The sequence below is a fragment of the Nannobrachium achirus genome (assembly GCF_963921795.1).
Source record: "Nannobrachium achirus genome assembly, chromosome: 11".
NCBI lineage: Eukaryota > Metazoa > Chordata > Actinopteri > Myctophiformes > Myctophidae > Nannobrachium > Nannobrachium achirus.
Genome location: NC_137820.1, coordinates 63,361,121 through 63,421,641, shown reverse-complemented (window position 1 = coordinate 63,421,641; position 60,521 = coordinate 63,361,121). Strand labels below are relative to the sequence as shown.

Here is a 60,521-nt window from a genome sequence, read left to right as displayed (position 1 = left end):
AATATTTTCTAATGTGGCCCCCTTTGAAAAAAGTTTGGACACCCCTGCTGTATATGGACACGAGTGCACACGAAGCAAGAGTGCATTCTAGTTAAATATTTAACCTTAACTAGAAGTACTGTTCCTACGAAACAGTGTGGGCTCGCTCGTAAAGAAATAATTTAAAAAATAACTAAAACTCTTAATCAAATAAATTGTTGTTTTTCCTTCATTTCTTATGTTTGCCAACATGACTATATTCTGCAGCGTGCTAACTGTCATGTGAAGCTCAACCAATACTCCAGCTAACACCACTCCCAGATGTTTTTCTGCCAATTGCACCTCATTGGCTAAGGGCCCTGCCTTTGTACTGTCTGCGACGGAACTTGGTAAAAAAACTATAGACCAGGTCAACCTGGTTGTGCCAGACCCCCTGTCTGTCATCATCATTTATGACATCATGCCTTTTGTAGGCATGTCATCATCATGTCATCATCATATATACCCTTTATATAGAAAACCCGGACAGACCGACATTTGCTTATGTAGGCCTACCCATTTCATGGGTCTGGCAATAATGAAGATAACATAGTGTTCTCGCCTTTCAGGCGAGCCCACAATAATCATAGCTACAAAATACTACTGTGTAGACATGAGAACAGGTTTATTGCTACATTAACGAGTATTCAGTAAGTCTCTTGAAAGTGGTGAAGTTTGCAACGCATTTTAAGTGATCAGGTAGCAAGTTCCAGGACTTTTCTCCGTTTACAGAAAAAGCTGTCTGAGCAAAAGATGTTTTGCAGAATGAAACATTACAGTTGCCACTTGAATCCACTATGGTGGCTCTGTTTGCAGCTCTGTAGTCTCTTGGTGTATTTGCATAACGCCTGAGGAGGAAGATCAACAAGCAACATCGTTACCACTGTATGAATTCATGTGATTCCAAGTTGTGACTGACTGTATTGTTGTTGTAACTTGTTTCAATCGCTGTCAGCAATTCTTATGGCCGTATTTGGCCTGTTAACCACTTAGGGTAAGGACACACCAGACTTTGAGTCTGCCTACCGGTATGTGGCCATCTTTTTGTAATGCTTTTCAATGGAAATTGAGTGGTTTGTTAAAGACCCAGTGAAATGGCTATGTTGGGTATTTTATTTTGTGTTTGTGTTTCAGTCTGAAAAGGCAGCCTGTGTGTTTCTGAACCAATCAGAAGGGACCAGGGAATGCCCATATGATTACCACGAATAAGCTCTAAAAGTGTGAAACACATATTTTTCATTTCACTGGGTCTTTAACCTTTGTTGGAGCCTCCAATAGAGAAAAGGTCTATTCGAATCAAATAAATGATGGAGAAAGTTGCTGCATTTCCCCCTCTGTCCAATCGGATGAGTCAAAGACGGACCAGCCTGCAAGCTACTCCGTTTCTCATGCTCCTCTGGCTGCACAAAACAGGCAGCCGTGCACAACCTGCGCGTTTATCAGGCTGCAGCTATAGTTTGGTGTGACTGTACCCTTAAACCCTATAGTCTAGTGAAAGAGACTTGAGTTACAACTATACTCTGACTACTTTTTTCCCCCACCAAATCTCTTCTGTCACTGAGCTGATAGATCTGTTAATATTGTTCCCTCCAGAATATGGATGCTGGCATTGCTGGGGCTCAAATGGTTAAGATCATTTGAATTTTGAATTTTAAAGAGAGAACCTGGTGTGTTGTAGAGCTCTTTACATTTAACAAGAGTAAAACCTCCAAATTACTCAAAGGAATCACTTTTAATTGAGATAGATAAACAAACCTGCACTCCACTCAACTCCTCTCCACTCAGGATCACACTTAATAATATCTAATTAAAAAGCTAGATTAGATTTTTGGTTATAACAAGTGCTCATTATCATTGGGAAAGTTAATTAAAATACATTTAAATAATACCATTTACCAAAGAGGTACCTGCCAGTGCCACAAGTAAGGGTGTGCATTAAATTAAAAGTAAGTAGGAGCCTATTACTCTTTAGTTGAAATGTATGCCATCTTTTCCCCTTACACCTTGGAACTCATACAACCAAGCACACGCGTACGCACACACGCACACACAGACACACACACACACACACAGACACACTCACACTCATGCAAACGTACTACCTACACACAATCCGATCTCCCTGCGCACCTGCAGTCTACCCTTAACAAGTTGCTCTGTAATTAACAGCAGGCTTGATAATTAGTTATCTGTGACAGGCTGCTCCCATATGGACAAAATACAGACCTAAATAGGTAGCTGTGCATTCATTATTATTACAGACCTAGATAACACTATCAGTATATGTATTTTAACTAATCAATATTCATTAGGTTTAGTTCTTAAGTTCTTCGGATGACCTACAGAAATCCCCAAACTTGCAAACCATCTTTAATCTAGTGTACTTGTTCTGTCTATCTGTCTATAGTTCAACCTCAATCATGTGGATGCATTTCTTGACATTCTAACCTCAAAACCCACACCATTAAGGCAATTGGCCAATACACTACTTCAGCTCCCATTGTGGTCACACAGAATGCAAAACATTAAACGCTGATGTCCTATTGTAAATAGATGCCGTTCACATTCCATTTTGACATCCCAGTCAAAACATTTTGTTTTTTCACTCAAACGTGCATTTCCCATTCACATTGACACAGTTGTTCACTGGGTAATTCAACTAAATGAATAGATGTTCATTGCATGGTAATTACAATGTAGAATCAGCATTGGAAAAGTCAGCACGATCGGTTGAGCAACTTGGCTCCACCAGCACCCAAACAACATTTTTTTTAAACCTGTTTTTTGAAGCGGTGAAAACCACTTCCAATGAGTGGCTTCGTGTGTCCCACGCCCATATATGGTCATTTCAGTCCAGAATGAACAGGTTTTTTCAAAAACAAAATGTCTGTCAACTCATGTCCATATATGGTCATTTTAGTCCAGAATGAACAGGTTTTATCTGTCCCGTACGTCCAGAATATCAGTCCCGAATGAATAGGTTTTTTCAAAAACAAAATGTGTGTCCCATGTCCATATATGGTCATTTCAGTCCAGAATGAACAGGTGTTTATCTGTCCCGTACGTCCAGAATATGTGTGTAGTGTCCGTCCCGGTCTGATGATTGGATACTTTGAGGATTGGTCAAGCTTCACATGACAATTCGGCCCTCCAGATAAAATCATTCATTCATTCATTCAGAATATAAAGAATGTACAGATCACAGAGTTCATAACTCTAGAACTCATAGAATAACAGTTCACCGCTTCACTTCGAACCAAGGTTTGATTTTTTTAGGACCCTTATGGTGTCTAGTTATAATTTCTTCTTGTTGCCGTGGTCAACTAATGTCCCATGGGGGAGAGTATGTTTTCCCCTCCGTCCGTCCGTGTGTCCGTCCGTCCGTGCGTGCGTGCGTCCGTCCGTCCGTCCGTGCGTCCTCGCAGTTTGTGAGCACCTAATCTCAGTCGCCGTTGGCCCGGACGCTGCCAAAGTGAGCACACACACTCCCTGGATGGCAATCTAGAACCTCTGCCCTAAATTTTTCAAATGGGCCTTTTCTAGCGCCACCTAGTGGCCGATGTTTGCAAAACACATTTCTGTGCACTACTCTTACAGATTTTGTCCAAAAATCCTACAAATCGGTAGACAGTATCTCGACAGTCATGTGATTGACACGGATCTGTCCGATTTAGCATATTCCATCCTGATTGGCTAAGATTGGCTTCCAAAGTTTGCAGGATTTGGCCGTTTTGAAAATAATGCCTCAAATCCCAAACGCAACGTGCAATTATCATGAAATCGCACACAAACGTTCCCACTAGGTCGAGGAAGAAATGCCACTTACATTTTTTGAAATCAGCCTCATGGTGGCGCTATAACAAGGCGATTTTTTTATTTGATATTTTGCTATTTAACGTGTAACACAGTAAAATGGTAAATGTTGGCTTTTTTTATGTGTGGCTTTTATGCCTTTATTGATAGGGATAGGCAGTAGGTTGACTGGAAATGGGGGAGAGATATGGAGAGTGACATACAGCAAAGGCTGTTGGGATCAGAACTCGAACCGGTAACACGCTGTCAGGCTACACTGGACCGCTGCGCCAGCGGCCCAGGCCTAAATGTTTTTTTTTAGTCCTGGGCATTGCATTTATAATGTTTTACATGCTTTACAATGATTGTGCATTGCATTCACCCATTCATGCAGCGATGGCGGAGGAAACTATGCAAGGCTCCAACCTGCTCATCAGGAGCAATTCATGGGTTGCATTTGTAGTCCTAAACGGCCATCTTGAGGACCAACACAGGTGTTTCAATTTGCCTGATTGGCATAGAACTAATGTTCTACGCCAATTAGAACACCTGTGTTGGTCCTCAACATGGCCGGTGTAGGACTACAAATGCAACCTGAATTACGGGTTCAGGGTCTTGCTCAAGGAGACATTAACTCTGGGGGAGCCTGGGATCAAACTGGGAACCTTCTGGTTCCCAAGCGGCAGCTCTACCTCCTCCGGTACTTCCACCCAGCAGCTGTGTCATATCTGATTCTGTTTAATCTAACTGGGTATATTCACAGTTTCTGGACAATCTCCCAGCTTTCATTGCTAAAATCGGGTGGAAACAATTAGAGAATAATAACAAGAATCTCATACCACCCATGCAAAATATAACAATCAAAATTATACACATCAAGTCAGTCAATCGCCACAGCAATGTCACCAAATATATAGCACCTTCTGAACATTGCGTAACCCTAAAATGCAAAGTATTTGCATTAAAACTGGACAGATTCTTCTCAGATTGCCAGCTTGCCGTGGTAGAGAAGCTGGAGTGTTGTGTTCCACATGGCCAGTCCATGAGCTGGTGATGGTGACAGTAATGGGGGATGTCAGTCTCATCCAGGACTGGTATTCATGTTGCCGTCTGGAGCTTTGCTCCTGATGGTGTCATCAACGGTGTTAAGGTCAAGAGGGAGGTTCCAGACCAAGTGCGATCCGGCAGAACTGGTGGAGGATGACAGCAAGTCACAACAAGGGCCTGAAAGCAGATGAAGGCTGCAACAGAGGGTGGTTCCTTCCCAATTTTCCTGGACACATGCTATTGGATCGTGGCCCCTCTCTGCCAAGGACTTATTAAACGTTGTCTACATTTTGGATCAAAGTGCTGTGGCGATAAGGAAGTGGTGATGGGGGCAGGACTCTGTCTGAAGCTCCTATTCACAACCTGGCACACAGGCGGTGGGTGTTTGATTCATCAATCATTATAGGCTCTTGGACCAAGACGGAAAGGGCTTTTTGGCAGCTGCATCCATGACTGATGACCTGAAAACATAATGCTGTTGCCAGTGGAGGCATACAAACTACGCCTTTCAACCATTGTTTGTAGGTCAAACAATGCAGGTTGGATAAACTCCCCAGATCTTCGTCCTCATGGGTTCCTCCTGAGAAGTTCATGCACCAATGCCTGTTTCCGTCTTCATCCAAGCTGCTTGCTGTTCAATCACAACAAGAATAAACTTGACTTTGCCCTCTACAACGGAGGTATTCAACAGGGGGTTGTTGAAGACCCCTGCTCTACAATATAGAAGACCTTACATAATAATCACGTACATATAGGTCAGTTGTGTCAGACCTGCACCTTGTCATGCCTCTAGGAGACATATAGACAGAGAACCTTGGTAATGAAAATATCAAAATATAATAATAATAATGATAATAATAATATGTGTGCCCACTTTAGTCCAGAGAGGATGAGAAATCACAAGATGTAGGAAATAAAAAAAAAGAAAGGAAGACACCTAATAGTCAGGGAAAATTAGCAGAATAACTGTCAAATCTGGGAATAAATTCCTTACCAAACAATTTCTTCACCAATGTGTTCGTAAAGGTGTCTACATATCTAACAAAGATTGAAATTCAACATCCCTAGCAAAAGGTTTGACCGCTAGGGTAATTCTGGGTCTCATTCACTTTATACACTATAAGGGAAAAAGTCACTCCCAAAGATATGCTTTAAAGCTATACTGTGTAAGATGCCCAACTAGTGGTCATTAGCCCTATAGCAAACCGTGGTCGCGTCCGCGTCTTTCGGCCGTTTTTCGTACCTTCAGACCCCCGCGTCTGCCTCCACCTCGCTGAGATCTATCTTTTGAGGGGTCCCTTGTTCCTGTGCGTTCAGTAATTCCAGAGATACGGACTCCTTCACCCTGCCTGGTAGGCGAAATTACCTAGAGAAGGGATGGTACAAACGGGCGACAACAAATATGGCTGCCATAGCGACCCCACTTCAAGATGCGCTGTGATTGGCCGGCAGTTGTATAACCCTCGCTGTGATTGGCCGGTAGTGTGATGACGCAATTTTGGCGCGAGATCCGGTCCCCGGCAAGGATCGCAGTTTACATATATAGAGAAGGCTTTACAGGCTGAAATTCACGGAGTGGGTGTTCTAAAACTTTAGCGATTTAACAGTTAGGACAATTTTAAGATTTGTTTTATAAAAAAAGTTACATGGTACAACTTTAAGTGGGGTGTGAGTGAGGGGTCTAACTAGGTGTTTTTCATTATTCTGAATCCATTGCAAGCATTTGTTTTGCACGAAAAACATTCTTTGGGCTAAAATCAGACCCAAAAGAACTATGGTTTAGTGATGAGTCATCACTTTTCACAAGGTGTATGGGGGTCCATTTTTGGCCCAAAGAATGTTTTTCATGCAAAACAAATGCTTGCAATGGATTCAGAATAATTAAAAACACCTAGTTAGACCCCTCACACCCCACTGAATGAGACCAGTGAATGAGACCCAGAATTACCCTAGCTGTCAAACATTTTGCTAGGGATGTTGAATTTCAATCTTTGTTAGATATGTTACTAGACACCTTTACGAACACATTGGTGAAGAAATTGTTTGGTAAGGAATTTATTCCCTGGGTTTTATTAAAATTCCCTGACTATAAGGAGAGATGAGCACTGAAGAAGGGAAGAGAAAAAGTGGGAGTAGGAAAATAGAGATAGATTTCTGTGACTGCGGTTTTTCATGGAATTCAGATTGCTTGCCAGGGATGTTTTTCTCTTGGATGATAGCAGGCAGCAGTCAGTAACAAAGAATGAACCCAAATCTTTGCCAGAAAGAGAGGAGAATATGATGAGGGACCGGGAGTCCTGGAGTTAGATGCTGATTGGATTTTAGAGTGCAATGGAGCCAATATCTGGCAGCAGAGATGGATGCGGAGAAGGACCAGAGGAAAGCTTGAGAACGGTGATGGTCGTCAAGCAAACAAGGCTTCCGCGTTAGACTGACATGTATAGTCTATAGGTTAGAAAAGCAATCTCGCGCACATGGGTGCTTTGGCGTGTACAGTATACCCTTCTGCTGAGCTGGTCCCAAAATATTGACTGACCCAATATGTCCATATATGGGCATTCCCAGTAATTAATATTGATGTGCAAAAGGGGTTCTATTAGTGTGGTTGCCCATGCAGGGCATCGTCTGGGAATCAGATGTAGAGGTCAGCTCCATATATGGAGATCTATAGGTGATGATCCAGTCGTCTTCATGTATGGATTTGATGAGGTCCAGGGCTGGATTAACCATTGGGCCGGTGGGGCCGTTGCCAGGGGCCCTTGGCTCTCAGGGGCCCTTGGGGGAACTGGGCCGCGTGGTCATTGACAATTTACTCAAATGAAATGTATACGTTTTTTTGTGAAAACCGCTTCCTATGAGTGGCTTTGTGTGTATCACGCCCATATATGATCATTTTAGTCCAGAATGAACAGGCTTTTTCAAAAACAGAATGTCCGTTTAATTACCATATATGGTGATCTCAGTCCAGAATGAACAGGGTTTTTCAAAAACACAATGTATGTCACCTCATGTCCATATATGGTCACTCCAGGCCAGAATGAACAGGTTTTTCCTGTCCCGTACGTGCAGAATATCAGTCCAGAATGAATAGGCTTTTTCAAAAAGCAAAATGTGTGTCCCATGTCCATATATGGTCATTTCAGTTCAGAATGAATAGGCTTTATCTGTCCTGTACGTCCAGAATATGTGTGCGGTGTCCCTCCCGGTCAGATGAATGGATACTTTGAGGATTGGTCAGTTTAATTGGCCAGACAATTCTATACTAAGATTCACCGCTTCACTTCGAACCGAGGTTTGATTTTTTGTGTGTGTGTGGGCCCCTCCTCTGTTGTCTACAGGTGCTTTTTTGACCCTATTTTTGCAAATCAAATCAAATTGAATTAATTATACAGTATATATATATATATATATTCTTAGGATACATGTCTTGTATCTTAAAATAAACTGAACTGAAATAGTATAACTAGTATAGAAAATACAAGGAAAGAGCCGAGGAGTGGGTTAAGGGGTTCAGGGGTGCATAAGAGAGGAGCAGAGAGAATAATGTGATTGAAGTAAAGTGACTGAAGTGATGGGGAGCAGCTTGAACAGGGATATCAGGCAGGTTAGTAATGGAGTGAGGTTCAGGAACGCCAAGGTCCATTGTATTTCCCACTGTGTTACTAATGGAGACAGAGGCAGTGGATCAAAAGAAGGTTGGAATGAAATGAATTGAACTTGTCTGTTTAAGTCAGCGAGGCTGTCTGACTCTGGGTATCAGGAAATGCACCAAGAAAAATCTCTCCTATCCTCTCTTCTCTACTCTCCCAAGTATGGCATATTCTCTCTATGCTAGTTCAGAGAATAATAAATTACCTTCATGTACGGAATGGCAGGTACTCTACATGATTATGGAACGACAGTTTTCATGTAGGTACAGTACACACTCATCTCACGGACCATTAAGCATTCAACATACCGGTATAGACAGTGGTCATAATTAACCTGTACAGTCAAGCATGCAATCACACAAATGCATATCGTCTTGTCAACAAAGTAGTAAGTAGTGTAAGTAAGCAAGCTATATTTTATTTATATCCTAGAGCAAGTGCTGTACAGTGGACACAATGTAAACATCAGATAAAACAAGTTAAACAGGGTAAAATAACACAATATAACAGGAAATTGCAAAATGCATACAAAACAAATGTGTTTTCAACCTACTGTACGTTTAAAACCGTCGACTGACACAGCATTTTTTAAAGCCAAAGGAAAGGCGTTCCACAAAGTGGGAGCAACCACTGCAAAGGCCTATAGTCACCCTTCATCTTGAGATTGGTCGCGGAGACCTCCAGAAGGCCCTTGTCAGAGGATCTGAGAGATCTTACATTGATTTATAGGGGACAGTTGGTAAAGTATTTTTAAATCTATTCTGGCTTTAATGGGTAGCCACTAGCCAGTCAAGTGAGGCTAATACCGGAGCTCTGTGCTCTGTGGTTGGCGTTGGTGAGGATTCTGGCTGCTGCATTTTGTACTAGTAATCAAGACTTGAGGAGACGAAAGCGCGCATACTTTTTTCCAGGTCTTGAGAAGTGAGAATTGACTTTATTTTTATTTTTGCAATGTTGTGTAAATAGTAAATACAATAAGTACCGGTAAGTGCTGTTCCCCACTAGGGTTAATAAAACTCAATGGAAATAGTTTAATAGTGAAAAGCAATGTTGTCAGATAAAACAAAACATTTTACTAAGTGTGGCTGTTATTTTTCAGTGATTGTGATTTTTCAGTGCAATTTAGGATGGCCTGCCTACTGAAAACCTTTTATTGGGGGATCCTTTAAGTCAGGTATTACAAATAAAATGATTGATTATCCCAAATAATGCTTTTCAAAGTTATACGAAATGATGCACCTTGAGGTACAAACACTTCCCGCCGTATTTGTTGTTCTGAACTTTAGAATGTTAATTTTTCTGCCACCAGTTCACACTGCAGCGACTTGACTATTTATATACTGTAGCTAATTTTGGATATATTGTAGCGTCCCGGGCCATTAGTGGCTGGGGAGATTTCCCAGTAGCTTATACCCTGTGGCACATTTGGTTCTTGATTTATTGTAACTTATTTGTGTGTCTATCTATCTATTTATCTATCGATCTATCGACATATCTATCTGTCTGTCTGTCTGTCTGTCTGTCTGTCTGCCTGTCTGCCTGTCTGCCTGTCTGTCTGTCTGTCTGTCTGTCTGTCTGTCTGTCTGCCTGTCTGTCTGTCTGTCTGTCTGTCTGTCTGTCTGTCTGTCTGTCTGTCTGTCTGTCTGTCTGTCTGTTTGTCTGCCTGCCTGTCTGTCTGTCTGTCTGTCTGTCTGTCTGTCTGCCACTGTAAAAGCCTCAGTCGTGAACTTTGAGAGTGTAAAAATGCAATTTCACAAGTAAGGGTACACTCTTAGAGATACAAAAGGCTAAATTAAAACTGAGGATTTTACTGTGTGTGAAATTCTAGGCCTATGAATTCAAAAACTCACTTCTACACCTCATCGTTCCTGCTATATGACCCTCTTCACATCAGGGGATTTCACTATAAATATCACTCTTACGACTGTTATTGAATTCCTGGTTTAAGGTTTATTGCAGTATCCTTGCAGTTTATATATAATCCATTGCAAATTGAATAAGGTGCACATAGAAACCCTGAAGTAACTGTGAGGAAGGCAGATTTTAACTTTATATTAGATACAGTATGTGTATAATTCTGAGGTTCATATATTGATTATCGATAGTTCAATATCTGCATTTCATAGTAGGGATGTCACCGATCTGATCTTCAACTCATAAACAAAGAAAACTTGTTTTCTCTAAACGTTGTCTTGGTTTGTCATTAATATCTAACCTTCAAATGTACCTGAGCTTGCATCGCTGCAACCCACACTCCATAACTGATCTCTATTAGGAAGCGTACCCACTTCTATCCAAAAAAAAGGGAAAAAAAGAATGTTATGTTATATACACACACACACACACACACACACACACACACACACAAACACAAGCGGGCGAGCTCACGCACGCACACGCACGCACGCACGCACGCACGCACGCACGCACGCACGCACGCACGCACGCACGCACGCACGCACGCACGCACGCACACACACACACACACACACACACACACACACACACACACACACACACACTCCTGGGTAATTAACAATACAGTTTAATCTACTATATACCCAGGTAATTGGATTTGGAGTGTAAAAGGTCCTGCAGGGTCTAACAGCAATCTATTAAAGTTTAGAGAGAGAGCAACAGAGAGATGCTCTAATGATGAATAATGTTCTAACTATGAGATATGGTCTGAAACTGTTGTGGTCCTGTGAAGACAGTAATGTAATGACCGATGGAAATGGTGTTACGCACACGCAAACTCACTCACTCATAACAAGAAAAGGGGAGGAGACTCACACAGCTACCCCTAGCTCTTATGGTTCCCCCTGAACAGGATATAACATAAAACCCCATTCAGAAACAACATACCGTTTGAATCCATCCAACACATTCCCAATGGCAAGTTATAACACAATAACAACAATAGCTAGATTAGGTTTGGATACAGACCGAGAGAGGGAGACAGACAGATAGAGAGACAGACAGACAGGGGTGGAAACGTAACCTCTGCGCCCGGCCGTTCCGGCCTAGCTGAGATAACAACACTGTCGGCCAGAAACCTCGTATCTCAAAGTTTCAAAATAGATTTTTTTCGTAACGTAAAGCCCTGCATCATCATACATGACTGTCGCACAAGACTAGTGAAAATAGCAGATCTTCGTGGTGCGAGGCGTTGTGTGCTTGTATATCACAAATGACCGATTTCGGACATACAAGGTTTCCACTCGACAACAACGATATATGCGCCTCTCAAGGCATGCTTGGAAGACTCTGAGCACAGCACATCCCCAGAGGTGCCAAGTCCACGGACACCTGCGTTTCCCAGGGCTCTAGTGTCCCCTGGGGGAGGGACATCTGGTGCGGAGAGGCTCTCTACCTCCACCTGGTCCTCTTCTGTGCTGGCAAGAGGCTGAAAAGGTGACAGCCGGCGCCGACGTATGACCACCTTATGGCCCCCCCACCCAGCTGCACTCTGTAGACCACGTCTGACAGCTTGGCCGTACATGGACAGCCCCAAGGTGTTGCCATGGAGATGGCCTGCTCAATGGGATGCTTGAGATCATAACTCTGCAGTGTTTTGAGCCACCGGGCCAGCTGTCTCTCTGGCTCTTTCATATTTAGGAGTTAGGTCAGTGATGCGTGATCTGGTCCAGAGCAGGAACTTGTGTCTATACCGGCAACAGCAGTGGCTCCTCTTAGCACGGTTCAGGCAACAGCTGTAGTATGCAACCACTCTGGCTCCGCTCTCCCCCTTCTGAGACAGCCCTGTGCCCAGGCCCTCGTCACTGGCGTCGGTGTATTCAGGTTGGGATATGCCAGGAAAGATGGTGTGGCACGCCTCGTTCAAAGCCTGTCCCTTGTGTGTCAGTCAGTGTAAGATCAAGAATGTTTCCAGGTGCAGGGAGGTCAAGAGTAGCCCTGCCTGAGGAAGACGTAATGAACGTAATGGAGTAGCCCTGGCAGCTTATAAGACAAATATCTCCCCTTGTCAATGGGAATTCCCTGAGATATTTGGTTTCCCACATGCGAGTCCAGGCCAGGGACCGGTTTAATTCAGGTGGTTACACATACACAAGCTGGCCAAGGCCCTCTCAAAACCTGCTGTGTGAACGAGTAAGTTTATTGGGGTAAACCTGGAACGTGGCTGGTGCTTGCATAGTCGGAATTGCCATTCGCTTTTCCAATGGAAATAGGCTGGTCTTGGGCCGAACCTTGGGTGATAGCTCGACCTGCCAGCTGGAAAAGGAAAATCTGAATTGATCTGAACCATTCATCATGTTCCTTTGTCACACAGCAGCACTGACCTAAGATCTTCTGGTTCAATTATATTAAATATTTGGACATGTTTAAACCTTGTGTTGTCTTGCCCAACTAGATCAATAACCTCACCCCAAAATCTTTTCAATGACTAAAATGCAAGAGTAAATCATGTATTAAAGTTAGCTGATGGCAGTGTGCTGTGCCATGTACTCTCATCTCAGCCACCAGCACACTAACTGTGACCCTCCATCCCATCAAAGAGGCTTAGTTCTGCCAGAGCCACTGATTAGAACAGTTTAGCTCAGGGGCCTTCAACAGAGGGTCCGGGACCCCCAGAGTTACTACAGGGGGTCCTCCAAATCTTTGAGTTATAGAAACGTTTTTTCTCCTTTTTTTTTTACATTAACCATTTGAACCCTAGCGTCCATATTCTGAGAACTTTAGCCAACAATAGCAGATCTACAAGCTCACAACGCCAACAACGAGGCGTTGTTGGCAAAGAGCTTGGCAAAGAGCGTTGTTGGCAAAGAGCTTTGTGCAGAGGGGAAAAAGAGCAGACTAAGTACAGAGTGAAAGGTCAAGTTTATTAAGAATTGACGGTTCAAGTGGTTAAATATCTGAGAACACAAATGTACATGAATCCAAAATACACTGATGACCGTGCTGTCAAACAATGAAACTATATGGAATCTCGGAAAAGGTAGTGGGGGTCCCTGCTTCATCTCTCTCTCTCCTCTCCTTGGCCTGAAAACATTGAAGACCCCTGGTTTAGATTTTGTGATTTCCACTGGCAGCCCTGCTAACTCTAAGTGTGCTTTAGAATATTTGCATCTTTTTATTATGTTATAACTTCAATGGTGACTTGGCTGCTGGCACACCAACCAACATGATCAACTATCTTCTAGCTAAAGGCTTTTCTCTAGTTTCCTGTTGTAGCCAACAATACAGAAGGAATTCACTGACAATAAAGACAAGATCACTAGAGACACATATAGCCATGCAGGTCAGCGTTTATGTCTTTCAATCTGAGATTTAACCAGGTTTGCTTTGGCAAAACACAGCATCTGCTCTCTGTCCATGTCATGTCAACAATTATTATTAAGAAAATATATATATTTTAAAAGATAAAAAATCTCTATTCACATGAGAATAGACGCGTTGAACAATGAATTCAAAACCTTAGTCCTTTGATTTACACCTTTATATCTCCATTAGCCTACATTTTGTCATTTACCCAGAAAGAATAGGCTACATGGAAATACTCTGCATTAAATAAGAGAACAGTACAGCCTGCTGGCTATACTGTATAGTTCACTCTGGGCAGTGCACTGCACACAATACTCTAAAACCATATTCATACCAGAATCAGAAACAAAGATGAAATATTAGTGTCTTCGGGGTGACTATCTGGTAAATACGTGCATCTAAAACTTTAAAACGAGGAGGCTGAAAGTGAGGCTGAATTCTCAGTTCTTTCTCCAACCAGTTCCTTTCCCCTCCATCAGGTGCCCTGGCTGGCCAGGGGGAGGCATTATAGAGACCAGGATTACTGCATGTTTTTGTGAGGGTGTCTACCCTAGGAGACACGGGGAGAACATGCAAACTCCACACAGAAGGCCCTGTCTGACTGTCTCAGTCCCTTTTTTGCCTGTTTATCATAAATAATACATGATTTATGGAGATCTCAGTATCTGTCTGGCCCCTTTTCCACCAAAATAACTTTGTTTCTAGAACTGGTTCCGTTCTAGACTCTTGGAACCATATGGTGCTTGTGCTTTCATGGAACCAGCCGAGAACCGGTTTGCGTTTCCACCAGTAGGCTATTAGGTGCCCGCACATGGAGCAGGAGTCCCCGAATGCCCCAGGTCGATTCCATGCCTGGCCAGAAATGTGTTGAATATGATCGGTCCAACTGTCCATTTCACAGGGGAAATTCAATCGACAATGGCAGATACAGTTTCCCTTTGCTTTTCTTTTTTTATGATGATTTTTCACTTGCTTTTGCTATTGTTTATACGCATCTGCATCCTCAAGGCTCCAACCATGTAGAATAGTGACACGCTCACTTTGGTTCCCAGGTCAGGGCAAGAAAAAACAATTATGTTTTGGTTCCAGTTCTGAACCAACTTTTAGTGTTCTGAACCAATTCATTTTCAGTGGAAACACTCTGAATTGGTTCAGAATTAGGAAAGGAAAAAATGACTGAACCAGTTTCAACCCCCGGTAGGAAAAGGGGCCTCTGTGCCCCTTTTATGCCCAATATGGTGGTGTCATCTTGTGTGCTTGCCTTGCTACTCAACCCTTAGAGGAAGATTCTTAGGACCACATCGAACCGGGATCTAGCAAAAAAATAGTAAATTCTGCAGTGACCTGAAGTGACCTGTTTTCATCGTTAGACATTGTTATTTGTTATCGATCAGTCATTTAGAGATGGATGAGCCAATCACTTACTCCCTGGCGTAACAGCAGGTACTCCTAGCTCTCTTTCTGTGTGTGTGCGTGCTTGCGTGCGTGTGCAGTCTAGGCCTACCCTTTCAGGGGTTGAGCCTTGAGTTATTGCTCTGTCTGTTGTCTTTTCCATTGGATGGCACTGTTGTAACCTTGACATGGCATTTATCTGGTGTAATCCATCACAGCATCTTGTGTAATGGATGCATCTCTAAACTGGTCCATTATCAGTTTTATGTAATAATGATTTAGGCCTATATAAGTTGATTAGATAAATGCCTTTTGATTATATATAAATGTTCTATAACACATGCTCGCATGCATGCCCGACCACTCACACATAATAGCCTATAAGTATTATGTATTATTTTATATTTTATTTTATTTTGTATTATATTATATTATATTATATTATATTATATTATTATATTATATTATATTATCATTGCAGGATAGGATCTCAGGGTTGCCAACATTGTCAGAATCCAGGAGATTTGTTTTTTTGGGGGTGCGTGGAACTCCCCAACCGGGGTCTGGTGGTCCTGGTGGTTATGAGATACTTAAATGGTTTCCTGTTGAAATAAGCTTAGTCTTTTCATGGATCTCCTTTTAGTAGACCTTGTACCAGTGAACTGTACCGTCATGAAACTGTACATTTTCCTATGCAAACTTCTAATAAAGCCTTCAATCAATCAAAACTCCCCCCAAAACTTCTTAACAGATATGGGTCAGTGACGTGACGCCCCAAAAAATGTGTTTTTAAAACAACTTTAAATTGCAGGCATAAAAGTTATTTACTTTTGTTCTACTCACTCTCAACCTTATGGAAATACATTTTGTTTTTAGATATTTTATTGGAATCAGACTTTATTCAGCAGTTTGTTGTACTTGTGCCTAAAATCGTCATATGGTGTGACATGAAAATAATTGTTCATAAAATTAAAATGGAGTACATCTTTCTTAAGTTACTCACTTTATCAAAGTCCTTTATCATAACTAACCAGTGATCCACTATAGTTTTTTGAAAATTAATTATATCTGTATATTTTTTTCATAATCGACACTCTGTGTGAGGCCCATGTTCATGATCTTACAACATATTTTAAATGTATTCTGTCAAAACTTTCTCTAAAATTACACAAATATTTGTGACTCTTCCTGATAATATCAATAAAGGTATGATTTTTCACTATTTGGAATGTCACACCAAATGATTTAGTGTCACACCGTATGATCATATCTTCATGTGTCAAAGCAAACTGTGTTTTAACCTACCTATTAGTGAGTACTGAACTTTACTGATTGATTAAACAATTACCCAGGATAACATGGCCTTAATATTTCTGAACAGGATATTATTGTAGGGCTTTAACATGGGATAAGAAAGAATTGTAGTAGTAGATGGATGATGAGGATGTGCACAGGAATGCTACGCACACCTAAGTCTTCTGCCGGCCCACGGCAGAAGGATCCTAAAGAGACAATAAGGCGCATAGCCACACTTGGAGCCAAGGCAACATTTTATTAACACCAATTAGTGGAAACAGAACTCAGCATTCAGGTAAATTGCTTTTTTCCGAAGTCTCCTGAACTTGAACACAGCATTTTGTGTTGAACAAATGTAATTAGGAATCATGACATTACACCACATCTCCACTAGCTAAAGAGTGCTGGGTTGCGCAACTCCGAAAATAGCTGATCTACAAGCTCTCGCAGCACAACGTGTTGAGAGCTTGTAGATCAGCTATTTTCGCTAGTTTTGTCTCGGGTCCTACCTTAACACTGTCCACTGTCCAGTCCAGTGAGTGAAAGTACAAAAGTATTAGATCAGATTAGATTATACATTTAGACTGTATTGTACATCAGCCAGTCGTATTTGGTGAGGGTAGCAAACCGGCTGCCTTGTTGCGGTTCTGCTATGCCACAGACAACCTCCTGCTCTTCGTAGAAAATGCAGTCTCGCCCCTTTGGCTCCTCTCTCCTTGCTGGGTCATTGTTTAGTTTCTCCCTGTACTTTCTCGTTCTCTCAGCACTTGTCATTTTCCAGCTGACAAAAGAAAATGGAATGTATAGTTTAAGACAAAGAGAAAATATTGTTTAGATTGAAACAATATGTTAAGGTTTCTGTGAAGGGGTTTCTGCTCTGTCTGATGAATTTGAAGTATCACTGAATGAAGCTAAATTACATTTTATGTAAAAATGTTTAAAACAAATGTTTAAATGTACAAAAGAAAAATGGAACTTTGTTATTTATTGTTATATCTGTAGTTAAATACAGTATAAATCATATGGTGTGATAATCAAGTCATATGGCGTGACAAGCAGACATGTCACACCATTATGATTAAGTGTCACACCATATTACGTTTTCTGCATTTAGGTTTACCTTGAGGCTACTATGTACACATTAGCATGCTAACAGCATGCTAGCTATAACAAAGCAACCTAGATCTACATGGACATATGACCAAAACTTCAAATAACTTAAGCTTTTTTTAATGAAAAGGTGTCACACCAACAGACATCCAAAGTGGTGAGTTTGTCAAAGTTTCAACAAGATGGCATTTCATGAAAATGTTAAAATCATAACTCACCTCAGACACCTGTCTTGCAGTTGTGCTGGGAGTGCTGAATAGCCTTACAGAAGAAGGACCTCTCTAGCCAATAGGTGTCCAAATAATTGCCTGTTTAATTTGTCCAAACTAGTGTCACACCAAATGATTTTGGTTTGGGGGACAAAATGTTTTTGATCAGAAATTACTGAAAACATTATGCTTTGACTTTGAAAAGATATAGGCTCACAAATAGACATTTTTTTAGCCTAAATTCATTTTCAAATGATTTTTAGCAATTCTTTTTCTTAGTTTTATTCAAGTTCCCACTTTGAGAAACAAGGTCAGGACAGTCACACCATATGAGTTTTGCCATGTTTGGTTGAAAATTCTGAAGAAATGAGGAATGAAATGTTTTAATCTTGAGTAAGTTCACATAAAGCTTAATGTCCTGCACAATATTCAGAAGGTTTTTGACAAATATATTTTTTATTTATACATGTTTGACACCGAGGACAGCGAAAACGTTACGTCACGTCACCCACCCATATACATTTTCCTGTGTTCTGTTGAATTGTGTGCATGTTTGATACTTTTATCAGGCTTTCTTTAGTAGCATGGGTACAATTTCAGCCGTAAAATGCCAAATGTAGGTGTACAGATTTGATGACAGAAGCAAAGTAAGACATCTTTAATAATGACGTCTCATATTTAAGTAATTAAGTGAATAGGCCTATCTGTATGATCTTGCGTGCATTGCCCCCATCCCTAAAGTGGAGGGTCTGGGGGTCCTCCCAGGCTCCCCCAGAAATATTTTCTGTGTTCTGGTGAATTTTGGGAGTTTGATATGAAATCCAGGAGAAATCCAGGAGAAATGCCAATCCAGGAGCATAAGGAGATATGGGGTCAAAATCAAGGAGATTCCTGGCAAATCCAGGAGCATTGGCAAGCCTGCCTGGGAATGGATACCAATACCAAATATGCATGAGTAACCCTGGCTACCCGAGGTTACCCTGACCCAGACTAGCAGCAGCATCATCATCGTCCACCGCCCAGAAGCCCATCATGATTCATAAACAGGCCGGGGGAGAATGTTTCCCTACGAAACGTGTGACTCCCCCTTGCCAACATGTGCCGTTCGACCAATCGGCGGCCACTGTCATTGTAATTCCCGTTACACGTGGTACACGTTTCACCCTCCGGCCAATCGGAGCACGCCTGTTATGTGACATTGGAGGAGCGGACACTGACCACGCCCACTGCTGTTCGCTTGTTGACAACAGTGAAGTTTGTTGAAGGGCCGAGGCGTGTTAACTGTTAGCTCCGTTCGGGCTTCAAATGATCGCGTTTTTTCGTCAGAATTTCGACTCTTTTCTAATCGTCCCTCCAACGATGGGCTTGAAGAAGTGATCATGGTGGTGAATTCGGTGCATTGGTTCAGAAAGGGGCTGCGGCTGCACGATAATCCGGCTTTGCAGGAGGCTCTGAACGGGGCAGACACCGTGCGCTGTGTTTATATCCTGGACCCGTGGTTCGCTGGCTCCGCCAACGTGGGAGTCAACCGATGGAGGTCTGGGAATATTTATTATACAATTCATAAATGGATAAAATAAAATAAAATTACAATGTAATAATTGTTGAAGGCATTTCAGCCATACATTGTAGATATGGGTTCGTCAAGTAAACGTTTTCCTTATGTAATTTGTGATGTGTTTTTGCTAGCTGTTATGTAGCGTTAACGCGTCGCTATGTCACCGATGAGCCCGTTGCGCCCTTAGAGTTATAATAAATAGCTTGCGCCCGTAAAAATACAACATACAGTTTCGCTATTCACTAAAACAAAGGCGGCTTTTAGGGAGTTGAAAGCGTGCTTTCCGTAGTGGCAACACTCTGAGCCCCGAACCTCACGTCTAAAATACACCTTTTCAGCCAGAAAAGAAAATATTTAACCGGAAGGCAAAATCTGGTCAATGGCATTTTCTATTGACAAGATCTGTAGAGGGCGCTGTGGAGTAGCTAAAACCTCCGGTGAAATATTTTCTTTTCTGGCTAAAAAGTGTATTTTAGGCGTGAGGTGGGGGGCTCCGAGTGTTGCCACTAAGGAAATTAGGCTTTCAGCATCTCAGAACCATCTTTGTTTTGGTGAGTAGCGAAAGTGTAGTGTGTTGTTGTTAGTTTGTTTTGACTACAGACGAGAGGCTGAGCGGCCTGGGCTAAAGCGGCTGTGAGTGCAATACAAGGGCTCATAATAGAATATGCAACGCTGCTTGGGCCTCCCCGCTTCTGTTGGCTAATGACAGCAGCTAAGTTGTGACAGAAATGAGCCTGCTTTAACTTTATTAAATGTAGGAATTATTGTTGAAATATAACATTTGAAGCAGTTGCTATGTCCTTGTGTAAACGCGCATGTTTTTTTCATGATCTCTGCCTATTATTCCACTGAACGAGTATCAGTCATTTAGTGACTCAGACAATTTCATCTTATATAAAACTGGGTTCATTTCTTTTGACCCTATTCTCTTGGTCTGATAATTTAGTCATATAAATACTAAATGTAACTGATGATTAAACAATAATGCAGCCAAATCATAGTGTATAATATGGTCATCTATTTTACTTATAGTAAAAGGCCTAGGGTTTTTGTAATTGATGTTATAATATGCAAAGTAGGCTACTATGTTCTATCCGTCTGTCTTTCAATCTTATATGAGATAGATAAAGTGGTTCCTGTGTAAATAAGCCGTAAAGCTTACTAGAATCTCCTTTTAGTTGACCTTGTACCAGTGATTTGTGCTGTTATAATGAAACTGTACTTTTTCCTATTGCAAACTTCTAATAAATTCTTCAATCAATCAACCTACCACTAGTAGGACCTGGGGACACCCAGGGGTCCATGTTTGGGTTCAGGGTTTCATCAAAATGAGCAAAAGTTTAATTTCACTATTATTTCACTGGCTAGACGTCATCCCATTGAGAAATGTATAAGAGTGACTATTCAGATCTTCACTCTCTCCAGACTGTTTGTTGTAGAATTCTGTACTACAAAAATCTTCTATTATGGGGGTCCTCTCTGGCACCTGTACCTCTTTTTAAATGGGGCTCTGGTAGCCGCCGAGGTTTAGGTTCAGGTTACTTTATTTATTGTACCCATGGATACATTTGATTTTCTGTAGAGAAGCCATCTAAATTAAGTTGACACACATTTTACAAGTAACACAGAAGATAGAACAGTGGTATTATTTTCCTTTAGAGACAAAATATAGACAGGCGTGGAGTCAATACCCAAACTACTACTTTTACAAATACAATTTTACGGAAACACTGATAAGATGCAGACTAAAGTACAGCGTTGGTTAGTAAATGGAATTAATTTAATTGCTACACTGAAACAGTGTTGTAGCTTGTAGGTACTACTGTACTCACTGTATATCATTTATACATCTAACAATGGTACAATACTATACAGGAGAACTGCTATACAGAAGAACACATGAAAACACACAGAAAAACTGCACACCGAATCAGTCATGCTCCAAAAGGTGCTCAAAACCTAACCTCTAGGTTATTTTTCAGAGATGACGATGATAAAATAAAATTATACATAAAATTGCATATACATTATTAATTGCAAGGTGAAGGGTGAACATACTGTACATTGAGACACTGGAAATATGTTATTATATTTTTCAGTGATCTGTCTTTTTGCAGTCTGATCAACAACATGTCCCTGTTTCTCGTGTCTCTCTTCAGATTTCTTTTGGAATCTCTTGAGGACTTGGACAACAGTCTGAAGAAACTAAACTCCAGACTGTTCGTTGTCAGGGGCCAACCTACTGATGTCTTCCCTGGGCTGTTTAAGGTCAGTGTTACTATTATCAATTGATTTGTTACCACACCAGGGGCTGCTAACTAGGCTGGCTCGGTATCGACATTTTGTTACCTCGGTTTTCGTCTTCCCATCACCGACGGTATTGCGGTAATTACCGCATGCCCGTATCTATTAATTAGGGTTCGGCGATAAGCCAAAATATTCCTATCATCTGCCCAAAATCTGCTGAACTCGGGTTATACTTCCCCGTACAGCACAGCGGGTCTCGCTTCGAAAGTAGCAGATCTACAAGCTCGCAACACGTCGCGTTCGCGACGCGTTCTGAGCTTGTAGATCTGTGCAGTGTTGGTTTACTATTAATCTGAGTTCCCAGAAGTCCTTTTTTCTCGCCACTAGGGGGGCGAGAAGAACTTCTGGGAAGAAACTGTTATATCTCTGGTGAAGTCAGCCCAGCACAGAATCTGGGTAGCAGGAAGTTGCACAAGTATGGGTAACCAGAGGCAAATATGGAGGAGGTTACCCATTTCTCAAAAAGCCCACACATCGAGGCAAATCCTCCAAGACTAGTTTACTATAGTAACGTACTGGGGCTTCTCAGACACTGTACGCTGTGAACAAACCAGATGAGATGGGTTGTGATCGTGTACTGTGATTCTGTAAACTCACGTCTCAAATCGCATAGATTGAGTGGTGATATAAACATATAGTAGACAGGTTTTAGTTACCAGACTTGACAGAAAAGGTTGTAAGACCACCGACGGAGCACACAAACGCTCCTGCACTAACCTGCAAATGCAGTCAGCGACAATGGTGGAAAAAGTACTCAAATGTTTTACTTGAGCAAAAGTAGCAATACCACAACATAAAAATACTCTGCTAGAAGTAAAAAGCGTTGCAATGCGACCCGTTGAGCTTGTAGATCGGCCATGTAGTGGAGTAGAACTAGAAGTAAAAGTACTCCAGTAAAGTAAAAGTACCTCAAAATTGTAATTGTGAGTAAATTTACTTAGTTACATTACATCACTGGTCAGCCGACTTGCAGAAACTATAGCGACTAGCGCCGGTTTTATTTTTAGTCCTCGCGCTCCGTTCGTGTGCTCTGTTAAGCCTGTATATTTTTGGAGGGATAAAAATAAACTGCCACAAGGTATTTATAAACATAGTCGTGTGGATTATGGAGGAAGTTGAACGCTGCTGCTGTACGAGGCTACTCCACTGTTGAGAATGTCTTTGTCCGTGTGAGAGACGGCCTGAGCTTGTCACAATTACATCATGAAACATGTGGTACGCAGCCCAGAGCGGCAGGCGGTTCTTGCTTCTCCGCCGTTTTAAAACTCATGCACAGACGGCGGAGGAAACCATGCAAGGCACCAACCTGCTCAGCAAATAGGGGTTCAGTGTCTTGCTCAAGGACACTTCGACACTAACTCTGGGGGAGCCTGGGGTTGAACCGGGAACCCTCCATTCCCCAAGCTGCCGCACTACTGTACCTCCTGAGCCATTGCCGCTAACTGAAATGTGGATTCAGTTAATCCACATTTCAGTTATTCCACCATCTTTCAAATGCTCCTGGATTAGGGTGCTGAACATAAAATTTATATTTACTGCTTTGCGCTCATATACGGTCTAGAACCTGCGTACTGTAGCCTCGGAAACCCAGGCTTATTTTGGCGATCAGATGAAAAATAAAGCCTGGGCAAGCCCCCTATATAACTGTGCTGGTTCATGACATTTTAAGTAGGGCCAAAGTGTGACGTGATGTGATGGACAGACGGAGTGACTGACTGACAGACAGCCGGTAGAGGTTTTCATAGTAACTTGCGACCTGACGGTCACAATCGCATGATTTGTGTAGTTAATCTTATAAATGATATCCTCTCTGGTGTCTGGTGTACATAAACAAAGACACACCCTGTATTTATCATACACACACACACACCATTTCTCTCTACAATGGTACAGAGGCTTGTCAAAGTATGTGAGACGTCATTCAGAGGTTCTGGGGGGACGTGCACCTTCCTAAAGTCGTCTGTCGGTGCCGCCGAGATATTTCGACCTCCCTAACTCATTTTGGGGTTCCGCGGTGTTTCCTCATTCATTCAGCCCAGCTTAAATGTATTTTGACTGCAGTTTGGAAGAGACAACTTCCAATGAGTTTCCCAGCACGGATACGTAACACTCTACACTGTCAGCTCCCTCTCGGCTCTCGCTGGCCGTGCTGCGTGCTGACAGAACCGTCGAGGGCCAGAAATGGCACACATATTCTAAAGTCGCTGTGATTGGTTGAGAATGGCCATATAAGCGAATCCCAAACAAGATTGTCCTCAACATCCCTCCCCCCAATTGTCCAATTGCTGGTTTAGATCAAATGTATTTACTGTAAATACCATTTATTTTGTATTTTATTTTATGACATTTTTTATATATATTTTCTGCATAGTAATGTGTTTTATTTGTCTGTCATTCAATGCTATACAAGTTAAAAAAGGACCCCAATTGAAACAAACCAAAGGCTTTCTTGTGGTGTTTGTCTTTTAGTTGACCAGTGAACTGTACTGTCACGTACCTCTCCTATGTAAACCTCTAATAAAGTCTTCAATCAATCAATCAATCAATCAATCAGAGGATCAGGAAGTCGGCAGACTTTAGGGAGTTTAACTATGGATGATTCAAAGGGTCAAAAAAGGCGTGTTTGCGCAAATGCGGTAAAAATATTAACGCCTTTAATTTGGTCTTGCGTTAATGCGCCAATGACGCGTCAATTTGGGCAGCACTACAAACAAACCTTTGAAGCTTTGTACATTTGGGTCCAGTCCCACTATAATGAAATGTGCAAAATTGGGAAACCAGATTGAAAGTGGTAAAATATGCTAAAAACAATACATAGAAAGAAATTCTATCATTAAATTCCAGATGTATGTGTAATGGTCATCTCATATGAAAGAATATGAATATGGTATATCGTCCAGCTCTGGTCTGTAGTACTGGTCTGCTCTCAATCTGAAACCTGTGACTCAGCCCTCTTATGGACTCAGAAGAATGGCTACATACTGTACCTGCTAGTCTTTTGAGACTGCATACAAGCCAAGGTTACTAAACAATTGGGTTGTGGGAGCCCAGACCTCACTGTAAGGTCGTTCTTGACAGTGGGTTTGTCACGTGCCAGCTGTACTGTTGTTCAGCTAGTACCTGACCTTCCAGAATCATAAGGCTAATAAACTGAACATCCTCCACATCGCCCCTTATGATAATATTAGACACGGACTAGATCTGGCTTGAGGGGTGCTTCCTATTTGATTGTGGGCATCAGCCCGTGTTTGTATCAGGAAATGTTGTAAAAGTGAACGGAGGGAGTTATGATATGAGACCAAATCTTTTGAGTCAGGTCATTATGTATTCAGAAAAATGGAGGGAAGCTCTGACAGAGAAAGTGTCTGGTTGGGACTAGGAATACAACAATTATAGCTTTTGATGGTGTGATCGTAGTTTCATGATTTATATATAAATGTATTCCACAACACTAGTATGGACATACAATCACATGAACATTTGAAAATTAGATTTTATTGTATTCTCCCCAGAAATGATATTATATTATTTAAAATTGTTCTATTGTATTATATTGATCAACAAGGGGGAAATATTACTACTGTGGGTAAAATCTTAAATCTATTTCACACACACTGCCAGATGATCATGAAGTTGGAGTATTGGAGTTCTTGATTCATCTAGCTGTGACCTTTTTAGCAATCGTCCTGAAAACCTCCTGAACATCACAATGTAACGTAGCATGGTCAAACAAAGGGCCCCATTGAACACAATGTTGCTAACATACAAAAAAGGTGGTTCTAATGAAAAGGGGCAACCTCACCATAAGAATCTTAATGGTATTCTTGTACTTCTTGTGATGTCATTGTATGTCTTTAAATGTCATGATGAGTTGAATACATTGGACTACAATGGAAACAAGTCCTCAAGGCTTTTTGTGTTATGCTTTTAGCGAATAATCATACCACTGTACTATTTGCTGTTACTAAAGAATTCAATCAATCAAAAACCAGAGGCAAACTTGGTAGAGTGAAGTACAACTTAGGAATCAGGATGAAAAGACCTAGTACATACAGTAGAGTAGTAAATAATTCTGTGAGGGGGGGGGGGGGGGTGCTACAACATATATATATTGTATATTTATGTATAAAATGGTGTTTCATATGTTTAAACATATATTCACGCTTTTATAAAAAAAAAAGGTGGGCCTACAGTACATCGAGTAGGTAGGGCTGTCGCGATTAGGAATTTCTGGAGACGATTAATTGTCATACAAAATAATCGTGATTGACGAATATTTGTCTATTTTTCCCCCTTCATTATATGTATACCACTGTGATAGTATGAGCTTTGATAATCCACATACTGTAATGAAGAAAAAGAGCAATTTAATTGCTTTTTGAACATCAAGAAAGACTAAAATGTTAGGGAGGGACTAGTGGAAAAGAGATCAACCCAGTTGTGCTCGGGGGTTGCACTCTGAAAAAAAGCTGATCTACAAGCTCAGAACACGTCGCGTTGACAGGCTAGACCAGCTGCTGTTGGACTGTCCGCTGCCGTTTTATTTCCCAGTTCGCCATATTGTTGTGGGCGGCGGTGGATCTGTAGATTTGTTGTATTAGCAGCACGTCTGACTGGCACCTTTTTAAGGCAAAGTGTACAGATGGCTTCCTCCACGTTACTGGGCTCTCCGGTCCTTTATCGTTGCGATTAAAACCGCACGTACCACAGCGGTGGTAATTTGGGTACAAAACAATTGTGTTCTGATTAGTAGTTGTAGCTAGCCTGACACTCAGCCTGAATTGACATTTCGTTTCACTCCATTATTCAGTCTGAGCTCGCTTCCCCCCAGGGCGATTGCAGGGATGGGCGTTGCCAAAAAAAGGCAATCTTCAGTGATTGGTTCAGTGTGGCTGGCTAGTAGCTAGCCTGTTGCTTGCTAGTGCTACTTGCTAACCAAAGAAACAGTCAGAATAGGAGCACTACGAACTAGTAATCAAACACAACATAACATGCCTGCTACTGGTGTTTCATAGCGAGATCGATACGATCGCATTTTACCGCAATTTACCGCATTTTACCGCGATGCGCGGTACGGTACGGCGGCGGCGCTGGTGTACTTGGAAACACACATGAGTTCTGGGAAACCCCCACCCACGCTGATCACAAGACGCTGATTCACGATGCTGATTCGCCGTACAGATTTTCAACCGAGGCAGGCCTCTTCAATGAGAGCGATGCTAGACCTGAATCGCCAAAACAAAATTTTTAAAGGGGTTCAGGGTCTGGAACTAGGCTAAGTTGTAGCCATTATCTGAATCTTTGAATCAATACTCAGGTGATGCTCATATCCCTGCTATCTTAATGAACAAATGCAGCACTTATAATGCGCCTTAATATCATACCCAAAGCCCACGTGAATGCGCCTGCGGGAGTTGGGACTCGTCTCCTTCTCTCCAGAGTGCCTGCCTCTCTCTACAGGCTACTGTATAGTTTGTCGAAATGCTGTGTTGTGCACTGAAACTCAGAGGTGCCACGGCTCGCGGTAAATTGTTATTTTTGGTGCGACACAAGATACGTTATCAACATACATTGAATATGAGCATGATTATAGCCCTGGGACTCACTACATTGAAACCCTAACAACATCACTGAATACCCAATTGTTACTCTATACCAGCCGACAGCCATGTGTCCTCCCGTCTCTGCCTAGAGAGACAAAGCCTGAACTGCAGGCAGGCAGGCACGCATGCATAAGCACACACCTGTGCTCACATTTTGGGTGCGTTCGGAAATAGGCATCGGGTGTGTGTTCAGTGCAGTGGTGGGCGGTGACTAGTAGAGTGCATTCAGTGTGGCTTATTTACGAACGACCAGTTAAGGGGCAGCGGTGAGCTTTATCAGAAGGAAAACTTTCTGAAAAGCAGCAGTTGCTAACATAACGTTGCTATTGAAAGGTAATTTAATTCATAACATTGGCCTACCTGCTGTTAGTTCACACGTTGATGCTTGTGTAACAATAAACCCCCAAAGGACCTATCGAGCCGCAGATGGTGCATTTTGTTATCAATTCCTCCATTGTTCACAGCTGAGAAGCGCTCGAGACACTGCAACCACAATCAAAACACTGCACTGACACACCACACCGTCAAACCCCATCTTCTGAGTAGGGTTGGTGAGTGCGTGCACTCAGCACGCACTCACAGTGCGCCGCGCACTGGATTTCCGAACGATAACGCACCAAGTGCACCGAATAAACGAACGACAACATGGCACACCAGTGCGTTGAGTGCGCATTTCCGAACGCACACATAGAGCGAGCTGTCAGCTCACAAAATCACACAAGAGAATTATTTGCACTCGCACAAATGCTGCCAGTTATATTTTGAGGTCGCACGGATTAGATTTCGATCATCTGCGACCAAAATGCTTGCAACGTCGAGCCCTGCCTGTTAAAACACTTTTGTGTGCTGGGGTGGCTTTATGGCAGCAGATAGCTTTAGGAAAGAAGCTGAGCAGGTGACTGTATTGACAGTTGACACCGATATCCTTTTATTCTCCTTGGTGGTGACACCCTTGCATTGTCCCTGCAAATGTCACTAAGAACTAAACCCTAGGCCCTCTCTGCCCTCAAAATATTACCTGGCCTGTGTGTACTAGCCTAGGGTTGGAGGCGGTAACCGCCGTACCGCCGTACCGCCGTACCGCGGTATACCGACGTCTACCGCGGTGTCATTGTGCTTACCGCGGTAAAAAGACAAAAAAAAAGTCTATTTTTTATTGGAAAACAAGCGAGTTTTAAAACGGGGGAGAAGCGAGGACCGCATGCGCTCCATGCCGCTCTGCTCTGGGCCGTGTACCACACGTTGGAAGCCACATACGTCACTCACTCAGACACAGACCTGCACAGAGTGCACAGGGCAGGAGAGTACGGAGCACAACTCTATGACGGAGCAGCATAAACTTTCTCTGTTATCCACTCGACACAAGGATGTTAATACATACCTTGTGTTGTGGCATATCTTTTTTTATTCATACGGATTACTGGCGGAGCGCGGGCCGCGTGGACTAAAACCGAAAATGAAACTATTTTACTTTTTCCACCGCGTCGCACGTCGGCGATTTTATAACCTTTTCTGTCAAGTCTTGTAACTAAAACCTGTATATAGCAGCACTCAATCACTGCGATTTGAGAGTTGAGACGTGACGTGAGTTTACAGAATCACTGTACACGATCTGACTACCCTTCCTCTTCTGGTTTTTTCACACAGCTGTTTGTGTCTGAAAAGCCCAAGTAGCTAGCCTACGTTACTATGGTAACCCGACAGTGCAGATCTAAAAGCTCAGAACGCGTCGCGGATGCGATGTGTTGTGAGCTTGTAGATCTGCTCCTTTGAAAGCCAGACCCGCTGTGCTGTACGGAGAAGTATAACTCGGGCAGTCAGGCTGTGTCGCCTCGTCTCCACTGTGGAGAGGCGACTTTTGGGAAGATGATTGCAATATTTTGGCTTATCGCCGAACCTTAATTAATAGATACGGGGGTGCGGTAATTACCGCAGTACCGGCGGTAAATGGGAAGACGGTAATCGCGGTAACAAAATGTCCATACCGCCCCAGGCCTATACTAGCCAGAATACTGATCTGTAATAACCAGTATGTTGTTTTCTACCAATTGTAATCAAATGGAATAGTGACCTTTGTTCTACACAGCAACTTTAGTATATGATTTTAGAAAAGGTTTTTGTCAATTTGTACATGCAAAATACACAGCTTTACAGAAAATGGCTGAGGAAGAAGAAAGTTTGTTTTGGAATTTAGCTGTGGTTTGGCTGGTTGCAGACTCAATATTCTGTCTACTCATGCATGTTTCTTACTACTGTACCTCTCTAATAATGTTTTTCCCCCCTCTCCTTTTCTGTTGTTTTTCCTGTCTCCTCTGTCTTGGGTTCTGTTCAGGAGTGGAAGGTGACCAGGCTAACGTTTGAGTACGACCCAGAGCCTTATGGGAAGGAGAGGGATGGAGCCATCATTAAGATGGCCAATGAGTTCGGAGTGGAGACCATGGTCAGGAACTGTCACACTCTCTACAACCTGGACAGGTTTGGCATATTTACACACACAGTCGCACGCACGCACGCACGCACACACACACACACACACACACTTTGAGATCACTTTGATATCTATTTCGTATCAGGAAATCAAATTTAAGCTTTAGTCTGGATCATATCTTCCAAAACCAAAACAGAAATAATAACCAACATTGGGCCTTTTTCTTTTTTTTCACATTTGCAATGACCTCTTGACAACAGCGTATTCAACCAAATAATGAGGTCCTGACATTTTCTCAAAGCGTAACTCAAAATAACATTTCCATCATCCGTGATCAATCTAGAAAAACTATTGCGGGCATTACTGGCATTACACAACCATTAAGTTTAGCTTTGTATGACGCTCATTTAGAGAGACTGGCCTGGATCATCAGCATGAGCGAGGAAGATCATTAACATCACAGAGAGGGACACTCTGTTTCCCAAACAGTGGGTCGGGACCCATTTGTGGGCCAAATCCAAATTTATTTTCCTACATTAAAAAAGTATATACTGTATATATTTCATGTATTTTAAAATAATCAAACAAACAAATCTTTAAGAAATTCGAATAAAAAATAATAATTAAGATGAAGTTAAAATAGCCGATCTACAAGCTCAGAATGTGGCGTGAAGTGACGTGTTGTGCACTTGTAGATCTGCTATTTTCACTAGTTAGGGTCCCGGGCAAACGTCTAATCTCTCTTTTGGGTCTCGAGCTGAAAAGTTTGGGAACCACTGACGTCCTGACGCCACTCCCACTACCCCTGGTCACACATTGGAATCCCCCAGGCAAATCTTAGATCGCGTCAAGTAAGAACTTTTTTCCAAAAATAAACAAACCATTTTGTACCTGATTTTGTCAGGTAACGTCTATATTTGGAGAAAAAATCAAACCCAAGTTTGAAGTGAGCGGTGGTGCATGTGTGTGTGTGTGTGTGTGTGTGTGTGTGTGTGTGTGTGTGTGTGTGTGTGTGTGTGTGTGTGTGTGTGTGTGTGTGTGTGTGTGTGTGTGTGTGTGTGTGTGTGTGTGTGTGTGTGTGTGTGTGTACACGCACACACGTTCTTCTCCTCTCTCCAAAACAAAACATGTGTGTGCGTGTGTGTGTGCGTGCGTGTGTGTGTGTGTGTGTGTGTGTGAGAGAGAGAGAGTGTGAGCCATATTTGCTCACTCAGGCCACCACTGGCATTGCAGTTGATGCTCAGGGCAGGCTAGACTCAACAGCACCTCTCTGGTCAAACAGAGGTACTCAGGCTACATACACCTCAGGCTACATACAGACAGACAGACACACATACACGGATACACACACGGCCACGCTATGGAGACGGTGTGACCACCGCTCAAAAATAATCTTATAATCATTGGATAAATTAGTATCCTACTTTTCCACCATTGGTTGTAGCGTCATATCCATATGAGCAAAATCGCAGAGGTGATTTGTTTATTCCTGGAACACAGTTTTTTATTACGTGATCTAAGATTTGTCTATGGGAATTCCAATACAAAAGATTACACTGTGACGCAGGGAGATGGTGCCCTTTAGCGGCAGTGATGTCAGACTTTGCTGTTTTATAGTGAGAATGGGAGAAATTACTTCAAAGCAGAAAGCCTGCAACAGTGCAACACTCCAGATTAAATAAGTCTTTAAGGTGCACGGCTCGATAATAACATGAAAGTGAGGAAATAGCACACAATGAATGACCTTTTCACATGGTTAATTTACCTCTCGTGGGTCAGATAAAACATACAATGTGCTCTATAGTGGCACAGTATGAGCCAGTAGGCAGTAGTATGGTTCATGTGTTATTTTGACACTTGCTTTGGTAATGTAAACCAAACGTTTTCTCATGCCAATAAAGCTCCATTGAATTCACCCTTTGTTAGCATTCTGGTTGGTCCCTGACTGACCAACCAGCAGGCTCTATCTGCCTTGTCCCGCCCTAGTTCTGCCTTTTTTTATGTTGAATTTGCTAAAACATACATTTTGGAGAAATAAAAACACCTTAAAACATGCTGAGTGACTATACTGCCACTGAGCAGCTCCATTTTTCTGAAACCTTGTTTAGAATTGAATACCCAGAATAACAATACGAAGCAACTGAATTAAAATGCCTGGTAGTGGATGGAGTGTCCCACGAGTGTCCGACCAAGACACGGCAACCAATCGGTGTGAAGAGGGGCGGGACAACGGGCGGGACTTGACAAAGGGTGAATTGAATTGTGTTATGGTTCTACTCGTTATTGGTCCAAGCACACAAAGCAGCTCTTCAATACATCCAGGCTCTCACTCAGTTGCACTCCTTGTTCTTCTATGGGCATTGTTGTAATGTAGCACATCTGTGAGGGATTGTTGGCCGTGGGAAAGGGTTTAATCACCCCTCATGGAAGGTGGTTACGCAGTAGGCACTCGTCGCCTAGTATTATTCCATCCCAGCCTGTTGTTTAGGAACTCGGGCGGGCACACCCTGAAGATCTGTGCGTCCTGGTCTGACCGACCACAGGCCATCTCGGGACACAGTAGCCTGAGTTATACTTGGTAGCAGATCTACAAGCTCACAAGGTGTCACAGCGTGACATGTTGTGAGCGTGTAGATCTGCTATTTTTGGTGCATAACACCCGCAAGCATACACATATAACAGTGATGGCAATGTCAGCATCTCCCACAAGTTGATGCACGTTGATGCTGTGCCTCCAATTCCTGTTATTCGAACTTCCTCTGATGAGGTGCTTGGCATGCACATGTGTGCAGTGTGCAACCTGATAAAATGCATCATTATGTGTAAAAGTGCAAGGCCAAATGAGGACATGTGCCTCTAAAGTCAGAGAATCATTATGTAGGGTTCTGGGATGCTGTAGTGGTCTAACGAGATTAACAATGTACCTGACAACAATGTACCTGATAAGTCCAAAGCAAAAACTTGTTTGGTGGGTAACCTCTCCTGAACAATACCTGGCATGACTGTGTTCTCTCAGTCCGTGCACCGGAGTCTCTCAATCAATAGTCTCTGGAATAAGTCATTAAGAATACACACCCTGCGATGTATCGGATTACTAGACTGGTGGTTGGTTATGTCACTGAGAACGAGTAACAACCAGATCTAATTGTATAAAAATGGATACCTGACTAAACCAGTGAGGTGGAAAGATGGACATAAATTGGCCTAATTTTACACCTGCTAAGATCCACTCACTGCTGGAGAGTGCAAGAGTTTGGTGCGGCACCCCTGAATGTGAATGCCAAGAAGTTTTAGCTAATTATTTTTTTAATGAGCTACCAGAAGACTTTTGTGTAGATGACAGAGCTTTATTTGTTTGGTACAGCATGACCATACTATCCCAATCCCATATTTTTTAGCCATTTTTGTTTTATTATGACAAGACAATGAAGATAGAGGGGAAAGTGAGGGCAGAGGTGTGAGTGACATCATGCAGTACAGCCCCCCGAGCTGGGATCAAACCTGGGACACCCTAAGTTATGCCACCTGGCACCTGCTTTCCTCTCTTTGAAGTTCAGGAAGCGTTCTTTAGGTTAGAATATACTTTATTGGCAAACAGGATGGCAGCAGCATACAGCGAGCAGCAACAGCATAATGTATACGCTACATAATATACACTAAGCATCAACATACTAAACATGCTTAGAGAATAGGGACTAGGAATATATATGATAGACTAAGCCTAAGCATGAGCATGGTTTTGGCTTGGATTCTGCGTTCGGATCATTTCCCGCAGGCCCATGATTACATGGTGAAATGTAATCCATGCACATCATGATGGGCTTAACCATATCTCTGCGGGAGATGATCCGAGACCCCCCGCGGGGTCTGACGCAGAACCTATAGGTGGAGCTGGGGTGGTATAGCTCAGGGGTAGAGAAACCGTTATTAGAGCGCGAAGGGTTGCCAGTTCGAATCCGGGCTCCCCCTGAGTTAATGTCGAAGAGTCCTTGAGCAAGACTCTGAAGCCCTAATTGCTTCCGGTGAGTAGGTTGGTGCCTTGCATGGTTTCCTCCGCCACCGGTGTATGAATGTGTGTGTGAATGGGTGAATGTAATGCACAATCTAGGTAAAGCGCCTTGGATAAAAGCGCTATATAAATGCACCATTTACCACTTGTGGTGGGGCAGCGGCACGGCAGCAGCTGACGAGTGCCTAGGCAGGCCTCCCTAAGAATTCTGGGAAGGTGACCGGGACACGCAGGTCTCGGTCACGCGAGTGGGCGCACGCCTCACAGAACTCTTCCCAAACTAGTCTCCGTTCCTGCGGTCCTTGGCCAAATTTGTTTTTGTTGGACTATTCTTAATCACATTTTAGACATGCTGACAGTCGATAGCAGAGTTGCTTGTGTGTTGTTTCTTATATGAAACCAGCGCTGCCTTGTGAAGGAGTATAATGCTTCTTTCCACTGAATTCAGACGGCAATGTATGTATGTTAATATACGTGCTTATTAGATGTTCTTGGCTCGATTACCAAGACACTGAACTCAAGTGACTTCTCTTGGAGAAATGAAGCAAGAGTTCCTGCAGTGCATCCAACGGTGACATCAAGTGGTCACCCCTCGCTACTGCAGATCACACTCCCAGACATGTGCACTAAGTGGGTGATGGGATGTGTGTGTGTGTGTGTGTGGGAGTGAGGGAAGGAGCTTAGCTGCTGCGTATGTGAGAGAGTCAGAGAGAGCAAGAGGCAAGATGAGGGCTCAGCTGTTTGTGTTGATGGGAGGGCTGCGTGGGGATGGACATGTGATGCTGTACACTTTACATGCTCTGTGAACCGGCTGGCTGAACTTCACCTGCGATAAAGTGACCAATAGGATACAATCCGTTCCTGCAATGAACCAATAGGGATTCTACAACGACGTACAGATAGTGTGTGTTGTATAAGATGGAAACTATAAATACAGAGAGAGAGCTGATATATTGAGTGTATATTGAATAATATTGTCCATTACATCTCATACCTGCAATACTATTTATTATTTGGGCAACCTCGACTGTATTTCAAATATGCAAAAAAGAAACGACACCATGTAAACAATGATGACATACATTTATATCAGCTTCACCTATTCCACTCAGTCGGAATACTAATTTTTTTATGTAAACCGTTTTCAGATTAGATCTTATTCAATATCTGTAATATCTTAATTCCCATATCCATGAGCGGTGCTCAAAACACTACATTCCTGCTGAAAATGTATTGCATTATTCCTGAAACTTTGTTTATTGATTATTGTTTGCACAGAATAGTAACAATATTAAAGCACTTGTTAGTGACAGTGTCAAACTTGTTGTGCAAAGTGCAATAGAAAGTTATTGCCAATGCCACCCTCACTTGAAATCAATGTTTTGCCCATATTGTATCTTGATTGATTAATTGACAGCTTTATTAATGCAATATCCAATGGGAAGCTAAATTAACTACCACACAAATAAATGACAATAGCCCCTAATATTTATATTCCAGTTAATTTCTATTTCATTTCATTTCTATTACAAAACAATAACACCACTGATGTTGAATCACTTCCAGTCAAAATACTACCACCAGACCAGAGCTGTCTCCTATAATATGGAAGAATGTGATGTGCTCACATACCTGTACCGACAGTACATCTCTATCCGTGTCTGTTCTTACAGGATCATAGAGATGAACAACAACAGCCCCCCGTTAACATTCAAGCGTTTCCAGGCCATTGTGAACAGACTGGAGCTGCCCAGGAGACCTTTGCCTACCATCAGCCAGCAACAGATGGACAGATGTAGAACTCATATAGCTGAGAACCATGACCACCACTACAGTGTACCATCCCTGGAAGAGCTAGGTGAGAGAGCAAACGTCTGCATGTTTATGGCATGGCTCTGCAAGGGACCAGCCATATCAGAGGGTCTGTGTGTGGGGTTGACACGAATGTCTCAGAGGCACTTGCCCGTCGGGCAAGTACAGGTCATGTTCTGCTTGCCCAGAGGTCATGCGAAAAGTAAATCAAATGTTAAAATCCAATCGATAACTGCCGAGTGGCGACAGTCACTTGAAAGTCTTAATGAGCGCAACTGCTACTTGTACAATGTAAGCATCATTTGTTCTTTCATGAATAACCAATAATATGTAATGAAGACTGTTGCTTCCCCATTCAAACGCACTGGCCCATCGGGCAACCTGAAAGCAAACGTTTTATTTACTTGCCACAGGCAGTCAGGCAACCGTTAGTGCCAACCCCCTGTGTGTGTGTGTGTGTGCGTGTGTGTGTGTGTGTGTGTGTCTGTGAGCCTGGAGATAATTTAGCAAACTGCTTTACAGATCAGCGCCAAACCTGACTATGATAATTGACCAGTAAGACGCCTAACGGCGAAAAGCGACCTCGCGCCATCTGTCTTGGCCATATATGGATTCTGTTATGTGGTTCTCCTAACAGGGCATCATCTGGGATACAATCCCTTTTATGGCCATATATGGAGTTCCCTAACAGAATCCCTTTTATGTCCATATATGGAGATCCCTGCTCTATTACTATTTAGTTTAAATTATCAATCTTTCTTACTAGGGTTCAAGATGGAGGGTTTGCCTCCTGCTGTGTGGAAAGGAGGCGAGTCTGAAGCCTTGGACAGACTAAACAAACACCTGGACAGAAAGGTAAAGAAACCACTGTAAACCTCAAAGACAGAGTCGCGTTACATTTTAACCACTTAACCCTTATTTTATGCTTTAACTTTTGAAAAATAGCAGATATACAAGCTCAAAGCGCAACACCGAGTGCCACGCTGCAAGCTTGTAGATCTGCTATTTTTGAAAAATCGTGAAAATGTGTGCAAGTCTTTGAATATCTTTGACCCGACTTCTAAATCCTTCCTCTAAATCAGTGGTTCTCAAACGTTTTCATGTCAATGGACCCCCAGAAGGACTTGTATTTGGCCACGGACCCCCATTTTAAAATATTTCGTTCAAGGGACACCCAAGAGCAAAATTGAAGTTACAAACGTTGGCTTTAAAAATAAAAAAATTTAAAAAATTTGCACACATTTTTCACGACTTTTTCCAAAAATAGCAGATATGCAAGCTCGCAGCGCGGCACTCGGTGCCGTGCTGTGAGCTTGTATATCTGCTATTTTTCAATAGTTAAAGCAGTCAATAATTCTAGGCCTAAATGGGTATAAATCTTGACTTTCAGGTATACTACTGTTAAAGCTACTGTATAAGCTCACTGACATTCTGCTATGTCATCATCTGTATCCTGTCTTTCTGTGTAGGTGTGGGTGGCTAACCTGGAGCACCCACGGATCAACTCGTGTTCCCTGTTTGCCAGTCCTACAGGTCTCAGCCCTTACCTTCGCTTTGGCTGCCTGTCCTGTAGGGTGTTCTACTATAACCTCAGAGAGCTGTATATGAAGGTAACACACACACACGCACGCACACACAGACACACAATGCAGATGACTTTGCATGCTAGTTTACTCATTGTCTGCCGCCTGCCGAGTTTCCCGAGTTAAGGGCTTTGCACACAGGCCCGTTGAGTTTTTTTTTCCGTTTGCTGCATGATAAAAAACATTGGATTTGGTGTGCAAGGCTGTGCGGAATCCACTCTGCGGATCCCAAAAGGAGTCATAAAAGGAGTCAATGAGTTTTTACCGCATGCGACAAGACGCACGAATTGAACTGGGTTCGATCGGGGAAAAAACGCACAGCCGCAGCCACCTGCCGCATGGCAAATTCGGAGACGGTGTGCATGAGGTCATAGAGAATCATTGTTTTCTTTAAAAAAATTAAATCGTAATTTTTTTCCGTGCAAAAAAAAAACACGTCTCTGTGCAAAGCCCTTTATTCCTGTACCGCCACGACCGAGTTTCAACATAATGGCTGCTATCTCATGAATGCCTGAATGGATTTCCAAGCGGATTTTTTTGTTTGAAAGCTGTGAACGGCGTGCACACACGTGGTGCTTGATCTATGCATGGGCGTGCATGATCCGTGCACTCTGAATTACATGGAAGTCTTTGGAGACTTGGGGCATCCTGGCACTTCAAAAGGATTTTTAAAATGCAGCGAATGAGTTAAGGAAACATGTATGTCTTGTCTAGCAATTGTCTTGTTTTAACACAATTAAACTTTCTCCTTCTTTCATCCTTTCTGGTTCTGTCTGTCTTCTCCCTCCCCGCTAGCTTCGTAAGCGCTGCAGTCCGCCGCTGTCCTTATTTGGTCAGTTGTTATGGAGGGAGTTCTTCTACACGGCCGCCACCAACAATCCAAACTTTGATCGGATGGAAGGAAACCCCATCTGTGTCCAGGTGCGTGACATCACTGCTCTGATAGAGTAAAATAACTTTTACACTTGCCTAATCCCATAATTGCTCCTGTTGATTATATTAGTACTTTCATGATAAGAATTGTTGTGGTGGATAGCCCAAGGCACTTGATGGGTTATATCACATAATGTCCTGGGTTTGGATTCATTTGAAGACCTGTGACACATTCCCTGTCTCTATGATTGCTTTCTTTGCTCTTCATATAAATCAAAACCAAATAAATAATAATAATAAATATACAGTAGCTGCAGGCGCCAATCAGCGGTGTCAAACCACAATAAACAAATGATTTCAGACATTTAAGGGCTTGATATAATATGTGCCATAATCTACCAGTCATACGTTTGGAAGATATGGAAGATATTGCTCCAGCCTGCTTGTCGTGTCATGCTGTAGCTCTTATGGTTTCTGAGATCCAGATACTTTTAGTAACCAAACAAATACAATGCCATGCCATATGACATGCCAATGCCATACCACATCACATGCCATAATATAGACAAAATCACATATCACAATATTGTTGACCAAACGCCTCTATCAATATTGTGATGTTATTGTGAGGTTGTCTACTGGTGCTTTCACAAAATCTTTACAGTGAGATTTTGGATAAGTAATCATTACTACCGTAATTCCTTATGATCTAATAAGTGGGTACGTTTCAGAACATTTATTATGTTTACTTTAATGCAGCCTTTAAAGCCAGGAAAAGACAACGCTTTATGATATCCAAAATCCCCAAAGTTATCCATAAACATCTCATATCACAATATCGATAAATTGCCCAGCCCAACACCTGTGGTGCTTGAAGCCCCTGATGAGGATGGTAGATGTTGACAATAATGTCGTCACAGCTCTAAAATCTTGTTATAATAAGCTATAATTCATCTAATGTTTCCCTTCAGATTCCGTGGGACCAGAACCCTGAGGCGTTTGCTAAGTGGGCAGAGGGACGAACCGGGTTCCCCTGGATAGACGCCATCATGACACAGTTGCGCCAGGAGGGCTGGATCCACCACCTGGCGCGACACGCTGTGGCCTGCTTCCTCACCAGGGGGGACCTGTGGATCAGCTGGGAGAGTGGCATGAAGGTGGGGATGAGATGAAGGCTATAGTCCAGGGGTCTTCAACAGGGGGTCCCCAGAGTTACTACAGGGGGTCCGCCAAATCTTTGTGATAGGATAATTATTTTAAATTAACAACTTGAACCCTCGCATCCCCATTCTTTTTTTTTCTTCTTTGATTTTATTTTTTATTTTTTATTTTTAGGATTTGTTTTTGGGGCTTTTATGCCTTTATTTGATAGGATAGTAGACTGACAGGAAATGGGGAGAGAGATGGGGAGTGACACGTGGCAAAGGTCGTCCGGACCGGGAATCGAACCGGCGACGCCAGCAGGCATCATAGCCTATGTGGTATGTGCCTGGACCAGTAGGCCAGCGGGCGCCCCACCGCATCCCTATTCTGAGGAGAACTTTAGACAAAAATAGCAGATCTACAAGCTCTCAACGCCTCGCGCTGCTAGACGTTGAGAGCTTGTAGATCGGCTATTTTTGGCAAATAGGTTTAGCATAGAGGTTAATAAAACGATTTAAGTGGTTTAATGTCTGAAAAAACACATTAACACAAATCTAACATAGACTGACGACAGTGCAAGTCTATGTATCTATGACATCTATGGAAGTTTGCAACACAATGTTATACAATATGTAGAGGGGGTCCCTGCTTCATCTCTCTCTTAGCTAAGGGGTCCTTGGTAGGGCTGTCACGATATGACATTTTACATGACGATTAATTGTCACTCAAATAATTGGCGATTAACGATTTAATTGTGTTTTTGTCGTTGATAATTACATTTTTGTTTGGCTTTTAGGCTTTGAAGTTGTACATGGTAGATATGACACATAACCTAAATATACAAAGAAATTACTGACATATTTGACAACTTACTACCGTATTTTCCGGACTATAAGGCGCACTTAAAAGCCTTTAATTTTCTCAAAAAACTACAGTGCGCCTTATAGTCCAGTGCGCCTTATATATGGATCATTCATTGACATTGACATTCCCTTTAGCACAGCTCCATCTGTTTGATGCATAACGCAACGGTAGCGTCTATTATGTGCGCCTTATAGTCAGGTGTGCCTTATATATGAAAACAGTTTGAAAATAGACCATTCATTGACAGTGCGCCTTATAGTCAGGTGCGCCTTATAGTCCAGAAAATACTGTACTTAAAAAATAACTTTGATAGTGGAAATAGCCGATCTACAAGCTCACAACGCGACGCGTTGTGAGCTTGTAGATCTGCTATTTCCACTATTTCGGACATTTTTCAACATTCACGATTATGACAATTATGACAAAATAATTGCGATAATGTCAAATAATCACGATTAGACGATTACGTAATAATTGTGACAGCCCTAGTCCTTGGTCTGAAAACGTTGAAGACCCCTGCTATAGTCTGTTTTTTGTTTAGTTTAGTTTAGTTTTTTTTGTGTGCAAGTCCTTGAATGCTTTGACCATGTCCTGTAGTTCCTCCATTATAATCTGACTGTGTGTGTTTAATCCAGGTGTTTGAGGAGTTGCTGCTGGATGCAGATTGGAGTGTGAACGCTGGGAGCTGGATGTGGCTGTCTTGCAGTGCCTTCTTCCAACAGTTCTTCCACTGCTACTGTCCCGTTGGCTTTGGGAGGCGCACAGACCCCTCAGGAGACTTCATCAGGTAGAGAGATCTTGTGGCGGCTTTATTATACGTGTTTCCCATTTTATATAGCTTCACACGATCAGATTTATTTACTGTTTATTATGGGATAATCAATGTTATTGAAGAATAATGCAGCACAGAGGTTATGACGAAGTGGAGGGATGTTTTTTTGCTATGTGATTTGCATTGCTCTTCCAGCATGACTTAAGCATGATGCCTTTATACTCTGCATGGCCCTCTTGCAGTTGGGAGGGGAAAAAAATCAACCCCAGTTATAATCACACAGAGCACATGTGCAGGGGTTAAAGTTCTCAGTCCTGGGGACTGATTTCAGTCTTGAGGATTCCATAGGGGATATTTCTGAGATCAGTGCAGATCCTAGCCTGGATCCAGCCTGTTCGCTCCGTTCCACATTTTGTATTGTCGTGATGCGTAGAGACAATACAAAATGTGGAACGGAGCGAACAGGCTGGATCCAGGCTATGCAGATCCATAAAACAATACAAAATAAATAAGGGGGAGGTATAGCGATAGCCACGGCGTGAATGACAAAATCTTCAAAACGCTGCAAACTAAAAAGCAGTTATAATTTCAAGATATGAGTATTTGAATTGGCCAGACTAGCATAGAATACAACAGAACTTCAGCAGATACTTCTATAAAATGAAGCATGGATTGGCACACACTGCACACGCACATTCAGTGAAGGCAGAACTTCAGGGAAACACAACACCCCAAATATTGGTGTGCGCTTCACACGCCATGTTTCAAAAATCACATATTGGGACATGGCCTGAAAATAAATTTCAGTCTTGGGATTCTTCTTGGCTTTAGCCATGGCATGTGACATCATCACATTGGAATGTTTTGTCAAGTATTGTTGTCAAGTTACTTCTGGGGCTTTCTAGACTGCAGATCAGTTGATGTCTGGGCTGTCATATGATCCACTACAGCAGGGGTTTTCAAAGTGGATGACCGGGCACCCTGGGGTGCCGTGAGATAACTTGATACATTTGGAACTTATTTGGACACTTAAAAAAATATTTAGTATCATTTTAAACTTGATGTACAAACATATTTTCGGTCAGTTCTAACTAAAATGGCTATTATCTCAATGTTTTCCTCGCAACATAATCACTAAAATATCGTCACTGTCGGGCAGAAACCTTGTATCTCCATGTTTCAAATGTGTACGTCTTTTGGTAAAGCAAAGCTCTGCTTCATCATACAAGACTGTCAAACAAAACTAGTGAAAACAGCCGATCTACAAGCACAACGCCTCGCGATGCGAGGGGTTGTGTGCTTGTAGATCTGCTGTTTTCACTAGTTTAGTACATTTTATAGATGATAAATACAAAACGAACGGTTTTGGACATACATGGATTTCCACCCGACAACGACGATATGCTATAAATATAAGGTGCTGGGAGTGGAAATTATAATGTAGGGGTGCCTCGGATTAAAAAAAATATTTATGGGGTGCCCTGAGACAAAAAAGTTTGGGAGATCCTGCACTACAGCTCCTAGCACCCTGGGGAGCAGAGAACACACTGGTGACTTACAGCAGGGTTTACTGCAGTGTGTCTCTAGGGGTACGCAGAGGTACTGCAGGGGGTACTTGAGAGACAATGGAAAATGGAAACATTTATTTTACTAATGTTTAATGATAAAACATTGACAAATGTACATGAACTTGCTCTTCCCAAATTAAGTACGAAATTGACTATTATTGAATAGACATATTGACATAAAAACTGGACTTTTGAGGTCAGCATTTTCTTGTCAAAATGTTGTTGTCGATTAAAGGGGGTACTTGGATTCAGTAATCAGGAAAAGGGGGTGCTGAAGTTTGAGAACCACTGACTTACAGTATACTGTAGTTAAGTGAACACCCCCATCTAGTGGCCGAAAAGCAGGATCAACAGCTGGGTTATATTATAAAATGTAAATATACGTCTTTGGCAGGGAATGTTACTTATACACTGCCAGCAACAATAAATCCCAAAAGCCCATTGTACCGGTGATTGTTTTTCCTGACCTGTAAAAGTTGTCACATGATATTTATCTCCAGTACGATCGATCCCTCGATCGGAAAAGAAAGTGAGTCAGGCGACCCTCCGTTCTCCAGTTGTTGGCAGTTGAATATTGCACCTTTAACCTAACATGCAGACGGAAATCAGGGAGTGGAGAAAAAGGCCAATAGCAAGTACAACAAGGACGCATTATTTTGGCATCATCTTGGCTCATGGTATCCGTGACCCAATAGAAGTAACCTGAACTCACCGAACAGGAGGTGACTAGCATCAGCAAGAATAGACTGGGCTTTCTTTGTGACTCTGACTTTATGAAGTTGAAAGAGGTCGTTCTGATATGTGCTCACAATTGTACTGCTCATTCTGACAATACCCTCTACCCCAGGGGTCTTCAACGTTTTCAGGCCAAGGACCCCTTAGTTGAGAGAGAGAAGCTGTTCATAGATTCCAGCGTATTTTGGATTCATGTCAATTTGTGTGTTCAGATATTTAACCACTTGAACCGTCAACACTTAATAAACTTGACCTTTCACTCTGTACTTAGTCCGCTCTTTTTCCCCTCTACCAAAGCTCTTTGCCAAAAATAGCCGATCTACTGCGAGGCGTTGTGAGCTTGTAGATTTGCTATTTTTGGCAAAGGTTCTCTGAATATGGATGCTATAATGGTTCAAGTGGTTAATATAAAAAAGGAGAAAAAAAGGTTTCTAAAACACAAAGATTTGGAGGACCCCCTGTAGTAACTCTGAGGACCCCCTAGGGGTCCCGGACCCCCTGTTGAAGACCCCTGCTCTAACCTGTTCCTGTTCTTCAAATGCAGTAATCCAAACCAGCGAATAAAAGAATCATGTAAAACATGTAAACGCTTTTTTCCCCAGGCGTTACATCCCCATTCTAAAGGACTACCCAAACCGGTACATCTATGAGCCCTGGAACGCCCCACCATCTGTCCAGAAGGCTGCCAACTGCGTGGTGGGAGTGGACTACCCCAAACCCATGATCAACCATGCCGAGGGGAGCAGGCTTAACATAGAGAGAATGAAACAAGTCTACCAGCAACTGTCACACTACAGAGGACTGAGTAAGTAGACAACTGTCATAATGAAACAAACCCTGTATTCCCTATAACACTATCGTTTTCATATAAACCAAAAAAAAAAACCTGTGTACCCTAAAATAAAAAATGTAGGTAAAAAAACAAACACATTAATTGCATTACATAATTTTACCAGTTTTGAACTGAGACAGAATTGTTTTTATTAAAACAAAAACTTTATTGTGTAGGCCGTCTTTAAGACCTCGACCCAATCATTGACCACAGTCCTTATATTCCCTGCGTTGTCAGCTTGTACTGTAGAATGCATACATTAAACCATTTCCTAGAGGAACTAGAGCGCAGAATGACTGTCTCTCTGTGTGTGTGTGTGTGTGTGTGTGTGTGTGTGTGTGTGTGTGTGTGTGTGCGCGTGTGCGCGTGCTGTGTCAGGTCTTCTTGCTTCGGTGCCAACTATTCAAGAGGAGGCGGAGCCACCCATGACTGATGAATCCCAGACCGACAGTGGTCCTGGTAGGTTTTCATACTACTTGATAGGGATGTCCCGATACCACTTTTTTGCTGACCAAGTACGAGTACTTAATTTGAGTACTTGCCGATACTGAATACCGATACTGTACGTTTCTGTACAAGTGCTTAAATAGTGCGTGGCGCTCCGGAATAAAATGCTTTAAATAATTATGTTGTCATGGCTAGAGTGAGAGAAGGTGAAAACACTGTTAATTGGTTGAACTAACACACACAAAACTGTGTCTTAGGACTTTTGATATGTTGTTACCAACATGGTATCTGGCGCTGCCGTGAGCAATATCGGACGAGTACGAGTAGAGCAAAATAGGCCGGTGTCGGGGCGAGTACCGATTCTGGTATCGGTATCGGGACATCCCTACTACCTGATTTATACATGGTTCAATGTGGCTCACCGAAAATCCACCAAGTGCTAGCTATATTCGGTGTACCAACACCGGCACGCAGCTAAGTATGCATCAGGATTTAGATTCCGTTTAAAATGTAGTAGTGTGTAGCACTTGTAGAAAGCGACACAACGGACTGACTGTGTTTCAGTTGATTATTTTTGAGGATTAGAATACAGTATGTCTATTTTTTGCCTGACATGTTTGATGGACGTCTTTGTACATGTAACTGTCTGTGATGCAGCCTCTTAAAGCAGTGGTTCTCAACCTTTTCAGGCCGTGACCCCCAAAATAATCATATTTTAACTGCGGACCCCCCTACCCTGACGAACACTAAGAGTCGAGGAATTACATTTTGTATAACACGGTTCTATTGTGTTGCGAGGCGTTGTGAGCATGTAGATCGTCTATTTTCACAATTTCTGCCTCTAATATTTGACAATTTGGCCAATGTTTAATTTGTCATTTTAGAGATATTAAAAAGTCCTTAAATTGTCACTTTAGAAACGTGCAGATACCCTCTATACACTCAAACTGTATGTGGTTTGTTTACTGCTGAGTGAGAAAACAATGTATGTTGCACATTAACTCATTCCCCGCCTCCCCCGATAGTCCCGAGAAAATCCCAATGTCGCTCCCCGCCAGGCCCGATAGTCCCGAGAATTAGCTTTTATATAATGTAATGTTTAATTACATTCTCCCCCTGCTCGTGACAAATTCTGAGCCTTTTATCTTAAAGGGAACCTAAAATATCACACATCAAAGTAAGTGTGTTTGAAAAAAAGACTGTAATAATGTACAAATTGCAATACAAATGTATAAATCTCCCCAACCACAGTTAATTGGCAAAAGACGCATTTGAGCTCAAAAGGCTGGCAGCCGAAAAAAAAAAACAGCTGTGTGTGTGTGTGTGTGTGTGTGTGTGTGTGTGTGTGTGTGCACATCTCTTAGCTGGCTGGTGGTCCACGACCACTGTCTGTTTCAGTGGTCCCCCTGTCCTAATCAGCACACAGTCCCATAAAGAAATAGTGCTATCAGAGTCTCTGATTCAGAGATCTGTCTCTCTCTCTCTCTCTCTCTCTCAAGACACAAAAAAATTATCGCCAATTCGCCATATAAATGCTTCTAAAACATACCTGAGAATGATGATGGTTGATTAGTATCCACAGGTTACTGTATAATCCATATATCCAGGCTATAATATATTGTTTTGTAATGGTCCACAAGCAGCCAAGCAGGCCATTGTCAACAGGCGGTCCTTTGCAAAAGGGGGTCCCTGGGGGGTCCGCGGGCTCAACGCTTCGCTCAGCAGAGCAGTGGGAACACGATAATCAACTCTTACAAAATCAATCAATAAAACTGCCCGATTACATAAAGTTCACACGACGCGATCCAGTTGATTCAGAGACAAGTGAAGTGGTCCCTGAAAGGGGGTCCGTCCTCTCACTACCCTGCCTGGTCTCCAGCCAACACTTCTCAAGGGTGGTGGTCGTGGACCACCACCAAAACTCCCACGCTCCCCCCACCACGCTCCTCCAAAAAAGCAAGAGATCAACTAGTGTTGATTACTAACGAGCAAAGACGCAGAGGAGCTGTTTAGCAGGGCAGTGCAGAGGATTTTTTTAGGGGCAGGGGGAGACATTTTTCTAACATGTCCTAGAATGTGAAAATAGCAGATCTACAAGCTCTCAATGTGTCACAGAGCGATGTGTTGAGCTTGTAGAGCTTGTAGATCTGCTATTTTCACATTCTAGGACATGTTAGAAAAAAGACTCATGCCCCCTTTGATGTCTATTTGTGTGTGTGCACCTGTACAGATCAAAACCCATCCGAGACCGAAAACAGACACATAGAGACAGAGAGAAAGCGCCCCCAAGTGGGGGCTCACATAAATGCTCACATAAATACTGCAATATACAGTAGTATATATGTGAAATTGCTGAGTGTATGGTCAGACATAGCCAATAAAAATATGTTTCTCTGCATTTTTCTAAACAGAAAATTAAAAAAAAAAGAAATCCTATTACATAATTACATTCGTACACTTATCTGATAATGCCTGAAGCCATAAAGACAAATATCAAGTGAGTTATCCACTTGAAAAGCGATCGATCACAAAAAGGTCAATATTTCCAGTTGTTTCAATTATAGCTGGATTTTGGTCAAAAATGGCTATTTTGAGATGGCTGCAACTATAGAAAAAAAAGCTTTTTATTTATTTGTTTTATTTTTTGGTGAGACTAGAGGTGGTCCTGTTTCAATTCAGGTCCTGTATGACACAAAATACAGAATACAGAATTTAGGAAAAATGTCAATATAAAAAAAATATATCAATTTTTTCATTAAACAAAATGGCAGGGGAGCCAAACAGTCAATGTTAAAATGGCGGCCAATGAGTTAAGTTAATCATCTGGGGACCCCCCAAAATAATTTGGGGACCGACCCACAGGTTGAGAACCACTGTCTTATAAAGGATGATGCTGAAATATCTGAACAACGTGGCATTGTATGTGTGTGTTTTCCAGACTCCCCTGTCAGAGGGCCAGTTGACAGTGAAGCGGCAGGCTGCTCCACAGCTCCTGACTCCTCCACAGTATGCACAGCATCCTCTACGGCCCCTGGCCTGCGTCTCACACCAGATGCGGTCTCCTCGGCCACAACGTCACATCCAGACCTAGAGGACGTTGTGGTCACAATGAATGACTCAACCCAGACACCCTCAGCCCCCTCATGTCAAAGCACGGCCTCGCGCACGGTCCCTCCTGCATCCACTACATCCGATGACCACACAGCAATCCAAATCCAAGTGTCAAACCTGGCCATAAATCAGCCCACCACCTCGTCTCCTTTCTCTTTTCCACTGACCAACCCAGCTGCTAGTCCACCAGAACTCAGTCAAACCTCGGGACTCTCCCCTCACCCAGCATCATCACCCACCACTTCAGCACAGACGCCCGGCCTCGGTCAGAGGAGGAGAGGCCAGTACCGCAAACTGAGACGCACCCAGCGGCAGCGGGGCAGACAGAGCTACGTGACGGCGACCAGGGAAGGAGAGGGAAGCAGAGAGGAGATGGACGAGGAACTGGGAGAGGATGAGCGGATGGAAGAAGGGATCACAGAGGAGAGGATGAAGAATCAGCAATGATACAATAAGGTGTGTGTGTGTGTGTGTGTGTGTGTGTGTGTGTGTGTGTGTGTGTGTGTGTGTGTGTGTGTGTGTGTGTGTGTGTGTGTGTGTGTGTGTGTGTGTGTGTGCGCGCAGAAGACACTGGGGGGAAGGTTATATTCTGGTTTAATCTGGAACTGTTATAACCTAACGGTGTCTTTTGCTGAGAGAGTTGATTTGCCAGGCGTTTTTAGCGTAGTTATTTTTGGTCAGCAAGTGATAGAGATGAGATGGACTATAATTTAAACTTAAGGTAGGGTTTTCTCCTTCCTGATTGGATACAAATGAAAATGCATTTTCTGTTTAATAAAGAGCTGGAGAGACACCTGTTACTGAACAAATACTCTATAGCAACGAGTATTATCAGAATGAAGAGCTACTTAACAATTCTTTTAACCAAAGAAAATCACTTGCCCTACCTTTTTATATCATAACATATATGTTCCAAACGTGTCCTTTTAATCACGTTTACAGGCTTTCTATGAAAGGGCGTCTGACCATAACCTGATAGAGATAATTCAAGTAACAATGACCGTTGCTTAAATTAAAGTTAAGGTCAGATTATTTGTGTGCATACCCTGTACCCTGGCTAAAACTCCTCATTGTTTGTGTTTCAGGAACAGTTGGAGGCCAACAGAAGACAGAGAAAACCTCCCACTGGACTGACAATCCTCATATTCCTCTGTTCCCATTGTTTGGGACATTACACTGATATAATTAGATCAGGGGTCTTCAACAGGGGGTCCGGGACCCCTAGGGGGTCCCCAGAGTTACTACAGGGGGTCCTCAAAAATCTTTGGGTGATTTTTTCCTCCTTTTTCACTTGAACCCTAGCGTTCATATTCTGAGAGCTTTAGCCAAAAATAGCCGATCTACAAGCTCACAACGCCTCGCAGCGCGTTTTTTGGCGGTTGGAGGTTTGGTGTAGAGGGGAAAAAGAGCAGACTAAGAACGGAGTGAAAGGTCAAGTTTATGAAGTATTGACAGTTCAAGTGGTTAAATATCTGAAAACACAAATTGACATGAATCCAAAATACACTGATGATTGTGCTGTCAGTCAAACAATGAAACTATATGGAATCTATGAACAGGTTGTGGGGGTCCCTGCTTCATCTCTCTCTCAACTAAGGGGTCCTTGACCTGAAAACGTTGAAGGCCCCTGAATTGGATGTAATGGGCAGGAAAGGTATTTTTTTCTAATGTCGATCACTAAAACACACACCCTTGAACCAGAGGTGGAAAGAGCGCTGAAATGCTTTATGCAAATGGCCAATACACAGTACTACTGCGTGGTATGAAAATTCACTTTTGGACAGTATGTAAGTAAAAGAGTTACTACTTACTTAAAAAACACCCTAATGCCCAAATAAGTATCCTGGCACGATCAGATACAATTCTTTGTGCAGTTTGCCAAGTCTTGGCCACAAAAATGAATTGGTTACCTCTTGTGGGATTGTTCTTGCAAACAATTTAATATAGTTTCTATCAGTCATGGCAGGTATACGTTCTGTATGACCGTATTTAGCTATAACTACCATATGTTCTATTCTCTCTTGTCTCTACTACTGTATGTTTTCTAATAATAATTACTGAAATAAAATTAGGGCTTAGTTACCAAGATATCCGGAAACATACTTTACTTACTGAATCTCTTCACCAGGAGCAGTAGTACAGTCCAGCATGGCCCATGGCCTTACTCTCAGCTTCTCCCCAGTTCACTCTTTGGCTATTCTTCTCCAAGTGGTTTTGGGCCTGCCTCTGGTTCTCTTGCCCTTTTCGGTTGACCGAAGGGCAACCTATATCAAGAAAACATTCAAGGTTAATTGGTGTTGATCATAGAAGAACACTGCACAAGCACTCTCGTTATAGCTCAAATACAGTATTCTAAAACAAAAGGTTATGTTATAAACATTGCATCCATTACAAATTGGTTTTAACTTTGTTACTTAAATATAAAAATCTACTTGCACAATATGCTAGTGTACTTCTAGTACAGTAACTAAAGCAATTATAACTAGTTGCTTTCCACCTCTGACACATGTGAATATGTATATTTATGTATGTACCGCACACTTGATGGCATGAGCAATGTGTTTTCCACAGGAAAATGGGAGTTTTAAATTGGAATTATGTCAGCTCATTAATTGATAATTAATGATAACCATGTGTGCAGCAATGTACAGTATATCCTCACCCTGTATAAATGCACAAAGCACCTGGGGGCCAGTACTCCTAAATTCACTTAGTTTTGGTCCTTGGCCTTTGGCTAGTCAGAAAAAGGTAATGGAAGTATGTACAAAAGTTATATAAATTATTTGGTTGCAATTTGTAGTCTGAACACCTTACAGCTCATTCGCACTGCCCGCGATGCGACGCGAGCGACGAGCGGAGTCTCTATTTGAGCGAGGTTTCGCGGCGACGTTTCGCGGCGACGTCCATAGAGGTACATGGCCATGTCCCGCCCCCCAAACACTTTATATTATTATGTATTTATTTGATTGGTTCAGGCTATGTCGCAACGCAGTGACCGACACTCCATATGCGGACAGTATTTCGCGGGACGTCGCTTGCGTGCAGTGCGGATGAGGTGTCAGGGAACATTCATTTAACCGAAACGGGGACATAAAGATCCTAGTGTGTTGAATGATGGAAGTGAATTGAAGTCATGGGTGATGCTTGCCTTTCCAGAATCTTTCTACCAGATCAAGTCCTCCCCATATAAACTATAAAAAGACGTTTTAGCTCAAAGAGAATCAGAGGCTTCTCACCTTGTTGTGACCCTGATGTATTTACTAATGTTTGCATTGTCGGATGGAAACCTTGTATGTCCAAAACCGTTCGTTTCGTATTTATCATCTAAAAGATTTGCTAAACTAGTGAAAACAGACGATCTACAAGCACACAACGCCTCGCATCGCGAGGCTTTGTGTGCTTGTAGATCTGCTGTTTTCACTAGTTTTGTGCGACGGTCTTGTACAGTATGATGAAGCAGAGCTTTGCTTTACCAAAAAACGTACACATTTGAAACTTGGAGATACAAGGTTTCTGCCTGACAATGACGATATATACTGAAGCCCTGTATATGGTGTTAATATGTAAATGACTATAATTTGATTGTTTTGGAAAATATTGCAGATATTTTGGCCTGCGGCAGAGATGCTATATTGTATAAATTAGTGACAGATGACTGTTACTTGATTTTAAATTTATATTTGTATTCACCTACAGTACATGCACCACTAAATCAATTTCTGATTTAGGAGCATCATATACAGTACGCACACAGAGACATGCACAAATACAGTGGCACAACAATTCACAAACTGAAACTACATTGCCATTGCTAGTGTCTCTATACACTATAACTGTAGCATAATTCAAGCATTCAAGTTTTGCCATTTTGGTGAGGCACTTTACTGTATAGCTCCAGATTGTTGCCATGACGTTCCGGATTGTGGAACTGTTGTTTGGATGCTTATATAATAATATTCGTATTATATATTTTGGCAATTAATGCTATTCTCTCCACAAAGAAGGATGATAAAGACATGTTTTCTTTTGACAGTGGATAACGCTACTCTTCAGAGGAATGAATGTAGAGGAAACGCTAATGTGTTAAACTCATTCTCTCCTGTGTGTGTCTATGTTTAATTGCACTTACTATGTCAACTTGTGTATATATTATATGTTATATATATATATATATAACCATAAACTGTCTCTCTTTCCTGTCTAATTGACAATCTTGTCTATCGGAGAGGATTTCCACAAAGCTCAGTTGGATTACCAAAGCGTTGTAGTTGTGAGGCAGACGTTTCCCATAATCTGAGAGGGATTGATTCTACATGCATTTCATTAACATTCACTTGAGCGATACTTCTCTGTCACACTTGGTTCATTAACTCATTACAGAAGCATTATCTAGCACAGTGTTTCTCAACCACTGTGCCTGGGGACCTTTGGTGTGCCCCTGAGAAGGGTCAAGTGTGCCCCTTGAAACTGCTTGAAAGCCAGTATTGTATTTATCATTTTAAAAATGATTTAAACTAGTGAAAACAGCCGATCTACAAGCACACTGTGTGCTTGTAGATCTGCTGTTTTCACTACTGTTGTGCGACAGCCTTGTATGATGAAGCAGGGCTTTACTTTACGAAGAAATGTACAAATTTGAAACTTGGAGATACAAGGTTTCTTCCCGACAGTGACGATATTTACACCCCCGTATGTTCGTGTGCCCATGGATTATTGGGACATGAAAAGTGTGCCCATGCAGAAAAAAGGTTGAGAAACACTGATCTAGCACTACTACTAGCACTTTGCACTATTAGGCCTATTATTAATGACAGATGATGTCATAGCTGCTGATGCTAAATTATTACTTTCAGTAATTTGTGACCGGGCCAAAACTATTGGGACAGTGAGTGTTGTCAGTAACTAGTAATTAGTTCAGACTGAAAGCTTTTTAATTTTACGAAAATGGATTTCTGCCCTTTTGACACTGAAAGAGCCCACATACAAAGGACTCAAAACACCAGCTCTGTGACTTTTAAGTCAATAAACCTTCTCTGACCAGAACTTTCTTTCTGGATGTAGATGATAGAATGCCTTTCACTAAATTACTAAAGTACATTTGCATGCTACAGTACATCAGCCAAATAACTTTTTGTGAAATTGCCTAATTTGTTAATGTTATGTGTCTATGGCGGGTAAATTGGTAAATGCTTGGTTTATCAAGTGCATAAACCTGCATTAATAATGAAAAGAGATCTTTCACTCTGCTTTTGATTAACCCTACCTTTTATGATTTGTGTGCATTTTGAACTACAACATTGAATGAAAAACGTTAATTACAAATGTTCAAACCCAGTTTATGAATGGAATTCTAAAGAACTTGCATAAGCTGACTGACTTGTAGTTTAAATGAATGCGAAGAACACCCCCACTCACATACACACCCCTAAAGGGTGACTTGATATAAAAGTGGTAGGCTAATAATGATGGTAGCCTAATATTTACCAAATGTCTAATAGGCTACTTTCAAGATAACTGGTAGGCCTATAGGCTAATTTAATGTGTGGCCTCCAAATGGCAGTACCAGAATACATGTGAAACCAAATAGTGTCCAGAGACTTAATCAGGACAGAGTGTCTTCATGTCCACTTCATATTACACTTCTCCTGCTCATACAGTTAACATCCCAGTTAGTTATAGTTACCATGAACTCATAACGTGCTTGTGTTTTGCTGTACATTCCAACTGATGACAGTGTGATGCCCGGCTGCTTGACCAAAGTCTCCCTGAGTGCTGTGGGCTACATATGGGCTTTATTTGTTTTGTACATTATTGTACAAAAGTGTATTTTCATTAAAGTTGTGATGGAAAACAATAATTGGGTTTATGGTGGTGCTTTTTCATTTTAATATTTGATAGTTGATATTGTAGCTTGTAGTAGGCTGTGGAATTCAGAAATATTGTCATTCAGTCAGAAGATTGACTTATTCTAAATGGAGGTGTCACCTAAACCCTAACCCTAACCTCAGTGGGGGTATTTCTGAATGGCCATGTTTCTCAGTGGGGTGTTTCTGAATGGACGTCTGCCCCCGAATGTAGCCTATCACAGGAGCCAGGCTTCGGACGCCCAAATTCGCCCCGGTTCATTTTTTGACGCCGTCTTGACTCATTGGTGGTGGGTCTCGGTGGGTCACTCTGAACTAAAAATAACTTCTGGGAACTCAGACGAGACCCGTTGCAGCGGGTAGACGCAGTTTTAAGGAGTGGTTACAAGTTGCGAGACTTGCGACTCGTTATTTGTACACATTTTAAACAACAGGTGAGTGAAATTGTTTTTCATATACCGGTAGTTTTGTCCCCCTCTTTTTTCCTCTCCATTCTGTCTACCTAACTATGATGTGTCTCCACTCTCCTTTATCATCTGCTTTATCACTGAATTATGTGACCTTTTTCTGGGAAACATTAACCTCGCCTCACCAGGCTTTCCTGAGGGAAACATCAACAGTAACATCAACAGATGTCCAGGTGTTAATGATAGGCTAATTAAGGCTCCATCATGTAGCAAAGCCACCCTGGACACAGTGGACAGTGACCTGTCCTGAACGAAACATAACCTTAGTTAAATAGCATCATTGACATTGGTAGGCCTACCACCTGTAAAAGATGTAGACTATCATTAGGCTACCCTAACAATTTATGTCAATATGACTGCCATGGTCTATGAGCTGGAAGCAGGCTAGTGTTTTTCATGTCTTTCTGAATTTGAGCCATGGACCACCATTTGATGAGATACCCCCTCAGGGGAGAGTGTTTTCTGCTGGTGTTTCAGTCCGAGTGTATCAAAGGGTGCGTTCGGAAATGCGCACTGGGTGTGTGCTCAGTCAGTGTAGTGACTACTAGTGAGTGCGTAAACCTAATCCTAACCCTAACCTCAGTAAAACCATGCCTAAAAGTCCTCTACATTGTGGAATGTTATAACTTTACTCAGTGAGTTAGGCTACTTAGTTACAACAACACCTACCCCCACAACTTTTCAGTTGCATCCAGGTTTGTTGATCACCATGGTTACGGTACGGTTAGTTACCGCAGCACGTCCAGGTTTGTTGATAAACTCCTAAACTCACGTGTATGCTCCCCGATTCTGATTGGTCCACGCCACGTCACGGCTCCGCCGATTGGCTTAAGCACCGAATAAATGAACCCAACTGGCGCATCAAAATGTATTCGGATATTATTCTTCACTGGGTGACAGTCCATCTCACAGATAGAGTTCTTCTGCCTGCGATCATCAACAAACCGCCAACGAATAACGACCACTAACTCTTACTGGAGCTACAACTACCAACCATCCACATCATCCAGCCTTGTTTTAGAAGCAAACTAACAGCCAGCACCATGGGTCAGTGTTCTGGGAAACACCGCAAACCCCGTCCAGATCCACAGTTCATCCAGAGCACCACCGGAGGAGCCACACAACTGCAATCCTGTGTTCAGGAGGTCCATTTCCCTGTCAAGGAGAAGGACTCTGTGCTGCTGCCTCCTCCAAGCCTTGGAAACCCTCCTCAGCAGCATTCTACTGGAGGAGCAGTCGCTGTCTGTTCAGCTGAGACTGTCACCTGCATGAAGCCTGCCAACAGCAGCAGAGGCTCACCTCGACCTCGACCCACGCGGCCTCCGCCTCCTCCACCCAAACCCCCACGCACCTGACCTACACAACCAGGCTGTCCACCTTTGAAGCCTCTACTGCGCCCGAGGATGCTCTTCTGAAGTCCTCCTCCACCCAACGGCACCACCACTCATTCCCATTCCCATTGTGTCCTTGTATGTGTCCCATTCCTCCTACTCATCTGACTATCCAGCAGAAGGATGTTATCCCCTCCTCTGATGACGACACTACCAAGGATGGAGACTTTGTACCCCTGTGTCTAGTGCCCTCTGTGGCAGAGCTTGAGCCCCAATTGGCCTACAGCATTGCTCTTAAAGCTGCTGATGTTAAACTCTATGTGGCGAGGTTAATAAGTATACAATGCTAAAGTTGCCGAGAGTCAAAAGCCAGGCTACTGGCGTCCTCTCACGCCGACGCTGGTGAATGCAACCTGCCGACAGTGGTGAATGCTAACCTGGTGTGTCGGAATGGGGATGTGTGTGTGTGTGTGTGTGTGTGTGTGTGTGTGTGTGTGTGTGTGTGTGCGTGCGTGCGTGCGTGCGTGCGTGCGTGCGAGCGTGCGTGCGTGCGTGCGTGCGTGCGTGTGTGGGTGCGTGCGTGCGTGCGTGTTTAATGTCTCTATCCAGTAATTAATGACTAATCTCTCAAACAAACAGGAATTAAATCTGGCTACTCAGACTGAGATCCGAGCATGATTTTAGGGCTTGCCAGTCGCTATGAGTTGGAATAAAAGATGCATATCCCTAGCATATCTATGAACAGGTAGTGGGGTCCCTGCTTCATCTCTCTCTCTCAGCTAAGGGGTCCTTGGGCTGAAAACCCCGGATTTTTAAATCAATGTAGTGAATGTAATAAATAGACAGGTCCACTAGAGGGCTCCAGAACACAACAAAAGCCATGATGCGACACGAGACACCAAGTTATTTAAAACACTCTATAGCAATGATTGCTGTCACAATATAGAGCTATTTAACACTGTTACTGAACAAACACTCTATAGCAATGATTGCTGTCACAATATAGAGCTATTTAACACTGTTACTGAACACTCTATAGCAATGATTACTGTCAATATAGAGCTATTTAACATTGTTACTGAACAAACACTCTATAGCAATGATTACTGTCACAATATGAAGCTATTTAACACTGTTACTGAACAAACACTCTATAGCAATGATTACTGTCACAATATAAAGCTGTTTAACACTGTTACTGAACAAACACTCACATATTTACCAGTGTGAGTGAAGACGTACAGACGACAGAGCCACTCTCCTGTCCTGTCCTGTCCTGTCCTGTCCTCTCCTCTCCTCTCGTGGTGTAAACACAGAGACAGAGAGGCACTTCCTGGTCGGGGGGGAATTCCTTGGCTACAGCGCCGCCTGTTGATGGGGACCTACAGATAGGTTCTGTCGGCTTGCAGTCTACCGCACTTCCAGGGGGTTGGGGGGGCTGGGCGGCTTTGCCGCCCAGCCTGGGCACGCTGTCCGGGGGGTAGACGCTGGGTAGACGCCGTGTCTGCCTGGAGGTTGGAAAGAGGAAAAAAAAAAAAAAACAGCTGCTGGGCTGATGCATGCGTTCAATGCAATGTGAATGCATATGTATAGAAAGAAAGACAGATAGATAAATCCAATGAATTAGAATAGGAACAGCCAGAGTCTCATGACAGTACAGTTCACTGGTACAAGGTCAACTAAAAGGAGATCCCAGTAATGTTTTTGGCTTATTTCCACAGGGAAGTCATTCACGAATGAACGAATTATTGATATAGGACCATATAGGTACAGTGTCATTGACAGTACAGTTCACTGGTACAAGGTCAACTAAAAGGAGATCCCAGTAATGTTTTTGGCTTATTTCCACAGGGAAGTCATTCACGAATGAACTAATTATCGATATAGGACTGTCATAGGTATACAGTGTCATTGACAGTACAGTTCACTGGTACAAGCTCAACTAAAAGGTGATCCTAGAAAAGACTAAGTCAGGGGGAAACAATTTAAAAAATAAAACAATAAAAACAGCCGATCTACAAGGCTGCATGTGGGCTTGTGGATCAGCTGTTTTGGGTAAATGTGGGTTATTTATATCTAATGCAGTATTGATCCCTTTATCGAGTGATTGATTGAAGACTTTATGACAAGTTTCATGACAGTACAGTTCACTGGTACAAGTTACTATCGAAACCTCGACCAGCTGTCTGTCTCTCCGTCACACTTTTGCCCTGCTCATATCTCTGCAACCGCTGCCACGATCCGTGCGAAATTTGGCACACATTGTCCTTGCCCTCCACCCATCGATTCTCACCCATGGCCCTCCTCTTCTAGTGCCACCATGAGGCCGAGTCGCAGCACGCTTGTAGATCGGCTATTTTTGCTTCTTTTGATTTGGAATCCTAAATGTAACATTTTGATTTAATGTCAAATGCATTTAGTTACTCATGTTAACTTTATGAACTTAAATACGTTGGACAAAAAAGGAATACATTTTAATACTACTATACTAGGCTACTAATATAGACTGAAGTAAAGCGGGTTATGTTTGAATGTTTGGAATTGCAACGTTTGACATTATTTATTTAATTAATTAATGAATTAATTAATTGATTCATTTAATTAATTATTTCCCTGTCTGCACCAGGCCGAAAGGACACATTGGCCCCGGCATTGGCTGGGCTCACTGGTACAACTGACTTTCCCCCGACTGCGTACGGATTCTTTAAATAATTACTTAATTAATTAATTAATTAATTAATTAATTATGGCCCCGCCCCCTGCATTGGCTGGGCTCACTGGTACAACTAACTTTCCCCCGACTGCGTAGGCTACTGATTCTTTAATTAATTAATTAATTAACTCCTCTTTCTTTCTTTCATTAATTAATTAATTAATTAATTAATTAATTAATTAATTAATTAATTAATTAATTAATTAAATAAATAAATAAATAAATAAATAAATAAATAAATAAATAAATAAATAAATAAATAAATAAATAAATAAATAGCGGGGATCCCCGAGGGTGTCATCGCGTGCAGGGCGGCGAGCCTGATTATTATGTAAATGAGGCTAGAAAAAAGTAGTGGTCTGCGTTAATTATGTTAATGAGGGGTCTGTGTTAATTATGTTAATGAGGGGCGTGGTCTGCGATAATTATGTTAATGAGCCAAAAAAAGAAAAAAAGTGGTGTGCGTTAATTATGTTAATGAGGGGTGTGGTCTGCGTTAATTATGCTAATGAGGTTGGGGCGTGGTCTGCATTAATTATGTTAATGAGGGGTGTGGTCTGCGTTAATTATTTTAATGAGGGGCGTGGTCTGCGTTAATTATGTTAATGAGCAAAAAAAAAGAAAAAAAGTTGGTATGCATTAAATATGTTAATGAGGGGTGTGGTCTGCGTTAATTATGCTAATGGGGTTGGGGGCGTGGTCTGCGTTAATTATGTTAATGAGCAAAAAAAAGAAAAAAAGGTGGTCTGTGTTAATTATGTTAATGAGGGGTGTGGTCTGCGTTAATTATGCTAATGAGGTTGGGGGCATGGTCTGCATTAATTATGTTAATGAGCACCAAAAAAAAAAAAAAAGGTCTGCGTTTATTATGTTAATGAGCTTGGGGGCATGGTTTGGAAATGCGTGTGGGCGTGTTGCGCATACATTATGCAAATGAGGGCGTTAAGGTAGGTTTCCCAGCGCGTAAAAAATGCAGGTGGCCGTATGTAAATGAAGGGGAGGAGCTTAGTCGACATATGCAAATTGGGGGCGGGGCGTGGTTTGGAAATGCGTGTGGGCGTGGTGCGCATACATTATGCTCGCATACATTATGCTAATGAGGGCGTTAAGGTAGGTTTCCCAGCGCGTAAGAAAAGCAGACGACCTTATGTAAATGAAGGGGAGGAGCTTAGTCGACTTAAAAAAATTGGGGGCGGTGCATGGTTTGGAAATGCGTGTGGGTGTGGTCCGCATAAATTATGCTAATGAGGCTGTTAAGTGGCATTTCCCAGCGCGTAAAAAATGCAGGCGGCCGTATGTAAATGAAGGGGAGGAGCTTAGTTGACATATGCAAATTGGGGGCGGGGCGTGGTTTGGAAATGCGTGTGGGCGTGGTGCGCATACATTATGCTCGCATACATTATGCTAATGAGGGCGTTAAGGTAGGTTTCCCAGCGCGTGAAAAAAAGCAGACAACCGTATGTAAATGAAGGGGAGGAGCTTAGTCGACTTAAAAAAATTGGGGGCGGTGCATGGTTTGGAAATGCGTGTGGGCGTGGTCCGCATAAATTATGCTAATGAGGCTGTTAAGTGGCATTTCCCAGCGCGTAAAAAATGCAGGTGGCCGTATGTAAATGAAGGGGAGGAGCTTAGTCGACATATGCAAATTGGGGGCGGGGCGTGGTTTGGAAATGCGTGTGGGCGTGGTGCGCATACATTATGCTCGCATACATTATGCTAATGAGGGCGTTAAGGTAGGTTTCCCAGCGCGTAAGAAAAGCAGACGACCGTATGTAAATGAAGGGGAGGAGCTTAGTCGACTTAAAAAAATTGGGGGCGGTGCATGGTTTGGAAATGCGTGTGGGTGTGGTCCGCATAAATTATGCTAATGAGGCTGTTAAGTGGCATTTCCCAGCGCGTAAAAAATGCAGGCGGCCGTATGTAAATGAAGGGGAGGAGCTTAGTTGACATATGCAAATTGGGGGCGGGCGTGGTTTGGAAATGCGTGTGGGCGTGGTGCGCATACATTATGCTCGCATACATTATGCTAATGAGGGCGTTAACGTAGGTTTCCCAGCGCGTAAAAAAAGCAGACGACCGTATGTAAATGAAGGGGAGGAGCTTAGTCGACTTAAAAAAATTGGGGGCGGTGCATGGTTTGGAAATGCGTGTGGGCGTGGTCCGCATAAATTATGCTAATGAGGCTGTTAAGTGGCATTTCCCAGCGCGTAAAAAATGCAGGCGGCCGTATGTAAATGAAGGGGAGGAGCTTAGTCGACATATGCAAATTGGGGGCGGGGCGTGGTTTGGAAATGCGTGTGGGCGTGGTGCGCATACATTATGCTCGCATACATTATGCTAATGAGGGCGTTAAGGTAGGTTTCCCAGCGCGTAAGAAAATCAGACGACCGTATGTAAATGAAGGGGAGGAGCTTAGTGGACTTAAAAAAATTGGGGGCGGTGCATGGTTTGGAAATGCGTGTGGGCGTGGTCCGCATAAATTATGCTAATGAGGCTGTTAAGTGGCATTTCCCAGCGCGTAAAAAATGCAGGCGGCCGTATGTAAATGAAGGGGAGGAGCTTAGTCGACATATGCAAATTGGGGGCGGGGCGTGGTTTGGAAATGCGTGTGGGCGTGGTGCGCATACATTATGCTCGCATACATTATGCTAATGAGGGCGTTAAGGTAGGTTTCCCAGCGCGTAAAAAAAGCAGACGACCGTAT

At 42.5% G+C, this 60,521-nt stretch overlaps 2 protein-coding genes across 2 annotated transcripts in view; both read left to right on the top strand.

The window, feature by feature from the left end:
- Window positions 1-19,057: 19,057 nt before the first annotated feature.
- Window positions 19,058-50,742, top strand: cry2 (cryptochrome circadian regulator 2). Its single transcript, XM_080737351.1, has 13 exons — window positions 19,058-19,334; window positions 21,515-21,623; window positions 29,598-29,740; window positions 35,376-35,560; window positions 36,281-36,369; window positions 36,984-37,124; window positions 37,893-38,018; window positions 38,942-39,127; window positions 40,613-40,764; window positions 43,655-43,857; window positions 44,263-44,343; window positions 47,270-47,898; window positions 48,528-50,742. Exons 1-12 carry the CDS (start codon window positions 19,177-19,179, stop codon window positions 47,887-47,889), a joined length of 2,193 nt encoding a protein of 730 aa, XP_080593477.1. The 5' UTR covers window positions 19,058-19,176; the 3' UTR covers window positions 47,890-47,898; window positions 48,528-50,742.
- A 4,502-nt stretch (window positions 50,743-55,244) lies between these two features.
- LOC308294528 (uncharacterized protein) overlaps window positions 55,245-60,521 on the top strand; it is a gene marked incomplete at its 5' end in the record, with an annotated part of 9,819 nt that continues 4,542 nt past the window's right edge. The window contains one exon of the mRNA XM_080737261.1: window positions 55,245-55,432. Within this exon, the coding sequence (XP_080593387.1) occupies window positions 55,245-55,432 (188 nt within the window). The remainder of the gene's footprint in view (window positions 55,433-60,521) is intronic.

What these genes read in the sequence shown, in the direction of transcription:
- cry2 (XM_080737351.1), top strand. Translation starts at nt 19,177, where the DNA reads ATGGTGGTGAATTCGGTGCATTGGTTCAGAAAGGGGCTGCGGCTGCAC. An exon ending in TCAGAGAGCTGTATATGAAG is followed by an intron (nt 37,125 to 37,892) that starts GTAACACACACA and finishes CCTCCCCGCTAG; the next exon opens with CTTCGTAAGCGCTGCAGTCC. An exon ending in GCTGGGAGAGTGGCATGAAG is followed by an intron (nt 39,128 to 40,612) that starts GTGGGGATGAGA and finishes TGTTTAATCCAG; the next exon opens with GTGTTTGAGGAGTTGCTGCT.